Here is a 71263-nt window from a genome sequence, read left to right as displayed (position 1 = left end):
GAAGAGGGAGAGGGGAAAGACACAGGAGAGAAGATGAGGGGGACAGAGGAAGGAGAGGGGCCTCCTTGGGTAGACCTCAACTCTATCCTAGCACCTCCAAGGGAAAGAAAGAGAGAAGAGGAGAGGAAAGAGAGGAAGAGTAGAGAGAGAAGGAGAGGGAGAAGAGGGGGAATTGAGGCAGCCTTAGGCAGCTTTCCAACCATTCAGCCATTACAATGAGCCCGTCCTCCTATAGCTCCTCCCACCAGCCTCCATTGATGATGATTTAAAATGATGAAGCTGAGGAGAAGGTGACATGACCATAGCAATACAATGAATAGAACGGGCTTGGAACCTCTAACCCTGGAAATGAGACTGGTAAACTCATGGGTACACTCCCAATGGCTGCCTGGTACTGTGATGCAATCATTTCCATGGTAATGTAGAATGCTCATTCAAAGGATGCTAACTGATGCTGCTCATTTAATGAGATGCGTTTTTTGAAATGTCAGTTGAATTGATTCAACAATTCACAGCATAGATTGATGGGTACACTTTATGCTTTGCTCCTATGGGTAACTCAAAATGGCTCCGAGTCCACCCATTTTGTCATCATTGACTTGAATGGGGACACCTGTTCTATTCATAATTCTTCTATGGACATAACTTCATCCCTCCACGTGTTCACAGGGAAGTGATGCTGTATAAATAGATTGAACCTGTCTGCTCACATTTCCTGCTATAGGAATATCTATTTATATCCATGAAAACAGTGATAGCTTTACAAGACTGAAGTCTTAGGAGCATACCAGAGATGGATATCAATTAGAGGGATCTTAACTTTTCCCATACACTGAGTATACAAAACATTAAGAACACCCGCTCTTCCCATGACATAGACTGACCAGGTGAATCAAGGGGAAAACTATGATCCATTATTGATGTAACTTGTTAAATCCTGTTGCGGCTTCTTCACCACACTGTCTGTGTGGGTGGACCATTTCAGATTGTCAGTGATGTGTACGCCGAGGAACTTGAAGCTTTCCACCTTCTCCACCCTGTCGATGTGGATGGGGGAGTGCTCCCTCTGCTGTTTCCTGAAGTCCACGATCAGCTCCTTCATTTTGTTGACTTTGAGGGAGAGGTTATTTTACTGGCACCACACCACCAGGGCCCTCACCTCCTCCTTGTAGGCTGTCTCGTCATTATTGGTAATCAGGCCTACTACTGTTGTGTTCTCTTCAAACTTGATGATTGAGTTGGAGGCATGCGTGGCCACCCAGTCATGGGTGAACAGGGAGTACAGGAAGGGGCTGAACACACATCCTTGTGGGGCCCATGGGTTGAGGATCAGCGAAGTAGAGGTGTTGTTTCCTACCTTCACCACCTGGGGGCGGCCCGTCAGAAAGTCCAGGACCCAGTTGCACAGAGTGGCGTTCAGAACAAGGGCCCCGAGCTTGATGATGAGCTGGGAGGGTACTGTGGTGTTGAAGGATGATCTATAGTCAATGAACAGCATTCTTACGTAGGTATTCCTCTTGTCCAGATGGGATAGGACAGTGTGCAGTGTGATGGCGATTGCATCGTCTGTGTATCTATTGGGGCGGTAAGCAAATTGAAGTGGGTCTGGGGTGGCAGGTAAGTTAGAGGTGATATGATTCTTAACTAGCCTCTCAAAGCACTTAATGATGACAGAAGTGAGTGCTACTTGGCGATAGTCATTTAGTTCAGTTACCTTTGCTTTCTTGGGTACAGGAACGATGGTGGACATCTTGAAGGAAGTGTGGACAGCAGACAGGGATAAGGAGAGATTGAATATGTCTGTAAACACTCCAGCCAGCTGGTCTGCGCATACTCTGAGGACGTGGCTAGGGATGCCATCTGGGCTGGCAGCCTAGCGAGGGTTAACACGCATAAATGTCTTACTCATGTCTGGCCACGGAGAACGAGAGCACACAGTCGTTGGGAGAGGGCTGCGTCGGTGGCACTGTGCTTTAAAAATTATATTCAACCTTTATTTAACCAGGAAAAGCCCATTGAGACCCAGAAACTATTTTTCAAGGGAGACCTGGCCAAGAAGGCAGCAACAATCAATACATTACAAAATTAAAACATACAACAATACCATACAATATGATCCAGCCTTAAAAAGCATTTACACTCATCTGTAACAGTCTCCCATAAAAATGTAAAATTCATTCAGTGGCACTAATTTATCTAGATGAAGCATGAATTGTAGATTATTCCATGCGTCTGGTGCACAAGAAGAGAAGGCAGTCTTGCCTAATACTGTGAATGTCCTGGGGACTTTAAAAGTAGCAACCTCCTAGCAGACCAGGTATGGTAACTGCGGGTGGTGAAGGAGACCAGACTACAGAGGTAAAGAGGGAGTTTACCCAAAAGGGCTTTGTAGATGAACACATACAAATGTAGCTTTCTGCGCATATAAAGTGAGGTCCAACCTACCATTTGGTACAATGTGCAATGGTGAGTGAGTGACTTGGCATTTGTAATAAAGCTTAAGGATGCATGATAAACAGAGTCCAGTCTCTGTAAGACGGAGGAGGCAGCATGATAAACAGAGTCCAGTCTCTGTAAGACGGAGGAGGATGCATGATAAACAGAGTCCAGTCTCTGTAAGACGGAGGAGGCAGCATGATAAACAGAGTCCAGTCTCTGTAAGACGGAGGAGGCAGCATGATAAACAGAGTCCAGTCTCTGTAAGACGGAGGAGGTTACATGATAAACAGAGTCCAGTCTCTGTAAGACGGAGGAGGCAGCATGATAAACAGAGTCCAGTCTCTGTAAGACGGAGGAGGATGCATGATAAACAGAGTCCAGTCTCTGTAAGACGGAGGAGGCAGCATGATAAACAGAGTCCAGTCTCTGTAAGACGGAGGAGGCAGCATGATAAACAGAGTCCAGTCTCTGTAAGACGGAGGAGGCAGCATGATAAACAGAGTCCAGTCTCTGTAAGACGGAGAAGGCAGCATGATAAACAGAGTCCAGTCTCTGTAAGACGGAGGAGGCAGCATGATAAACAGAGTCCAGTCTCTGTAAGATGGAGGAGATTGCATGATAAACAGAGTCCAGTCTCTGTAAGACGGAGGAGGCTGCATGATAAACAGAGTCCAGTCTCTGTAAGACGGAGGAGGTTACATGATAAACAGAGTCCAGTCTCTGTAAGACGGAGGAGGCTGCATGATAAACAGAGTCCAGTCTCTGTAAGACGGAGGAGGTTGCATGATAAACAGAGTCCAGTCTCTGTAAGACGGAGGAGGTTGCATGATAAACAGAGTCCAGTCTCTGTAAGACGGAGGAGGTTACATGATAAACAGAGTCCAGTCTCTGTAAGATGGAGGAGATTGCATGATAAACAGAGTCCAGTCTCTGTAAGATGGAGGAGGTTGCATGATAAACAGAGTCCAGTCTCTGTAAGATGGAGGAGGTTGCATGATAAACAGAGTCCAGTCTCCGTAAGATGGAGGAGATTGCATGATAAACAGAGTCCAGTCTCTGTAAGATGGAGGAGGCTGCATGATAAACAGAGTCCAGTCTCTGTAAGACGGAGGAGGTTACATGATAAACAGAGTCCAGTCTCTGTAAGACGGAGGAGGATGCATGATAAACAGAGTCCAGTCTCTGTAAGACGGAGGAGGTTACATGATAAACAGAGTCCAGTCTCTGTAAGACAGAGGAGGTTACATGGTAAACAGAGTCCAGTCTCTGTAAGACGGAGGAGGCTGCATGATAAACAGAGTCCAGTCTCTGTAAGACGGAGGAGGTTACATGATAAACAGAGTCCAGTCTCTGTAAGACAGAGGAGGCTGGATGATAAACAGAGTCCAGTCTCTGTAAGACGGAGGAGGTTACATGATAAACAGAGTCCAGTCTCTGTAAGACGGAGGAGGTTGCATGATAAACAGAGTCCAGTCTCTGTAAGATGGAGGAGGTTGCATGATAAACAGAGTCCAGTCTCTGTAAGACGGAGGAGGTTACATGATAAACAGAGTCCAGTCTCTGTAAGACGGAGGAGGTTGCATGATAAACAGAGTCCAGTCTCTGTAAGATGGAGGAGGTTGCATGATAAACAGAGTCCAGTCTCTGTAAGACGGAGGAGGCAGCATGATAAACAGAGTCCAGTCTCTGTAAGACGGAGGAGGATGCATGATAAACAGAGTCCAGTCTCTGTAAGACGGAGGAGGCAGCATGATAAACAGAGTCCAGTCTCTGTAAGACGGAGGAGGCAGCATGATAAACAGAGTCCAGTCTCTGTAAGACGGAGGAGGCAGCATGATAAACAGAGTCCAGTCTCTGTAAGACGGAGAAGGCAGCATGATAAACAGAGTCCAGTCTCTGTAAGACGGAGGAGGCAGCATGATAAACAGAGTCCAGTCTCTGTAAGATGGAGGAGATTGCATGATAAACAGAGTCCAGTCTCTGTAAGACGGAGGAGGCTGCATGATAAACAGAGTCCAGTCTCTGTAAGACGGAGGAGGTTACATGATAAACAGAGTCCAGTCTCTGTAAGACGGAGGAGGCTGCATGATAAACAGAGTCCAGTCTCTGTAAGACGGAGGAGGTTGCATGATAAACAGAGTCCAGTCTCTGTAAGACGGAGGAGGTTGCATGATAAACAGAGTCCAGTCTCTGTAAGACGGAGGAGGTTACATGATAAACAGAGTCCAGTCTCTGTAAGATGGAGGAGATTGCATGATAAACAGAGTCCAGTCTCTGTAAGATGGAGGAGGTTGCATGATAAACAGAGTCCAGTCTCTGTAAGATGGAGGAGGTTGCATGATAAACAGAGTCCAGTCTCTGTAAGATGGAGGAGATTGCATGATAAACAGAGTCCAGTCTCTGTAAGATGGAGGAGGCTGCATGATAAACAGAGTCCAGTCTCTGTAAGACGGAGGAGGTTACATGATAAACAGAGTCCAGTCTCTGTAAGACGGAGGAGGATGCATGATAAACAGAGTCCAGTCTCTGTAAGACGGAGGAGGTTACATGATAAACAGAGTCCAGTCTCTGTAAGACAGAGGAGGTTACATGGTAAACAGAGTCCAGTCTCTGTAAGACGGAGGAGGCTGCATGATAAACAGAGTCCAGTCTCTGTAAGACGGAGGAGGTTACATGATAAACAGAGTCCAGTCTCTGTAAGACAGAGGAGGCTGCATGATAAACAGAGTCCAGTCTCTGTAAGACGGAGGAGGTTACATGATAAACAGAGTCCAGTCTCTGTAAGACGGAGGAGGTTGCATGATAAACAGAGTCCAGTCTCTGTAAGATGGAGGAGGTTACATGATAAACAGAGTCCAGTCTCTGTAAGACGGAGGAGGTTACATGATAAACAGAGTCCAGTCTCTGTAAGATGGAGGAGGTTGCATGATAAACAGAGTCCAGTCTCTGTAAGATGGAGGAGGTTGCATGATAAACAGAGTCCAGTCTCTGTAAGACGGAGGAGGTTGCATGATAAACAGAGTCCAGTCTCTGTAAGACGGAGGAGGCTGCATGATAAACAGAGTCCAGTCTCTGTAAGATGGAGGAGGTTACATGCACATACAACAAGTCACCATAATCAATTACAGAGAGAAAAGTGGCCTGAACAAGTTTCTTTCTTGCCAGAAGCGGGAAGCATGCCTTATTACAAAAATAAAAACTACATTTCAATTTAAGCTTTGTCACAAGATTATCCAAATGAACTTTAAAGGACAACTTGCCATCGAACCAAATACCTAGGTATTTGTAGGATGACACTTTCTCAATGGATAAGCCACCAGATGTGACAATGCTAACGTTCTCTGGCAGAGTTCTAGCTGTGGTAAAGGTCATGAATTTAGTTTTTTGTACATTCAAGACCAGTTTGAGACCATAAAGGGAAGCCTGCAATGACTGAAAAGCAGTCTGGAGCTCTTCAACAGCCTGAACCAGAGAAGGAGCACATGAATATATACAGTCGGAAGTTTACATACACCTTAGCCAAATACATTTAAACTCAGGTTCACACAATTGCTGACGTTTAATCCGAATAAAAATTCCCTGTTTTAGGTCAGTTAAAAGATAAACACTTTATTTTAAGAATGTGAAATGCCAGAATAATAGTAGAGATAATGTTTTATTTCAGCTTTAATTTATTTTGTCACATTCCCAGTGGGTCAGAAGTTTACATACACTCAATTACTCAAACGTCTCATTATACGTCACTTCCTCTTGAATTTGCAGACGTGTTGCTGTGCGTTTTGTTGCCAACTTTACTTTGCTAGCTGACAACTTTACGTTTTTTTTTTCTTTTTAATTACCGTTAATATTTTTTGTTTTTCCATCGCAACTTTTTTCCCTCATTCAACTTTTTCACTCCGGACGCTTTATCTGGACATGGTTCGTCAGCACCTTCAACAGCCGAAGCTAAGTAGTAACATTAACATGATGTCTTCTAATTGCAGTCGCTGTACTCATAATATACAGGAGAACGATCGCCTTATGGCGAGGATAGCTGTGCTGCAAGCCCAGCTTCAGACGCAATCGTTAGGCAAGGGTAATTTCAGTGTAGGAAAGGAAGAAACAGCGTCTGTGCCACCAGTAAGTACAGATAGTAACGTTAGTATAAATCCCCCCGCACAGTCCCCGCAGCCGGACAACTTTCTCATGGCTTCTGGAGGGAAATGCTGTTGGAATGCTCAACTGGTGTCGCTCATTCAGCCGACAGAAACTTTCAACCGGTTTTCCCCATTAAGTAGCGAGTCGGAGTCTGAGGCTGAGTCTTCTCTTGGCTCCAACCATTAGCTCTGACAAATTGAAAACCCTAGTCATTGGCGACTCCATTACCCGCAGTATTAGACTTAAAATGAATCACCCAGCGATCATACACTATTTATCAGGGGGCAGGGCTACCGACGCTAAGGCTAATCTGAAGATGGTGCTGGCTAAAGCTAAATCTGGCGAGCGTAGAGAGTATAGAGATATTGTTATCCACGTCGGCACCAACGATGTTAGGATGAAACAGTCAGAGGTCACCAAGTGCAACATAGCTTCAGCGTGTAAATCAGCTAGAAAGATGTGTCGGCATCGAGTAATTGTCTCTGGCCCCCTCCCAGTTAGGGGGAGTGATGAGCTCTACAGCAGAGTCTCACAACTCAATCGCTGGTTGAAAACTGTTTTCTGCCCCTCCCAAAAGATAGAATTTGTAGATAATTGGCCCTCTTTCTGGGACTCACCCACAAACAGGACCAAGCCTGACCTGCTGAGGAGTGACGGACTCCATCCTAGCTGGAGGGGTGCTCTCATCTTATCTACTAACATAGATAGGGCTCTAACTCCTCTAGCTCAACAATGAAATAGGGTGCAGGCCAGGCAGCAGGCTGTTAGCCAACCTGCCAGCTTAGTGGAGTCTGCCAATAGCACAGTCAGTATAGTCAGCTCAGCCATCCCCATTGAGACTGTGTCTGTGCCTCGACCTAGGTTGGGCAAAACTAAACATGGCGGTGTTCGCCTTAGCAATCTCATTAGGATAAAGACCTCCTCCATTCCTGCCCTTATTGAAAGAGATTGTGATACCTCACATCTCAAAATAGGGTTACTTAATGTTAGATCCCTCACTTCAAAGGCAGTCATAGTCAATGAACTAATCACTGATCATAATCTTGATGTGATTGGCCTGACTGAAACATGGCTTAAGCCTGATGAATTTACTGTGTTAAATGAGGCCTCACCTCCTGGTTACACTAGTGACCATATCCCCCGTGTATCCCGCAAAGGCAGAGGTGTTGCTAACATTTACGATAGCAAATTTCAATTTACAAAAAAAAAAATGACGTTTTCGTCTTTTGAGCTTCTAGTCATGAAATCTATGCAGCCTACTCAATCACTTTTTATAGCTACTGTTTACAGGCCTCCTGGGCCATATACAGCGTTCCTCTCTGAGTTCCCTGAATTCCTATCAGACCTTGTAGTCATAGCAGATCATATTCTAATTTTTGGTGATTTTAATATTCATATGGAGAAGTCCACAGACCCACTCCAAAAGTCTTTCGGAGCCATCATCGACTCAGTGGGTTTTGTCCAACATGTCTCTGGACCTACTCACTGCCACAGTCATACTATGGACCTAGTTTTGTCCCGTGGAATAAATGTTGTAGATCTTAATGTTTTCCCACATAATCCTGGACTATCGGACCACCATTTTATTACGTTTGCAATCGCAACAAATAATCTGCTCAGACCCCAACCAAGGAGCATCAAAAGTCGTGCTATAAATTCTCAGACAACACAAAAATTCCTTGATGCCCTTCCAGACTCCTTCTGCCTACCCAAGGACGTCAGAGGACAAAAATCAGTTAACCAATTTCTTTTTGATACTGTTACAAAGCTAACTAAAAAGCAGCATTCCCCAAGAAAGGATGGCTTTCACTTCAGCAGTAATAAATTCATGAACTTCTTTGAGGAAAAGATCATGACCATTAGAAAGCAAATTACGGACTCCTCTTTGAATCTGCGTATTCCTCCAGGGATTAGCTGTCCTGGATCTGCACAGCTCTGCCAGGGCCTGGGATCGGGAGAGACACTTAAGTGTTTTAGTACTATATCTCTTGACACCATGATGAAAATAATCATGGCCTCTAAACCTTCAAGCTGCATACTGGATCCTATTCCTACTAAACTACTCAAAGAGCTGCTTCCTGTGCTTGGCCCTCCTATGTTGAACATAATAAACAGCTCTCTATCCAGCGGATGTGTACCAAACTCACTAAAAGTGGCAGTAATAAAGCCTCTCTTGAAAAAGCCAAACCTTGACCCGGAAAATATAAAAAACTATCTGCCTATATCGAATCTTCCATTCCTCTCAAAAAAAATTGAAAAAGCTGTTGCGCAGCAACTCACTGCCTTCCTGAAGACAAACAATGTATACGAAATGCTTCAGTCTGGTTTTAGACCCCATCATAGCACTGAGACTGCACTTGTGAAGGTGGTAAATGACCTTTTAATGGCGTCAGACCGAGGCTCTGCATCTGTCCTCGTGCTACTAGACCTTAGTGCTGCCTTTGACACCATCAATCACCACATTCTTTTGGAGAGACAGGAAACCCAAATTGGTCTACACGGACAAGTTCTGGCCTGGTTTAGATCTTACCTGTCGGAAAGATATTAGTTTGTCTCTGTGAATGGTTTGTCCTCTGACAAATCAACTGTACATTTCGGTGTTCCTCAAGGTTCCATTTTAGGACCACTATTGTTTTCACTATATATTTTACCTCTTGGAGATGTTATTCGAAAACATAATGTTAACTTTCACTGCTATGCGGATGACACACAGCTGTACATTTCAATGAAACATGGTGAAGCCCCAAAATTGCCCTCGCTAGAAGCCTGTGTTTCAGACATAAGGAAGTGGATGGCTGAAAACTTTCTACTTTTAAACTCGGACAAAACAGAGATGCTTGTTCTAGGTCCCAAGAAACAAAGAGATCTTCTGTTAAATCTGACAATTAATCTTGATGGTTGTAAAGTCGTCTCAAATAAAACTGTGAAGGACCTCGGCGTTACTCTTGACCCTGATCTCTCTTTTGACGAACATATCAAGACTGTTTCAAGGACAGCTTTTTTCCATCTACGTAACATTGCAAAAATCAGAAATTTTCTGTTTAAAAATGATGCAGAAAAATTAATCCACGCATTTGTTACTTCTAGGTTAGACTACTGCAATGCTCTACTTTCCGGCTACCCGGATAAAGCACTAAATAAACTTCAGTTAGTGCTAAATACGGCTGCTAGAATCCTGACTAGAACCAAGAAATTTGATCATATTACTCCAGTGCTAGCTTCCCTACACTGGCTTCCTGTTAAGGCAAGGGCTGATTTCAAGGTTTTACTTTTAACCTATAAAGCGTTACATGGGCTTGCTCCTACCTATCTTTCCGAGTTGGTCCTGCCGTACATACCTATACGTACGCTACGGTCACAAGACGCAGGCCTCCTAATTGTCCCTAGAATTTCTAAGCAAACAGCGGGAGGCAGGGCTTTCTCCTATAGATCTCCATTTTTATGGAACGGTCTGCCTACCCATGTGAGAGACGCAGACTCGGTCTCAACCTTTAAGTCTTTACTGAAGACTTATCTCTTCAGTAGGTCATATGATTGAGTGTAGTCTGGCCCAGGAGTGTGAAGGTGAACGGAAAGGCTCTGGAGCAACGAACCGCCCTTGCTGTCTCTGCCTGGCCGGTTCCCCTCTCTCCACTGGGATTCTCTGCCTCTAACCCTATTACAGGGGCTGAGTCACTGGCCTACTGGTGCTCTTTCATGCCGTCCCTTAGAGGGGTGCGTCACTTGAGTGGGTTGAGTTACTGACGTGATCTTCCTGTCTGGGTTGGCGCCCCCCCTTGGTTTGTGCTGTGGTGGAGATCTTTGTGGGCTATACTCGGCCTTGTCTCAGGATTGTAAATTGGTGTTTGAAGATATCCCTCTAGTGGTGCGGGGGCTGTGCTTTGGCAAAGTGGGTGGGGTTATATCCTTCCTGTTTGGCCCTGTCCGGGGGTATCATCGGATGGGGCCACAGTGTCTCCTGACCCCTCCTGTCTCAGCCTCCAGTATTTATGCTGCAGTAGTTTATGTGTCGGGGGGCTAGGGTCAGTTGGTTATACCTGGAGTACTTCTCCTGTCTTATCCAGTGTCCTGTGTGAATTTAAGTATGCTCTCTCTAATTCTCTCGTTCTCTCTTTCTTTCTCTCTCTCTGAGAACCTGAGCCCTAGGACCATATGTCACGGCAAACCGGGCATGATGACTCCTTGCTGTCCCCAGTCCACCTGGCCTTGCTGCTGTTCCAGTTTCAACTGCTCTGCCTGCGGTTATGGAACCCCTACCTGTCCCAGACCAGCTGCTTTCAACTTTTAATGATCGGCTATGAAAAGCCAACTGACTTTTATTCCTGATTTTTATTTGACCATGCTTGTCATTTATGAACATTTTGAAAATCTTGGCTCTCTCTAATTCTCTCCTTCTCTCTTTCTTTCTCTCTCTCGGAGGACCTGAGCCCTAGGACCATACGTCAGGACTACCGGGCATGATGACTCCTTGCTGTCCCCAGTCCACCTGGCCTTGCTGCTATTCCAGTTTCAACTGTTCTGCCTGCGTTTACGGAACCCCTACCTGTCCCAGACCTGCTGTTTTCAACTCTTAATGATCGGCTATGAAAAGCCAACTGAAAATTATTCATGATTATTATTTGACCATGCTTGTCACTTATGAACATTTTGAACATCTTGGCCATGTTCTGTTATAATCTCCACCCGGCACAGCCAGAAGAGGACTGGCCACCCCTCATAGCCTGGTTCCTCTCTAGGTTTCTTCCTAGGTCTTGGCCTTTCTAGGGAGTTATTCCTAGCCACTGTGCTTCTACATCTGCATTGCTTGCTGTTTGGGGTTTTAGGCTGGGTTTCTGTACAGCACTTCGAGATATTAGCTGATGTACGAAGGGCTATATAAAATAAACTTGATTTGATTTGATTTGAATTAGTATTTGGTAGCATTGCCTTTAAACTGTTGAACTTGTGTCAAACATTTCAGGTAGCCTTCCACAAGCTTCCCACAATAAGTTGGCTGAATTTTGGCCCATTCCTTCTGACAGAGCTGGTGTAACTGATTCAGGTTTGTAGGCCTCCTTGCTCGCACACACTTTTTCAGTTCTGCCCACAAATGTTCTATAGCATTGAGGTCAGGGCTTTGTGATGGCCACTCCAATACCTTGACTTTGTTGTACTTAAGCCATTTTGCCCCAACTTTGGAAGTATGCTTGGGGTCATTGTCCATTTGGAAGACCCATTTGCGACTAAGCTTTAACTTCCTGACTGATGTCTTGAGATGTTGCTTCAATATATCCACATCATTTTCCTACCTCATGGTGCCATCTATTTTGTGAAGTGCACCAGTCCCTCCTGCAGCAAAGCACCCTGACAACATGATGCTACCACCCCCCGTGCTTCACGGTTGGGATGGTGTTCTTCGGCTTGCAAGCCTCCCCCTTTTCCCTTCAAACATAACAATGGTCATTATAGCCAAACAGTTCTATTTTTGTTTCATTAGACCAGAGGACATTTCTCCAAAAAGTCCTTTGCTGTTGTTCTGTGATTGATTTGCACTTTTCGGCACCAAAGTACGTTCATCTCTCGGAGACAGAACGCGTCTCTTTCCTGAGCGGTATGACGGCTACGTGGTCCCTTGGTGTTTATACTTGCTTACTATTGCTTCTACAGATGAACGCGGTAACGTTTGGAAATTGTTCCCAACGATGAACCAGATTTGTGGAGGTCCACAATTTTGTTCTGAGGTCTTGACTGATTTCTTTTGATTTCCCATGATGTCAAGCAAAGAGGCACTGAGTTTGAAGGTAGGCCTTGAAATACATCCACAGGTACACTTCCAATTGACTCAAATTATTTCAATTAGCCCATCAGAAGCTTCTAAAGTCATGACATCATTTTCCGGAATGTTCCAAGCTGTTTAACGGCACAGTCAGCTTATTGTATGTAAACTTCTGACCCAGTGCAATTGTGATACAGTGAAATTATAAGTGAAATAATCTGTCTGTAAACAATTGTTGGAAACATTATTTGTGTCATGCACGAAGTAGATGTCCTAACCGACTTGCCAAAACTATAGTTTGTTAACAAGGAATTTGTGGAGTGGTTAAAATCTAGTTTTAATGACTCCAACCTAAATGTATGTGTAACGGTTGTCTAATTCCTCCTCCTCGGATGAGGAGAAGGAGTAGGGATCGGACCAAAACGCAGCGTTGAATGAAGACATAAATGAATTTATTAAACAAGACGAACACTGACACGACATACACTTGAATAACTACAAAACAACAAAACGACGTAGACAGACCTGAACATGTGAACTTACAATATAACACGAAGAACGCACGAACAGGAACAGACTACATACACGAACGAAAACGAAACAGTCCCGTGTGGTGCGACATACACAGACACGGAAGACAATCACCCACAAACAAACAGTGAGAACAGCCTACCTAAATATGGTTCTCAATCAGAGGAAACGTCAAACACCTGTCTCTAATTGAGAACCATATCAGGCAACACATTAAACCCAACATAGAAACACATAACATAGAATGCCCACCCCAACTCACGCCCTGACCAACTAAACACATACAAAAACAATGGAAAACAGGTCAGGAACGTGACAGTATGTAAACTTCCGACTTCAACTGTAACTGTATCATCTGCATATAGATGTAACTTCGCTGGTTGCATCCCATTTCCCAAATCATGAATAAAAGTTGTGAACAATACAGGAGCTAAAATGGAACCCTGGGGCATACCTCTATTAATCTCAAGAAAGCTAGACTTGTGATTGTCAGTATATACACACTGTGTCTGTCAGAAAGATAGTTCCAAACCAATCTCCTGCCCCTTTAGTCTAGCTAGCAACAATTCATGGTCAACTGAATCAAAGGCCTTTGATAAATCCACAAACAGAGCAGCACAATGTTGCTTTTTATAAAGTGCATTGATGATGTCGTTTGACACTGCCAAAGCTGTAGTTGTGGTGCTGTGCCCCGATCTAAAGCCAGACTGAACCCCGCTCAGTATGTTCTTTTCAATTAACTGTGAGTTCTGTGAGTTCACTAGGGATTCATAGACTTTGGCCAGGATAGGGAGTTTAGAGACAGGAGGATAGTTATTAGCATCTGAGGGATCTCCACCCGTTAGCAATGGGATGACATAAGTTGATTTCCAAATGCTGGGTATGGAATTGGTCAGGAGACTCAAGTTGAAAATGTGAGCCACAGGTTCAGTAATAATACCAGCTGCTATCTTTAAGAGGTAGGGGTCCAGGTTGTCTGGACCTGCAGACTTTTTACTGTCTATTGCCTTTAGTGCTTTATAGACCTCAGTATAAGAAACAGACTCAAAGTTAAAAGGGTTCACATGAGGGCCTATATCATAGTTGACTGTAACCGAGTTTACATTAAAGGCCTGGGCCCCACCATTATCAAAAACTGACCCCGCAGATATGAAGTGCTTGTTAAAAGCCCCTACAATATCGGCTTTATCCTTCACGGCCAAAGGATACATTAGAACCTGACACTGATTTGATTAGCTTCCATAGCTTGGTAGGGTTGTTTACGTTCTCTGTGACTGCATTTAAATAGTAATTTGATTTGGACTTCCTGATCAATCCTGTGCATTTGTTTCTTAGTGCTCTGCAGGAGGCCCAGTCAAGAGGAGCATTTGTATGTCTAGCTTGGGCCCAAGAGATATTTCTCTTTCTAATTCATTCTGCCAAGTTATCTGAAAACCAGGGATTGTCCCTTCCACTGATTCTACATTTCTTCACAGGGGCATGCTTAGTCCCAGGCAGTGTCAACTCTAGGAATCAGACTTACTCTGTCAATATTATGGTACAGATCATGTAAGAGCGCTTGCTCATCAAATTGTCTAAAATGTCTTTTAAAAATATAACGGGGTTTGGCTTTGGTCATTTTTGTAATTTCTAACACAAGTAATTGCACAGTGATCACTGACATCATTACAGAATATCCCAGTCCATGTGTATTTGTGAGGGGTCTTCGTTAGAATAATGTCCAATAGCGTTGATTTGTTAGGTGCTCTTGGATTCGGTCTTGTAGGGGCATTAATTAATTGAGCAAGATTCAGATTCACACAGTTCTTTAAAATAGTTCGATACAGATGTAAGCATGTCCCAGTTCAAATCTCCTAAAATAATGAATTCAGAGTGATTAAGCTTGCAGGACATCAGAAAGAGAGAGTTAAGAGCGTGTCCCGAAGCCGAGGGCAGTCTGTATCAGCCGACTACAGTGACGTGGGAGTCCTTACATATGTTCACTTTAACCGCAAGCAATTCAAAATGTTTGGCTTTGGTAATCGAGAGAATTTCAGAGGTGTTAAACTCGGATTCCACATAAATTGCAATCCCTCCTCCTTTACTCATGTGATCATTCTAAAAACCATGTACCCATTAATAGAAATCAAATTATTTGACACAGATTTATTTAGCCAAGTTTCTGATAAAACCATTATGTCTACATTTGTCATTTTGGCCCATTTTCTAATCATGTCTATTTTTGGAAATAGACTTCTGACCTTAACATGTAAGAGGCCAAAATCTGCTCTGTTTTTAAAATCATATAGAGTCGGTAGAGATAGCATGGTATCTACCGGCCCAGGGTTTGGTCGCACATTACCAGAGATCAACAATAAAAGCATAACTATATATCTCAGTTGTCCAAAGTGTGAGGACTTGGTGGAGCCTGCACCATTGTTAATAAAACGTACAGAGTCTAAGCCCCAGAGCGGGCGAAGAAGGTGTTTAGCTTGTCTGAGAGCAAGACGTCACTGTCCGTGACGTGGCCCGTTTTACCTTCGTAATCCGTGATTGTCTGTAGACCCTGCCACATACGTCTCGTGTCTGAGCCGTTGAATTGCGACTCCACTTTGTTTCTGTACTGACGTTTTGCCTGTTTGCTTGCCTTACGGAGGGAATGACTACATTGTTTGTATTCAGCCATATTCACAGTCACCTTGCCATGGTTAAATGCGGTGGTTTGTGCTTTCAGTTGTGCGCGAATGCTGCCATCTCTCCATGGTTTCTGGTTAGGTTTTAATAGTAACAGTGGGAACAACATCCCCTATACACTTCCTGAAGAACTCAGTCACCGTGTCCGTGTATACTTCGATGTTATTCTCAAACGCTACCCGGAACATATACAGGCCGCATGATCAAACAATCTTGAAGCATGAATTCCGATTGGTCAGACCAGTGTTAAATCGACCTTAGCACAGGTACATCCTGTTTGAGTTTCTGACTATAGGAAGGGAAGAGCAAAATGGAGTTGTGATCTGATTTGCCAAAGGGAGGGTGGGGGAGGACCTTGTAGGCATCTCAAAAGGGGGAGAAGCAGTGGTCAAGTGTTTTAGCAGAGCGAGTACTACAGTAAATGTGTTGATAGAACTTCGGTAGCGTTTTCCTCAAATTTGCTTTGTTAAAATCCCCAGCTACAATAGATGCGGCCTCAAGATATGTGGTTTCCAGTTTGCATAAAGTCCAGTGTAGTTCCTTGAGAGCGGTCGTGGTATCGGCTTGAGGGGGAATATACATGGCTGTGACTATAACGGAAGATAATTCTCTTTAGAGGTAATACGGTCTGTATTTTATTGTGAGGTATTCTAGGTCGGGGGAACAAAAGGACTTGAGTTTCTGTTTGTTATCACAGTCACACCATGAGTCGTTAATCATGAAACATACACCACCCCCCTTCTTCCCTGGGAGTTCTTTATTCCTGTCTGTGCGATGTACTGAGAACCAAGCTGGCTGTATGGACAGAGAAAGTATATCCAGAGAGAGCCATGATTCTGTGAAACAGAGTATGTTACAGTCCTTGATGTCTCCAATGGAAGGGGTTCCTCGCCCTGAGCTCGTCTACTTTATTGTCCAGAGACTGAAAATAAGCGAGTAATATACTTGGAAGTGGTGGATGGTGTGCACACCTCCTGAGTCGGACTAGAAGTCCACTCCGAATACCTCTTCTCTGCCGGCAGGGTCTTGGAGCAGCCTCTGGGATAAGTTAAATTGCCCTGGGGGGTACAAACAAAGGATCCAATTCGGGAAAGTCGTATTCCTGGCGGTAATGTTGGTGATTTACCGTCGCTCTGATATCCAAAAGTTATTTCCGGCTGTATGTAATAACACAAAAAACATAATACTGCAAAGCTGCCATGTCTGACAGTGCCATCTTGCCACATCGGAGAAATTGAAGCTGTTCCCAGGGCAAAAGCAGGGAGGGGGGTGAGGGTGTAACTCAATGTTAGGAAGGTGTTCCTAATGTTTGGTATACTCAGTGTATAGATGAATGGGGGGCCATGAAATCTCATACATGAAGAAGCAACGAGAATTCAGATTCGCTTCTTGAAGACAGGCCAGGAGAGAACGAGGAAGACTAGGTTCTCTACAGTGTCAGATATATATGTCATCACACCAGAAGAACGGACAAGCTCATAACACCTGAGCACAGAACATTATTGAGGTCAGAGAAAGAGAGAGAGAGAGACAGAGAGACAGAGAGACAGAGACAGCCAGCTTCAAGTTCCTTGGCGCCCACATCACAGCCTCAGGAGGCTGAAAAGAGTGGTGCGGTCAGTCCAGTACAACACTGAGTCCGAGCTCCCTGCCATATCAGGCGGTGTCAGGGAAAGACCCGAAAAATTACCAAAGACTCCAGCCACCCAGGCCATAGACTGTTCACACTGCTACCGTCTGGCAAATGGTACTGGAGCATTGGCTCTTGAACCAATAGGCGTTGAGTCAGCTTCTACCCGTAAGCCATAAGAATGGTACCCAAACTATTTGCATTGACTATCTTGCACTGACCATACGCACACACACTGGACTATATACTGTATACAAACCATATGCACACACTAACTCACACACATTACATTGACACTCCCACACATACACTCACAAGCACAGCCATGCAGACCAACACAACACAAACACACATACATACACAATACACACACTTTTACACATAATTTGCTGCTGCTACTCTGTTCTTTATTTTACACTTATTATTATTTATTCTGATGCACTGTCACTTTACCCTGCCATCATGTACATATCTACCTCAAATACCTCGTACCTCTGCACATTGATCTGGTACTAGTACTCCCTGTATATAGCTCCATTCTTGATCTGCTACTGGTACTCCTGTATATAGATCCATTATTGATCTGCTACTGGTACTCCTGTATATAGCTCCATTCTTGATCTGCTACTGGTACTCCTGTATATAGATCCATTCTTGATCTGCTACTGGTACTCCTATATATAGATCCATTCTTGATCTGCTACTGGTACTCCTGTATATAGATCCATTCTTGATCTGCTACTGGTACTCCTGTATATAGATCCATTCTTGTATTTTATTTTATTCTTTCTGTTACAATTAAAACAATTTTACTCTGCATTGTTGGGAAGGGCTCATAAGAAAGAATTTCATGGTAAAGTCTATACCAGTTGTATTCAGCGCATGTCATAAATAAAATTTGATTTGCAAATGAGAGAAGTGGACGGATGGACAGACGGGCAGAGTGAGAGGTGGATAGACGGCAGAGTGAGAGATGTACAGACGGGCAGAAACAGAGATGGACTGAGACTGACGGACACTCGGACAGGTAGAGCGTGAGAAGTGGACAGACTGATGGACAGACAGACAGAGACCTACCAGGGTCTGTTGGTATCTCAGAGCCTTCCTTTGCGATGCATCTGCAGCCATTGACACGCTGTCACTGACCCAAAAATAACCCCGATGGTTGCTTTAGCATTTCCACCCGCACACTCTCAGCTAAACAAACACACACGTCAAGAGTGCACACACTTTCTTACATATGCATTCTAACACACACACTTGAGATTGACACTTGTTCAGATCCAATCTTGTCCAGTTGATCCAGAGGCGGTGTTCCCTCCACCTGTCCTGTAAGACAGTCAACAGAAAGACGTCTGTACAGAGACTCCTGGTAGTGATATGAGGCAGCGACAGACGCAGCGCTTTCCTTTATTAGAACAGCAGACGCCTAATCACACACACAGCAGGGCTCACGTTAACGACACCGATACTGGCATACAAGCCTCTTGTCCCCGTGAGCAGGCCAGCTAGACCCATGGGCCATTAGATCTTTGTTTTTGGATGAGGTGTTTTTGTTTGGACAGGCAGGGGTGAGGGTGATGCCACCCCCCACGGGGCTGCCCCTGCAACGTGAGGGTAGGTGCACATTAACACCACCGTCATCAGAACCCTCACATGCTCCAAGCCCTCATTCCCCCTGCTGTTTCACTATATCTCTTCCTTATCAGCAATCTGTAATGGACTTCCCTAGGCCAGATGTAGCAGTCACCATAATGCACATTGCCATCTATCCCTTCTGATATAATGGTTTTCAGTCTGGGTTATAGGCATGCATCTCAAAAGTCTAAAGTGGTTTTACTCAATCGTGTTTACTGATCTGAAATCAGCTGTTTCCATTTCAGCCGGATGAGACAGCATGGCACATGGCCCGCCTAAAGAGAGCGAGAGAATGGCCCCAGACCCAAAAATCCCTTAACCCTTCTCTGCTTTGGAGACCACACGCCACCACATTACAACCTAATCTCACTGCATGGTGGTGGCCAGAGAGAAATGTGTCACTCCGACCGCGGGCGAGTGTGTGATGTGTCAGGGAGAATGATTATGGACAGCTGGCTGAGGCATTACCTGATACAGAGAACATTATCACTGTGGTGGTGGTCAGTGTGTGACTCATGATGCATATCATAGTCATGAAACAGTTCTTACTACAGGGTTATGTGAGTTATACTATACCAGTACACTGAGGGGGACTGGATGTACAGTGTGATATAAACAAACAGCAACAAGGAGAGATCAACATATATCATGCATAGTGTACATATGTACAGTACTCACACACAATGCATGTCAACACAACTCATAGAAAGTCAATTCATAGTTAAAACAAAAGGCTGTTTATTTTCCTGAACATTTGGCAGTCTTTGTTTTAGACATAAATACAGTCATCTTCTCCCCCCCCATCCCCAGCAGCTCCTTAGCTTATGGCAGTGAACCCCAGCAGTTCACTTTCTAGAGATAACCTACTTCACCACAAAATTTTTCTGAACATTTACAATAACAAAAAAATATGTCACCACACCGGTTGTGTAGATGCTATATTGTACACATTAAGTTAGTTGAAACCAAACTAGAGGCTTCAAACCGAATGGAAAATGTCTAAGAAACGTCTGGCACTTTGAATTTGGGGTGAACTGTCCATAGAATTAGAATACTAATTTAACAGGATCGCTATGGAACTTTTTCTTTTATTTTTAAGATGAGCACTCCGTGCTGTCTCTGTGATTGGTTGGTCAACAGCTCAATTCATACTGTTCCTGTCATATCACTCTTCCCTACAACACTGTTAGAATCAAACACATTGCTACTCATTCTGAGAAACATCAATATTGCTGCTCATACATTTGAATGTAATGCATTGTCCTATGTAAATGATAAACCAAGTATTTTAAAGACAATACTTAACACATCTTTCACATGGCACACATTGCTATGGAATATTGCATATAAAAGGAAAATACTGTAGCTGCTTTAAAATCAATCCATACATCTGTAAAACATCCATGTACATCCATCTTGTGAACTGAAATCTTAATGGTCAAGGAAACGTTGAGTGGATAACTTAGGTCTCAAGTTGACCAGAGATAACAAGCAGTTACATAGAATTCTAATATAATTCATTGGTGTAACATATAAATGTATCTAATTTAAATAAAATGTTGACATCTTTCATCACATCTAAGTAACAAGTCTGGTTACCAATGTAGTTACAACATTAATTAACCTACGTGCCTTAACTTGTCTACATTTTTTATTTAACTAGGCAAGTCAGTTAAGAACAAATTCTTATTTACAATGACGGCCTACCTCGGCCAAAACCGGATGACGCTGGGCCAAATGTGCGCTGCCCTATGGGACTCCCAATCACGTCCGGATGTGATACAGCCTGGATTCTAACCAGGGACTGTAGCCTCTTGCACCGAGATGCAGTGCCTTAGACCGTAACCCCCTCATGGAGGTAGAGAGATGGGAGGGGGAGGACAGTTGTTTGTGAGAGAAATGGTCATGACTCCATTCTACTCAAATGGAATGCAGTACACTTGTTGCCTCAATAACACATCAAATCATTGCTAACATGAAACTCCCAATATCATATCTACTTGTCCCAGTATCCTTCAGTGGAAGACTCAGATTACTAGGAGGGTGTAAAACAGTAAGGTATTGAAATTCAGCTCCGTCCATGCTGCATCCTCAGCCAATAACTCTACACCACCACCTGTCTGCCCATCAGATGGACACAGATACACACCTTCATTTGGTCAGGGGGATTTCCTATTCTAATGCATATAATGTTATGCATTTTATAATAAACATTTTTTAATATAAAAAGGAGACAAGGGCTTTACAATTCTTACAAAAAAGAGCTTCAAAATGATTTGATACAAAATAAATGGATAAAAATAGATCTGCATACAAAATACATGTTTAAAAAAAGAATAATCTTCAAACCCAAAAGTTACTGTTTAGTAAGAAATTAAAAGTGATACATTTAAATATATTCTGGTGTGTTAGCGAGCTAAAATATTTTCCTAGAACATTTCAATCCCATTTCTAACTGGCACAGATTAACGTATAGCAAGCCTAGCTGATAGGTAGGCACACACATCAGCTGCATACCAGTCATGTATACTTCATGCCCATTACCAAGCACATAGATTTACAACAACTTGTTCCATTTTCCTTTCCAAGAGTTTGTCTGTGAGAGGGAATTTGCACAGCAAATGTGAATGAATTAATCCTCTATGATTGTGTGTGGCAGTAGTGGGTGTGGTGCTGTAGGGGTGCAGAAATGTGTGCGTGTCAGTACTGAGGGTGGTACTTGGGGAACAGGTAGAGGTCTTTGCAGAGGGAGCTGGTGAATTCAGACATCTCCTTACAGCGATGGTGGGGGGTGCCAGGAGCATAGCCTTCTCTGTCTTTAATACGACCATTCACCTGAGGACAGAGGTTACAAAAGGTTAGTAGCACTGAATTTGCTGATAACTACTTTATTGAGGGAAAATGTACTTACTATAACTGTGATATGTGGTGTGTGTGTGTGTGTTTACCTGCACCAGTATATCTGATAGGTGTGTGTCTCTGGCTCTGAAGCGGAGTGCTGAGTTGACCTCTTGGATGAACCAGGATCCTCTCTTGGTGTTCCTCATGGCTGCAGTGCCTAGTAGGGCCCAACAGACACTACATTACCTAGCAGGGCCCAACAGACACTACATTACCTAGCAGGGCCCAACAGACACTACATTACCTAGCAGGGCCCAACAGACACTACATTACCTAGCAGGGCCCAACAGACACTACATTACCTAGCAGGGCCCAACAGACACTACATTACCTAGCAGGGCCCAACAGACACTACATTACCTAGCAGGGCCCAACAGACACTACATTACCTAGCAGGGCCCAACAGACACTACATTACCTAGCAGGGCCCAACAGACACTACATTACCTAGCAGGGCCCAACAGACACTACATTACCTAGTAGGGCCCAACAGACACTACATTACCTAGTAGGGCCCAACAGACACTACATTACCTAGTAGGGCCCAACAGACACTACATTACCTAGTAGGGCCCAACAGACACTACATTACCTAGTAGGGCCCAACAGACACTGCATTACCTAGTAGGGCCCAACAGACACTGCATTACCTAGTAGGGCCCAACAGACACTGCATTACCTAGTAGGGCCCAACACATGGGATAAACACATTTGTTTATTCCATGTGTAACTCTGTGTTGTTTGTGTTGCACTGCTTTGCTTTATCTTGGCCAGGTCGCAGTTGTAAATGAGAACTTTTTCTCAACTGGCCTACCTGGTTAAATAAAAATAAAAATAAAAAAGACACTACATTACCTAGTAGGGCCCAACACATTACCTAGTAGGGCCCAACACACACACTACATTACCTAGTAGGGACCAACACATTACCTAGTAGGGCCCAACAGACACTACATTACCTAGTAGGGACCAACACATTACCTAGTAGGGCCCAACAGACACTACATTACCTAGTAGGGACCAACACATTACCTAGTAGGGCCCAACAGACACTACATTACCTAGTAGAGACCAACACACACACAAAGAAACACACCACCAAATATTCCAACATTCACATCATAAACACACACCTTTGAGGGAGGCGAAGCCACAGATCATGTCGGAGCGCTGGGGCAGTTTGACTCTGAGCCTGCCTCTCTCCTCCGTCTGCCTGGTGTCTCCATCCCCCTCTCCCTCCCTCCCTGCATCCCTCTGTTCACAGCCAGGAGACTGGGTCCTCTCTGGCCCGTCTGACTGCTCCACCCCACAGTCCATCTCCTCTGGAGGGAGACAGAGAGAAGACGGGTTAGAAAGGGAAGGAGGGAGAGTGAGGGCAGAGAGATCGTGTGTGAGCTCACCTCCTCTGCAGGCCTGGATGAAGAACATCTTGGGTTTATTCTGCAGTAGAGGACAGTGGGCGTTGTCAAACGCCTCAAACACCCAGTCCAACTGAGAGAGAGAGACAGAGATTCAATTAATATGATTATTATCATCAGAAAGGGTTTCTCTCTCAACTGAATGAGGTCACACACACCTCCAGTAGCTGTCCGTCTGTGCCGTAGATAGCCCCCTCTACTCCATGGGACAGCAGACACACCACACAGCTGGATACGGTCTGGTGCTGCTGCCGACTGCCAAACTGCTCAATGCAGGCCCGCATGCCCTGTCATAGCAAGAGATCAATCAAGTATTAAACTATATTCTAATTACATAGCACTGTTAGGAATAATTTTGGTACATTTTGTCACAAAGTGCAAGCGCCACTAGTTATACAGAGAGGAAGTGTAGAGCTGTAAATTCCCCCTTTGTTCTTGGCATTGTAAACACATGGTCACGGAAAGACCAATGCTACAAACAGCTGTCTCCACTAACTAGCACCATGACTCTAATAGCAACAGGTCTATGTGAAGATCAAGGCAAACAAATACCTGAGTGCCACTGATGGAAGCTAGTGGGGGATCCACCGATATAGTCCATGTTGGTTGAAGCACTGCTGTACCTTTGGCACCACTGTCTTACTGTCTGTGTGTGTGTGTGTGTGTGTGTGTGTTACCTGAGCTGTGAGGTCTCTCCGGACGGTGACTATGTAGTCCAGCTCAGTGAACACCTTCCTGAGGACCTCCTCGTCCACCTCCCCTCCCTTCCTGGAGTCCAGGTCAGGAGCAGCACAGGGGTCAAAGGAGACGTTACTGATCACCAAGGCCAGGCCACGAGGACTGGACACCATACTGTAGGACTGAAGGGGAGAAAGAGAGGAGGATAAAGAGGTGCAAAGGGAGGAAAGGAGGAGAAAAGAGGGAGGGAAAAGAGAGACAAAAATGCAGCGTGAGAAAATGACATGGTTTACCTGAAGGAAAATAATGATGTGCTTACGTTGCTGCTGTTCTCGGCAGTGTTTGATGTGGTTTCTGTCCCTGTACTTCAATGACAGTTTTACACCCCAGTGGAGCTCAGTGATGAATCATCCCCAACCTGAGCAGGTTTACAAAGACTTCAACACATGGGCTGGGGGAATTCTCCCTCTGTCTCTTTCCTGTCAAACTGACTGTGGTCTAGACAAACACTGTCTTCTACGGACCAGTGGGGCTCCCCTGGTACTGTCTAAACTCTGTCTATACTGCAGAAGTCTAATATCTGTCTGTTTAGAGTGGAGACACTTCAACAGCTGTTACAGGTTGAGGTGGATGAATAGGAAGATCTGCTCTGCAGCTCCCTAGAAATACCTTGGGGGACAATGCAGCTAAACAGCAGCTGGAAACATTCTGGACACAGGAAGTACATGCATGTGTTTGTTGCAAAGGTGCATGTTGCAGTGGCTGCTGCCTTGAAACTAACTGCCCTAGGGGATTGCATAAAGTTGCATTGTAACAGTTGTATTTGCAGTGACAAATTTGAAACCAAAAAAATACAGCAGTTAACAACGTTAATTGTCTCAGGTAAGAGATACCAGACAGACTGTGTTGTACCTGTTGGCAGTGACATGGTACAGACAGGTGATTTACTGGTTTGTATTAACAGTGAGTGTTGTACCTGTTGGCAGTGACATGGTACAGACTGGTGATTTACTGGTTTGTATTAACAGTGAGTGTTGTACCTGTTGGCAGTGACATGGTACAGACTGGTGATTTACTGGTTTGTATTAACAGTGAGTGTTGTACCTGTTGGCAGTGACATGGTACAGACTGGTGATTTACTGGTTTGTATTAACAGTGAGTGTTGTACCTGTTGGCAGTGACATGGTACAGACTGGTGATTTACTGGTTTGTATTAACAGTGAGCGTTGTACCTGTTGGCAGTGTTTTAGGTAGAAGTCTGGTGTACAGGGAAGAACAGGGCTGGTGATGGGACTGTCTGCATCCAGACACATCTCCATTGACTCTGAAACACATATTAGGATGACATTACACCCTGCATGCATTTCATTCCATAAATTACACCAGTGGAGACAAACAATTACAATAATGCCCATCAGAGCAGGGTTCCATTCAAGGTCATGTTTCTGGCTTGAAAGGGAAGCTGTTAGCAACATATAATGGTGTTGTAACAACCTTTGTACTACAGCTATGTGAGCAAGTCACACGGGCGTGGTGCCTGCAGGTGGCGAGACTGGCTGGGCAGTGGCACTCCATACCAAGGCTACAGCACACTGCTTCCACACTGATCAAATTATACAACTGGACTCAACAGGGACATTTTCATTTACAGTTTTATTGGATTTATTAAAAATAGCTTTTTATAAAAGACTGAGTAACAAGCCAACAAACAGAATGATTACATTTATTACATTTTTTCCAAACAACCACACAAACAACCCCTCCCATGATCTCCTAGGAAACGTGCAAATATTGTGAATGAAACAGTTGTAAAACTGTGATCTTGAATGCACCCAGCTCAGATGACTGCTCTACTCACCTTGTGTTCTGGCTCTCTTGGCTGGAACCATCCCCTCCTGGGTGGGCAGTGGGAGGGGAGAGTCCACATATCTCTGAAAGACAAAGGAAATTGAGAATTTAACCATGTTTTAATTTACCTTCGACGTCAATACAATCTGAACATTTATAGGCAAAACCAGTTCATTCCTGATTTTTTCCCCTCGCCTGCAGTGTGAATACCAAAACATCCAGAGGAGGCTTGGGTTGGGAGTGATGGCTGACTCTCACCTCTCTCCCAATCTACATCTCTCCTTCTCTTTTCTTATTCCCCTCTTTCTCCCCATTCCCCTCTATCTTCCTGTTACAGCAGTCTGTAGCTTGGGTTGGGAGTGTTGGGGTCACTTCTTTCTCTAGTGACTGTCTGGGGACTCTGGGGGGGACAGTCTGTAGTAGGGTTGAATGGCAGGAACCCGGTTTCCAAGATTTACTGTCCAAAACCACTCCTCTTTCCCAGGATAAATAACTGTGAGAAACCGGTAAATTATAATAAATTATTTATATGAACAGCATGGAGTGAAATGGAACTGTTAAAATGATACGCGATGTCTAAATGTGGCTTCTCTATGGCTGCTGACTGATGAATCAATGCTCAGGGTGGGGACAGACAGCCCATCTCAGTATGGAGCGCAGTTCACAATGCATGTAGACCTACTGTATTGGTATTTTATTAGGATCCCCATTAGCTGTTGCAAAAGCAGCAGCTACTCTTCCTGTATCAATCTCATCATGGTAACGTGTTTTCTTGTGACAGGTGGGCATACATTGACTGCAGCATAGCCTATGCTACAGTAATATAAAGACAGAATGATCTGGCTTTCAGGGGCCACCTTGTTTTCTTTTATTGTAAAGAGCTTTAAAAACAGCCTATCACTCGAATAGCGTTGCTTTAAAATCTCCATCAACTCCATTCAAATTGCATCCAAAATAGATAATCCTGTTCTAAATTGACATATATAGATGTTCTAGCCTACTTCTTTCAGGTAATACATTATTAGCCTTATATTTAGCAAATTAATGACGAGTTATGCATAATAAGCATCTAACTTATAGCTTGTGTCTCTTGTACAATACGCAAGCGCCTGTGCTCCGCTGGCCACGCCTTAGAGCGTGGCCTGCTGGAGGTCATTTTGCAGGGCTCTGGCAGTGCACCTCCTTGCACAAAGGCGGAGGTAGCAGTCCTGCTGCTGGGTTGTTGCCCTCCTACGGCATCCTCCACGTCTCCTGATGTATTGGCCTGTCTCCTGGTAGCGCCTCCATGCTCTGGACACTACGCTGACAGACACAGCAAACCTTTTTGCCACAGCTCGCATTGATGTGCCATCCTGGATGAACTGCACTACCTGAGCCACTTGTGTGGGTTGTAGACTCCGTCTCATGCTACCACTAGAGTGAAAGCACCGCCAGCATTCAAAAGTGACCAAAACATCAGCCAGGAAGCATAGGAACTGAGAAGTGGTCTGTGGTCACCACCTGCAGAACCATTCCTTTATTGGGGGTGTCTTGCTAATTGCCTATAATTTCCACCTTTTGTCTATTCCATTTGCACAACAGCATGTGACATTTATTGTCAATCAGTGTTGCTTCCTAAGTGGACAGTTTGATTTCACAGAAATGTGATTGACTTGGAGTTACATTGTGTTGTTTAAGTGTTCCCTTTATTTTTTTGAGCAGTGTATTTTTTGCTGAATGTTAAATACAGCAGCCAACAGAACTCACGGGTAGTTTGAAAGAACAGTGAATGCGTGCAATGGCGGAAGGCTATAGCAGTTATTTATTCAGACCCATAACCATTCAATCTTCATGAAGAGAAGTAAAAGCCTTCTGCATCTAATTCTAGCAATATATTTGTTTTATTCACCTTTATTTAACCAAGTAGGCTAGTTGAGAACAAGTTCTCATTTACGACTACGACCTGGCCAAGAATAAAGCAAAGCAGTTTGACACATACAACAACACAGAGTTACACATGGAATAAACAAACATACAGTCAATAATACAGTAGAAAAAAATCTATATACAGTGTGTGCATTTTAAGTAAGCATTTCACTGTAATACCTGTTGTATTCGGCACACGTGGCAAAAAAACTTTGATTTGATTAGCAAATGAGGTAAGATAAGAGGTAAGGCAATAAACAGGCCATGGTGGCGAAGTAATTACAATATACCAATTAAACACTGGAGTGATTGATGTGCAGAAGATGAATGTGCAAGTAGAGATACTGGAGTGCAAAGGAGCAAGATAAATAAATAAATACAGTATGGGGATGAGGTAGTTGGATGGGCTATATTACAGATGGGCTATGTACAGGTGCTGTGATCTGTGAGCTGCTCTGACAGCTGGTGCTTAAAGCTAGTGAGGGAGATATGAGTCTCCAGCTTCAGTGATTTTTGCAGTTTGTTCCAGTCATTGGCAGCAGAGAACTGGAAGGAAAGGCTGCCAAAGGAGGAATTGGCTATGGGGGTGATTAGTGAGATATACCTTCTGGAGCACGTGCTACGGGTAGGTGCTGCTATGTTGACCAGTGAGCTGAGATAAGGCAGGGCTTTACCTAGCAGAGACTTGGTTCCAGTGGGTTTGGCGACGAGTATGAAGCGAGGGCCAGCCAACAAGAGCGTACAGGTCGCAGTGGTGGGTAGTATATGGGGCTTTGGTGACAAAACGGATGGCACTGTGATAGACTGCATCCAATTTGTTGAGTAGAGTGTTGGAGGCTATTTTGTAAATGACATCGCCGAGGTTGAGGATCGGTAGGATGGTCAGTTTTACGAGGGTATGTTTGGCAGCATAAGTGAAGGATGCTTTGTTGCGGAATAGGAAGCTGATTCTAGAATTAATTTTGGATTGGAGATCCTTAATGTGAGTCTGGAAGGAGAGTTTACAGTCTAACCAGACACCTAGGTATTTGTAGTTGTCCACATATTCTAAGTCAGAACCGTCCAGAGTAGTGATGCTGGACGGACGGGCAGCGATTGGTTGAAGAGCAAGCATTTCGTTTTACTTGCATTTAAGAGCAGTTGGAGGCAACGGAAGGAGAGTTGTATGGCATTGAAGCTCGTCTGGAGGTTAGTTAACACAGTGTCCAAAGAAGGGCCAGAAGTATACAGAATCTATGTAGAGGTGGATCATAGAATCACCAACAGCAAGAGCGACATCATTGATGTATACAGAGAAGAGTCGGCCCAAGAATTGAACCCTGTGGCACCCCCATAGAGACTGTCAGAGGTTCAGACAACAGGCCCTCCGATTTGACACACTGAACTCTATCAGAGAAGTAGTTGGTGAAACAGGCAAGGTAGTCATTTGAGAAACCAAGGCTGTTTAGTCTGCCGATAAGAATTTGGTGATTGACAGAGTCAAAAGCCTTGGCCAGGTCGATGAATACAGCTGCACAGTAATGTGTCTTATCGATGGCGGTTATGATATCGTTTAGGACCTAGAGCATGGCTGAGGTGTACCCATGACCAGCTCTGAAACCAGATTGCATAGCGGAGAAGGTACGGTGGGATTCAAAATGGTCGGTAATCTGTTTGTTAACTTGGCTTTATACTATATACTATATACTACTACTATTGTAAAGTGGCTGTTCCACTGGATGTCATTAGGTGAATGCACCAATTTGTAAGTCGCTCTGGATAAGAGCGTCTGCTAAATGACTTAAATGTAAATGTAAATGTAAAGGCAAGGTAGGATAGATTTAGGTCTGTAGCAGTTTGGGTCTAGAGTGTCACCCCCTTTGAAGAGGGGGATGATCGCGGCAGCTTTCCAATCTTTGGGAATTTCAGATGATACGAAAGAAGTTGAACAGGCTAGTAATAGGGGTTGCAACAATTGCGGCAGATAATTTTAGAAAGAGAGGGTCCAGATTGTCTAGCCCGGCTGATTTGCAGCTCTTTCAGAACATCAGCTATCTGGATTTGGGTAAAGGAGAAATTGGGAGGCTTGGGCGAGCTGCTGTGGGGGGTGCCGGGCAGTTGACCGGGGTAGGGGTAGCCAGGTGGAAAGCATGGCCAGCCGTAGAAAAATGCTTATTGAAATTCTCAATTATAGTGGATTTATCAGTGGTAACATTGTTTCCTAGCCTCAGTGCAGTGGGCAACTGGGAGGGGGTGGTTCTTATTCTCCATGGAATTTATATTTGCCTGTGTATATTGGTTCCTAACTTCCCTGAAAAGTTGCATATCACGGGGGCTATATATTATTCAAGGATGTCATTAGAATGATGAAGGACAATGGAATATATTTAATGTAACTGTTGAAAGCAAGGAAGGAATAAAGCAACAAGAGGGAGAAAGAGGAGGAAGGCTAATAACATCAGGGGAAATATTATGAAAAAGGTCTATATGCGTCAGCCTACTATTTATACAAATAGTCCCTAATACATTTCAAAATTAAAATAAATTCTCTAGCCTATATTTATAACTTTGTAGGCTGCATGTGCTGCACCAGAACCGCGTGTTCTCTTCTGCTTTATCATGGTTTGAACGATGTATGTAATACCAGTCCATATAATACAGTACAGTAATACAGTTAACACTCAAAAAGATTAGCCTACTGGAGCTTGTTTCATTTATTTACCCAAGAGAGCATATAGCTAGCTACATTATGGGGTTTTATGCTTCTCTGTCGTGCATAATGTGCAGTAGCCTATATCCTATAGATAATAGCACAATTATTTGGACTTTTTGGGTCATTAAATGTCTTTAATGTAAGGCTCATAAAATGTATCGGACTCAGGTAGCATTAGGTTTGAATTTTCATTACATATTTATATGCTTTATAATGCTTTTGAATGACACTTCCAGTTTTGGCGAGAAATACAGGGTTACCCGGGAGAAAAGTTGTTTTATTCTTGGGATGGAACATTTGTAAAATACCAGGAAAATATCCTTACTTAGTCTGTAGCTTGGGCTAGGTGTTGGGTAGCGCTCACCTCTTTCTCTTCATCCCCCTCTTCCTCACTGTCTTTGACTGGGGTCTTTGTGAATGGGGCGTAGCGGTCTGAAGCTTGGATTGGGTATTTTGTGGAACTCACCCCCTCAGCCCTGTCTTTCGCCCTAGCTGTCTGGGGACACTGAGTAAGGGGTGCAGTTTGAGGCTTGGGTTGGTTGTGGCACTCACCCCTCTCTCTCCATGTCTACCCTCTCCCTTTCTATCTTTGTCCTTCTGCTCGTCTGTCAGGATCAACATCTGATTATTGTGCTGTGTGTGGTGTGGCACCAAGTGCCCACTCACCTGTCTCTCTCCGTCCCTCTCTGGTGACTCTGTGAGCAGGGCACATAGGTGCTGCTGCTCTGTGTCTCTCAGTGCTGAGCAGAAGCTGCTGAAGGCTCTGGGACCACGCTTGGGGAGCAGGGACAGCAGACGCCAGCTCCGCTTGTGGGAGGTCGGCTCCGCCTGGGGAACAACGGATATCAACAGATTAGAAAAAATAGAAAGTGAAAGACATGGTAATCTACACAAGGGTTTCCGAAACTGGGCCCTGCCCCCCCAGGTGCACATTTAGTTTTTTGCCATAGCACTACACGATTCAAATAACCAACTCATCATCAAGCTTCGAATATTTCAATCAGCTGTGTAGTGCCTGGGGCAGAAAATAAACATGCACATGGAGCAAGAACGAGTTTCATGGACCAAGTATGGGAAACCCTGATCTACACTAACATTCACATTTGATTACGTGATTGAAGTTAATGACATAAATCAACAATAAGACATTTGGGCCATGAATGCATGCATGAATGCGTGCTTCTACATCTGCATTGCTTGCTGTTTGGGGTTTTAGGCTGAGTTTCTGTACAGCACTTTGAGATATCAGCTGATGTAAGAGGGGCTATATAAATACATTTGATTTGATTAGATTTTTTGGAAGTTGATAAGTGTCATAAGTCATCTGACCTGGTAGTATCGAGCTACACAATTGAACACAACATACCAGGATGCTTTCTGCCATGCTGTCGGTGAGAATGTCGTCTGTCTGCAGCGACTGAATGAACAGCTCGTCCACCACCATCTCTTTGCAGAGAGTCACAGCGTATTTCCGAAGCCCCCTTTTGTCTCGTTCCAGCATACCGCATTCCCCCAACATTCTGCTTCGAGACAAGACACAGGAAAACGCTTCATTTACTGTCAACTTCCATTCTTCTTGCAAAACCGTAGCGCGGTATATAGGCCTAGCTTCTCAACAACGTGTTAACGTTACTCATTGGCATTGTATCTAGCTATTATAATAGCTCAATTTACATTGTTTTCTAAGTCGGAGTAGTAAGGATGCTGAATGCGTCTTTCTGTAAGATAACTAACATTATACTAGTTAGCTAGCTGTCTGGATGAATACGAGAAAGTAATTGGTAGTTATCTCCTATTCTTTCCAAAGTCCGGTAACACTCAGCAGCAGATACTTACAATGACTGTCAGGTAACGTTAGCCAGCTGTCTCCAGCTAACGCGTTAGCTAGCTAATAATTAATGTGTGAAGGAAAAGTTGACATCACCTTGACGTCCGAACAATACTAAATTGTATTGCATAAAAACAGGTATCTATGCTAAGAAATTTGTTCAAAATGTAAGCAAGTGTCAATCAGTATCGTTGCATTTTTCAAAACAATGTCAATTTTACTTTAGATATGCAACAGCTAACATTACATCGGCATGCTAACGTTGGGATGTTTTTTTTTTGTGTGGATTTCAAACATTCAGATCACTTTCAATGCGTTCATCTGCTCCCAACCCTATCTGTCCTAAATCTAGATAGACAATTTAGCTAACTGTATTTGAAATTATTTCGCACAAATAAACAACATAATTTACCCACGTAAACCAACTTCCGCGCCTCTGCAATGTGTGAAAATGGTAGCGGGAGTGGTCTAAATTCATTGTGTTGGATTATAGCCAATGACAGTTCGGAAAATTTGGATTGACGTTTTCCTGGGCGAATACGAGTCAGCTTTCCCAGGGCGTGGTTGGAAACGTATTTATCAAATTCATTTTGAATTTGAATCGGTTGTTACAGTAAATAATCAGCCAATTGATAAAAATATCATGGAAGACTGACATAAACAGCTATCTAGTGTTTAGATGAAGTAGAGAGGATGGCATGGCATTTGTAGGAAATAAGGGAGTGGGATTCAGGAATTAACTGGAAACAGCTTACATCTGTCCACAAGGAATTTTTGATTGTGAGAAATCCATATTTGCCCAACTACTGTTGATTGATGTGAAAAATGATTCATAAAATGCCACGACATAATTTACCTTATTGCACAAATGGAGCTAAATATGTTGTATTTATAGATACAGTATGAACATACAGTGCATTTGGAAAGTATTCAGACCCCTTGACTTTTTCCACATTTTGTTACGTTACAGCCTTATTCTAAAATGGATTAAATATATTTTTTCCTCATCGATCTACACACAATACCTCACAATGACAAAGCGGAAACAGGTTTTTCAAAAATTTTGCACATTTTATTTACATAAGTATACAGACCCTTTGCTATGAGACTCGAAATTGAGCTCAGGTGTATACTGTTTCAATTGATCATCCTTGAGATGTTTCTACAATTTGATTGGAGTCCACCTGTGGTAAATTAAATTGATTGGACATGATTTGGAAAGGCACACACCTGTCTATATAAAGTCCCACAGTTGACAGTGCATGTCAGAGCAAAAACCAAGCCATGAAGTCGAAGGAATTGTCCGTAGAGCTCCGAGACAGGATTGTTGAGGCAAAGATATGGGGAAGGGTACAAAAATATTTCTGCAGCATTGAAGGTCCCAACAAACACAGTGGGCTCCATCATTCTTAAATGGAAGAAGTTTGGAACCACCAAGACTCTTCCTAGATCTGACTGCCCGGTCAAACTGAGCAATCGGGAGAGAAGGTCCTTGGTCAGGGAGGTGACCAAGAACCCGAGGGTCACTCTGACAGAGCTCCAGAGTTCCTCTGTGGAGATGGGAGAACCTTCCAGAAGGACAGCCATCTCTGCAGCACTCCACCAATCAGGCCTTTATGGTAGAGTGGCCAGATGAAAGCCACTCCTCAGTAATGTACATGACAGCCTGCTTGGAGTTTGCAAAAAGGCACCTGAAGGACTCTGACCATGAGAGACAAGATTCTCTGGTCTGATGAAACCAAGATTGAACTCTTTGGACTGAATGCCAAGTATCATATCTGGAGTAAACCTTGCACCATCCCTACGGTGAAGCACTGTGGTGGCAGAATCATGCTGTGGGGATGTTTTTCAGTGGCAGGGACTGGGAGACTAGTCAGGATCGGGGGAAAGATGAACAGAGCAAAGAACAGAGCCCGGACTGTACTTCCAACAGGACAACTACCTTAAGCACACAGCCAGGAGTGGCTTCGGGACAAGTGTCTGAATGTGCTTAAACGGCCCAGCCAGAGCCCGGACTTGAACCCGATCAAACATCTCTGAAAAGACCCCAAAATAGATGTTCAGCAACGCTCCCCATCCAACCTGACAGAGCTTGAGAGGATCTGCAGAGAAGAATGGGAGAAACTCCCCAAATACAGGTGTGCCAAGCTTATAGCGTCATACCCAATAAGACTTGAGGCTGTAATTACTGCCAAAGGTGCTTCAACAAAGTACTGAGTAAAGGATCTGAATACTTATGTAAATGTGATAAGTCTAAAAAACTGTTTTTGCTTTGTCATTATGGGGTATTGTGTGTATATTGATGAGGAAAAATGTAATCAATTTTAGAATAAGGCTGTAACATAACAAAATGTGGAAAAAGTAATGGGGTCTGAATACTGTCTGAAGGCAATGTATATGGATCTGTGCCATTTACTTTGAACTGGACTGTGTTTATAGCATGAGCGGTCATGAGTAGATGTGCTTGTTTTGAGATCAAAGTGAGAGCTACATGTAGCCACGTGTGCATATTTTGTTCATATCTTTTGCTAGTTAATGAGTTTTTAGCCCAGTTACATAATTTGTTGACAGCAATAGGGGAGTGATTGCTTCCTACAAGAGAACAAACGTGTAAATTTCTAGGCATCTTTGAAAAGCGAGTCAGGTAATGAGCTTTTTTTGTCTTGAAGGGGCAGTGTTGTGTTTTGGGACAGGGTTGAATAAGCTAAGTAGCCAATAGGCAGAGGGTAGCATAATTTGTCTGATTCTCTGTAGTAGTGGTATGGGAATAATAATACATTTTATTTTGACAATTAGTCTTATTCTGACAATTAATCTTGATGGTTGTACAGTCGTCTCAAATAAAACTGTGAATGACCTTGGCGTTACTCTGGACCCTGATCTCTCTTTTGACGAACATATCAAGACTGTTTCAAGGACAGCTTTTTTCCATCTACGTAATATTGCAAAAATCAGAAATTTCCTGTCCAAAAATTATGCAGAAAAATGTATCCATGCTTTTGTTACTTCTGGGTTAGACTACTGCAATGCTCTACTTTCCGGCTACCCGGATAAAGCACTAAATAAACTTCAGTTAGTGCTAAATACAGCTGCTAGAATCCTGACTAGAACCACATTTTCTGTTAAGGCAAGGGCTGATGTTTTACTGCTAACCTACAAAGCATTAGATGGGCTTTCTCCTACCTATCTATCCGATTTGGTCCTTCCGTACATACCTACACGTACACTACGGTCACAAGACGCAGGCCTCCTAATTGTCCCTAGAATGTCTAAGCAAACAGCGGGAGGCAGGGCTTTCTCCTATAGAGCTCAATTTTTATGGAATGGTCTGCCTACCCATGTGAGAGACCCAGGCTCTGTCTCAACCTTTAAGTCTTTATTGAAGACTCATCTCTTCAGTAGGTTATATGATTGAGGGTAGTCTGGCCCAGGAGTGTGAAGGTGAATGGAAAGGCACGGGAGCAACGAACCGCCCTTGCTGTCTCTGCCTGGCCGGTTCCCCTCTCTCCACTGGGATTCTCTGCCTCAAACACTATTACAGGGGCTGAGTCACTGGCTTACTTGTGCTCTTCCATGCCGTCCCTAGGAGGGGTGCGTCACTTGAGTGGGTTGAGTCGCTGATGTGGGTCTTCCTGTCTGGGTTGGCGCCCCCCCTTGGGTTGTGCCGTGGCGGAGATCTTTGTGGGCTATGTCTCAGGATGGTAAGTTGGTGGTTGAAGATATCCCTCTAGTGGTGTGTGGGCTGTGCTATGGCAAAGTGGGTGGGGTTATATCCTGCCTGTTTGGCCCTGTCCGGGGGATCATCGGATGTCTCCTGACAGTGTCTCCTGACCCCTCCTGTCTCAGCCTCCAGTATTTATGCTGCAGTAGTTTATGTGTCGGGGGGCTAGGGTCAGTCTGTTATATCTGGAGAATTTCTCCTGTCTTATCCGGTGTCCTGTGTGAATTTAAGTATGCTCTTTCTAATTCTCTCTTTCTCTCTTTCTCTCTCTCGGAGGACCTGAGCCCTAGGACGATGCCTCAGGACTACCTGGCATGATGACTCCTTGCTGTCCCCAGTCCACCTGTCCATGCTGCTGCTCCAGTTTCAACTGTTCTGCCTGTGGCTATAGAACCCTGACCTGTTCACAGGACGTGCTACCTGACCCAGACCTGCTGTTTTCAACTCTCTAGAGACAGCAGGAGGGTTAGAGATACTCTCAATGATTGGCTATGAAAAGCCAACTGACATTTACTCCTGAGGTGCTGACTTGTTGCACCCTCGACAACTACTGTGATTTTTATTATTTGACCATGCTGGTCATTTATGAACATTTGAACATCTTGGCCATGTTCTGTTATAATCTCCACCCGGCACAACCAGGAGAGGACTGGCCACCCCTCATAGCCGGGTTCCTCTCCAGGTTTCTTCCGAGGTTTGGGCCTTTCTAGGGAGTTTTTCTTCTACACCTGCATTGCTTGCTGTTTGGGGTTTTAGGCTGGGTTTCTGTACAGCACTTTGATATATCAGCTGATGTAAAGTGGTTCCTTGCATCAAACAACACAACAACATTTTCAGTCACTTCCTTGTCTGAAGGACAAGTGGATAAACAGGTTAATGTCAAGCTCTGCATGTTTTTTTCCCAAAAGTCTCATGGAATGTAGGCTGACATTGAACACCACTCAATGGCTGCTGCTGTGGGCTTAACAACAGATGTCGTGGAAAATTGCAAGATTATGTTAGAATGCTTGTATTGCATTATAATGGTTGTTTTATTCGACAGAATATAATATTCTGTTAACTATTGTGTGTGTGTGTTCTACTGAGGATGGGCCTCTATGAGATAACACTGACAGAGGAGATTTACGATGTCTTTGGGTGATAAAACCTAAAGAGCATTCCAGAGAACATGAGCTAATGTTTCTCTTCTATACCGTACCAGGGAGAGATGGTTCCTGTTTGGAGTAGGAGGGCCAGACACTGGTCTTTACAATGAAAACTGTTGACACAGCAGTAACTGTCTGCTGTGTTTTATAGATATCTTTCATACAAATCTTAACCTTTGTGAACTGTTCCTAAGATCTGTGGTTCGTCATGTAAGTTGAGAGGGGTGTATCTTGGCTATAAAAGATCTTTGTACTTTTCTGTTTGTACTTTTCAATGGTTCATTAGAGATAGCGCATCATTGAAAGTCAAAAATGCAATTGCAAAGCTCTTATTATTAAAGATGTAATTTAAGTATAACTCTGACTGGTGTGTGAAGTTTGTAACTCCCCTCATTTGGTAATGCAGAAATATGCCAACACACAGAACAACTATTTCTATGTAAAAATGTTATGGGGTGCATTTTCTCCATTGTTTTTGATGGTAGCCCACTCTGGTAGGCCTACATTATGATAAAATAGCCACAGTAGCCTACTTGACCACTGTTTAAACTGTAACTTAAAGTGGGTACAGCCTCTGTTCACAGTGAACACAGTTGCACTGACTTTCACAACTTTCAAGTTTGCGCACTGCAGACCTGAAATTTGCTCAGTGCCGAAAAAAATGTGAGGGAACAAATGCTAACATTTGCATGTGCAAACTGCCAGGGAAACTAAACCAAATCATGGATTGCTGTCATACCTTTTCCATAGACTGCTTACAGGATAAGTAAATCAACATGCCATTTTTTTATTTGGGTGAACTATCCCTTTAACAACACGTGATGCTCAACCCTGGTTCCAAAGGATAACCTACCCAGTGCAAGGTTTAGTCCCGGTCTACTGTACAATAGATGACTTTGGTAATATACTTCTAAAACAGTGACATAACTTTTGGAAAATCATAGAAGCAACTGGTATTGCCTATTTGTTAATAAACAGCTGCAGGAGTAGGGCTGGCACAATAAACATATAGCCAGCCGTATAACTGACAATTATAGACAAAAAATTATACAGTTATGGATAATCATGAACTACAAACTATAATAGTCATAATCGTTTTAGCTAATACATTTTGTATATAGTAGATATATTTTCAGGTATAGGCTTATACTTTACCCAATAGCAGTCTTTCATTTTTACATGAAGAGGGTAAAGTTGGTATTCATTTTAGGAGCAGAGTGTACTTAGCTTATAAATTAACTAGAGACAATGTCCAAGATGGATGCCAGTGTTTTTCAACATAAACTACTCACTTTCGCATGGTCATTGCTAGATGGGATACAGTTTATCAAATTGATGTCAAAAGTTGATTATTTTTTCATTTTAGCTAACCCTAACCTTTTTCCCAAATCTAACCTAATTCTCCAAACCTGCTAAATTTATTATCCGAGCTTACGGTGTAAGTTCTCCTAACCTGCTACGAAAAGTCCTTTCTGACAAACTAACCATCTAGGCAAAACCTGTGTTTATTGCCCTCTTTTTAGATTCGGTTTAACAGAGCAGATAACACCTGCACACTAGCACAGTTCAGTGCGCACTTGGATCTGTGCTATCCAAAATCCTTGGGACGTCCCTACCCCATTGAAGTTGACATTTCTGAAATGTAACATGGTTAACATGGATAATTAACAATTAACAGCCAAAGCATTGCTTCCACTGTCTTGATGGCTTTCCTCCCTGTGGTGCCTAGTAGTCTTAATTAATACCCTGTAGAAGGATTGACCTGCAAACCTTCTGCATCCCACTTCGACAGACTCTACCTATTTTCTTTCATTTGTCTCCTCAATGCGGTCCTCCCAAGGGACAATGAGCTCCATTAAGATGACCTGCTTGGATGTTTCAGAAAGCAGAACGTCTGGCCTCAGTGTTGTTGCTGTGATGATGTCTGGGAACTTGAACTGCTTTCCTAGGTCGACTTTCAGTTCCCAGTCTTGAGCTGTTGTGAAAAGACCTGTGGAGGTTCTGGTAGCTGGTGTTGGCTTTTCCCCGGCTCTGATGAATGCAATGTCCTACTTAGCTTGTCGGAGGCGCTTGCAGTGGCTGATCCCACTGAAGACGGTTTCCACAAAGGCTTTAAACACCAGGTTGTGGCACCAGCGGTAGTGACCCTCGCCTAGGGCTTTTGAGCAGCAGTTGAGGATGGATGTACTCCTCTCTTTAGGCAGAGAGCATGATTGTGAATCGACCTTGCCACAGCAGAACAGGTTAGATGGGCTTGGTAGGATATTGTAGACTATACCCTGATGAAGACAGCTTGGCTGTTTATTAAATTATTGCATCTGAGCTCCTAGAGTCTGCGGCTCTCCTTTTCTTTTTCAGGACATCGTAGACATCGTAGAACTTGATGCGATGGGGCTCGGACTTCCACAGCTCGGACCATGTGCTTTCCATCATTTTCTCCCATCTTGTTGCCTTATTGCCTTATTCCTACCATCCTGCTGGCTCCCTCCTCCTCGACTGTTGCTCACACTTCCTCCAGCACCAGCTTCCGCCAGTGTTTCCCCTGTGCCTGGTCGTAGTGTGGTGTTGTAAGGCTACCAAGGTCAGCTCTTCCCGGAGTCACATTACCCACCAGCACACTGTGCCATAGCCGTGACTCAGCCTGCTCTACTGCATCCTGAGCCCTCCACTTCCTTCCTGTCCTCACCTCTATACCTGCCTAGGAGACTTTCGAGTTGCTTGACTTCCTGTATTGCAGCACCTCCCTTGTACGAGTCACCATTAATTCCTCATTCAGGCTGCTGATGGGTAGCTTCAGTTTGTTCTTCTGACTGTACAGGGCAATGCTGCTCAGGCATCAAGATAATCCCAGCCATTTGCAGAGGTAGCTACTGAACCTTCTCTCAAAGCACTTAACTGTAGAAATCGGGAACTTGTAAACCAGGAGGGGTCAGAGGATCCGTGGGAGGACACCATGTTGGTATATTCAGGCCTTGAACTTACCAGGTAAACCTGACTTGTCCACTGTAGCCAACCACACTTCCAGCTCCTGGTTGGATGTCTTGATGGATGCTGTATCCCTCAGGCTGCTGTCAAACTTGAAGTTCAAGTGGCAAGCTTCCCCAACCCCTGCAGAATCCATCTACTCCCTGGGATGGATGTTGTCACAGTCAGGTCGTCCATGAAGACTCTGATCGGAGGTTGTCGCATGCCAGACTTGGTCAGCAGGCCTCAACATTCCACCTCCGCTGACATGGCAAGTGCGAACAGGACCACTGAAATGGTGCAGCCTGTGATGATTCCATTCCCAGTGCCATTCCAATATTGTGGACGCAAAAGTGACTCTCAAACTGAAACTGTTGTAGTAGTTCAGTATGAGATCCCTGATCTTGCCTGGGATGTAGGGTATGAAGCCGTTGGCATTTGTGAGGTCTAGCCACAGTACAACAAGGTATCTTCTGTTCTCCCGGGCTTCCCTGATTATCTGCTTGACCACGCCTGTGTGCTCCAGTCATCCTGGCACCTCAAGGATCCCTTCTTTCTGGACTGATGTAGGAGTTCTACAGGAGGTAGTCTGTCAGACGGCTGGCCCCAATGCTGAAGAATATATTTCCTTCAACACTGAGCAGCGAAATGGTTCTGAAATGGTTGATGTTCTTCGAGTTCTCCTCCTTCAGAATCCATACTCCTTCTGCACATCTCCACTGTTGAGAGACTTTGCCCCTCCTCCAGATCACCTTCAGGATGCTCTTGCCCTCTTGACAACCTCCTGTACATCCTTCCAGCAGGGCTCCTTCTTGTTTAACTCTGTGGTTGGTACTGGTAGATCCATCAAGGCCTTGCCGTGCTCCAGATCTTGCTCTCTGATTGCATTGCTGTATGTGCTGTGTAGATGGTTGTTGATCTCATCTTTGGAGCAGGTAAGGTGACCACTGTGCTTCTGACCTAGCAGCTGTTCAGTAAATCCAAAGAGATTTGCTAAAGGCAGCCCACTTCCTTGCCCTCTTTTTCCTGTGCCTTCTATGCCACTCAGCTCTCTGCAAGGCCCTGAGGATGTTCCGTAGCGCTGACAAGGCTGGTCTTTCTTCTTCACTTGCCTCCTTGAACTGTTCTTAACTCCTGCCTTATCTGGTGGATCTTTGCCGCTCTATGCTCAGTTGGTTAACCAAGCTGTCTCTGACCTGAAGGAGTATTCTCCTTTTGACAGCTCTCAGCTCTCACTAATTGACGTTGGCCTACTGTTCACTATACATCACTTTAATCCTGTACATATGTACGTCAAATAACTCGTACCTCTGCACATCGACTCGGTACTGGTAAAAAAAAGTTATCATTACTCATTACTTTTATTATTCACATGTGGAACTGCAATTCACATTTGAGTTGAACACATTTTATGTGAAAAGGTGGTGTTAACATGTGATCTTAAAATGTAATACATGTGAACATATGGTTTCACGTGAAAATTTCAGCTCAACATGTGAAAGCAGCTATTTCAAATGTGAAAATGCAAATATGACATTTTTTTTGTAAGAGCGATTCTTAGAAGGAGCTTCACAACAGCTCACTGATACGGATGATTCTGCAAGGTTACCATGAGTTGTGTTTGCAGCTCCTTGAAATCAATAAGAATGTCGCCACTATGGAACCAGTTGTGAACTTTGGTCTCCATCCAAATAAATATGTGTGGTGGATAAACAGAACTAGATAGAGCAAATTCAGACTTCTTCCCTTCGATGTTCATGAATACAACTACATGTATAAAATGTTCCTGATACATTTTATTTATCAGTCAAACTGGGGAAATATCATTCAGCATGCCAACTGAAGGGTTTTCATATAGAATATAGCAATCTGTTCATTCAACATAGCTAAAACTAAATACCGCAAACGTTATCTCCATTTGAGAATCTTGAGCTTCATTGATTGGAGAGCCCGGCTCTATAGCAAGTGGGGCTCCTATGCTCACAGCCAGAGGAATAGATCCTTTGTCTGGATAGGACAAAAAAATGTGACACCTCACACCCTATGCAAATGAGGTGTAAGATTTCAAACTCTACATCTCAGCTCCTTGCGGAGAGCGCCATCTGTATTGGGAGACTCAGCTGTTTTGCTGAGTTTAAAGCAATTGACTGGCACTCACAAGCACTAACACCCACACAGAACGATGGAGAGAGACAGCAGAAATGAGAAGTTCTTCTCCAGAAAGAGAAGTTTCACTTTTGGGGCATATGGAGAGTGAGTAACAGTCAAAGTATTGAGAACAAATTAAAATGCTTTGATTCTTGTGTCAGAATCTGAATAAGATCTTGAAATAGTTGTCCATAGAAGTAGTCCTTAATGTCATGTGGCAAATTGTCTAAGGAGTTACCACTTTCCCTATTCACATTGTGGACAAGTTCATATGTGAAAATGAGACTAGGTGAGAAAAACTTAAAAATACCTTTATTTACCTTTATCCACATTAGATGTGGTTTATTTCTTGCTGGTCATTTTACAATGGATTTAGAGCTTAATACACTTGCAGTTGATGAATGGGAAAGGTGATGGTTGCATTTCTTTGCTCTGTCATTCCACCTGTTGCAGCAGACCAGAACCTTTAGAGCACAGCATTCTGGATATTTTGGACTCCCCTACCAGCGAGACCAAACCGTTACTCTCTACTAGCAGCAACCAGAAGGTAAAATGACTTAATTGTGATAATGTGTCTTTCATCATATCCTTTTTGCAATTGTTGATCACATCATCACTAATTTAGTCTCCCTGCATCTGTGTTTGTCTAACGTTGTTTCTCTTTCTCTTCCTGTTTCTCCCTGAACCTCCTGTCTGTCTGTCTGTCTGTCTGTCTGTCTGTCTGTCTGTCTGTCTGTCTGTCTGTCTGTCTGACTGTCTGACTGTCTGTCTGTCTGTCTGTCTGTCTGTCTGTCTGTCTGTCTGTCTGTCTGTCTCTCTTTCTGTCTGACTGTCTGTCTGTCTGTGTTTTCCATGTAAGGTGACAGAGCTGTTTGAGATCATTGAGAAGTTGTAGGTGAGTGTACAGCACCATTCCCTCTCTGTTTTCTGTAGTCTCTGTGTGTACAACAGTTCTCTCTCCAGTTAGTCAATCAGTCAGTCATTGTTACCTTCCCTCTCCTTCATCAGAGCAGCAGGCTAGATGAACAGCGCTGTGAATTCCCTCTGCCTTTGAGGGTGAGTCTTTCTCCTAAAATATCATGTCAAGATCTGTGTGCACACGTGTGTGTGTGTTGACAATGACCTTTCAATATTATCAACGATACAGACATTTTTGTTCCCTTAAACACTGATGTCACAATAGTTGTAACACTCATACCAGCATACATAAAACTCATTATTAGGTATGCTGATGCAACCATCATCCTATGGATACTACTAGATCTACATTTAATTGGATACACCAGACTTTTTAATTATCATCTCACCCTTTTGAAAGTCTCAGCTTTTGAAGATAGGTCGTGACCTTCCTCTGATCCTGCCTCCAAAGCTGGGTGGTTACTGGATAGACCCCCCGCTACAGAAGTTTGCTGAGACCAGTCCGACATCCTCTCATTACGGACTAGACCCAGAGACCTATGACATCATGGAGAGAGACAGCGAGGCCACATACTACCAGGAGTTCTTCGCTCACGAGTTAGTAGAGTACCGCCCATAGGACTACTCTTATTCTGTTCCATTTGATGGTAGAGATGGACTATGATCCAAGATGATGAAATACATACATAGTAGCTGTGTGACTTTCTCTCCTATGTCAGTATCATCACTCGTTCACAGCAGTGGACCCCTCCCTGGGACCCCTCCTTCTCTCTGTCTGTTTGGAGGAAGAAGAGAAGAGGCTGAGAGTAATACTGAGGTTGTATCAGAAAGAATGGAAATGATTCAATTAATGTAATGAAACACCCTGGTGAATTCCATGAGCAACGGTTATTACGTCTGTCTTTCCTTTCCAGAATGAGGGAATGCTCTATGCATGGGGTTTTCTCTGTGTCTCTGTTCCCAAACATCCCGTCTGCTGTGGAGCTGGCCAAGGTACCATTACTAGTCTCTCCAACAGACGTGTGTATTCTAGATGAACCTTTATTGTACTTTTACTGAAAACATTTACCATCATTGAAAAAACCCAAACTGACCATGTCCTTTTCAGATGCTATGCGACAGTGTGACTGTGCCCAGATTTGATGTGGTCAGTTACCTCAAGGTACTTCTTTTTCACTGTACACATTCCCAAATGCTTTAGGCCTTCATGTTACACAGAATGTACTCTTCAAATGACCTCTAAACCCTGAGACCATTTTGACAAAAATGTGTGCCCTCTCCTTCCCCTTTATCTCTCTGTCTCTCCCTCCCTCTCTCCCTCTCTTTGCTTCTTTCTTTCTTTCTTTCTTTCTTTCTTTCTCTCTTCCCCTCTCTGTCTTTCAGGCACCAGATCTTATAACAGCATTTGATGAACACAGAGTGTCTTCGAATTTCAAGTTTGGTGTCTTGTATCAGAGAGAGGGACAGGTAAATAACTGGAATGCAGGCAGAAGCTTGGACGCATTAAATAGTAGCACTAGTCTACTGTACATTACCTCTCATATTTTCTCTCTATCTTTTACAGTTGACAGAGGAGGACATACTCTGTAACAATGAGGAAAGTGAAGAGTTTCAAGAATTCCTCTCTATTTTGGGAGCTACAGTCGCACTTCAAGGGTTCACTGGGTAATGTACAGTAACCGACATTTTGGCATAGCCTTATGGAGAAATTACAGAAATATGACATTTTAACAGGAAGAGATGAATAAGAAGATACCAGCAGCTTACTGTCACTCCCTCTCCCCGACTGCCTCTTCCCTCTTTCTCTCCCCCATTCTCTCTCCCCCTCCCTCTCTTCCAGGTTTAGAGGAGGTTTGGACGTGTGTCACGGCCAGACAGGAAGTGATGCGGTCTTCACTTCCTTCCACAGCAGAGAGATCATGTTCCATGTGTCCACCAAACTGCCCGTCACAGAGGGCGATACACAACAGGTTAGCCTGAATAACGACACCAAATCATCCTCACCCACAGTCAATCACTTCAACCCAGCTCCAGTGGCTCCCTCTTACCCTCTGCTCATTACTCCTTACAGCTACAGAGGAAGAGACACATAGGCAACGACATCGTTGCTGTTGTTTACCAGGAAGGCCACACCACTTTTCTGTCTGATGTCATCAGCTCACACTTCCTGCACTGTTTCCTAGTGGTCAGGAGGGTGAGGAAGGGAGTGGGGGATGAGGGGGAGGAGGCAGGAGGAGGAGGGGTGTTCCAGGTAAGAAGATAAAACAAAATGAGAGACACATTGATCTCTTATCACTGTAGGTATTTTTATTGGAATGGAAAGCCTTTTTCAAACCTGGAAGTGGTCTGTTGCAGGTGTCAGTCACAGCCAGAGAGGATGTACCTCCCTTTGGTCCCTCCCTCCCTGATCCTCTCATATTCACAGAGGTGAGTAGAATTCACATCTGAACTTGGTGACATGGTAAAAGACCATGATGCATACTTAGTGTGTCTCTGTTGGCCTATCTTCCAGAGCTCCCTATTGAGAGAGTTCCTTTTGACCAAGCTTATCAATGCAGAGATCTGTTATAAGGCTGAGAGGTTCAGTAGACTGGAGGTAACCACAGAAGAACAACACCAACACCATTATAAATGTTTACAGTAATTCTTGAGGCATTACATGCACATATCCAAAGACTTTCTAGATGCAAATCTGATATCTTTTATGTGGAACAGAAACCAAAGAAACAAGTCTTTCCTCTTCTCTAATTCCTCTCTTCTGCTCCCCATCTCTTACTTAACTCCTCTATGATGCCTCCTTCTCTCCCCCGTCTCTGCCTCCTTCTCTCCCCCGTCTCTGCCTCCTTCTCTCCCCCCGTTTCTGCCTCCTTCTCTCCTCCGTCTCTGCCTCCCTCTCTCCTCCGTCTCTGCCTCCCTCTCTCCTCCGTCTCTGCCTCCTTCTCTCCCCCGTCTCTGCCTCCTTCTCTCCTCTGTCTCTGCCTCCTTCTCTCCTCCGTCTCTGCCTCCTTCTCTCCTCCGTCTCTGCCTCCTTCTCTCCTCCGTCTCTGCCTCCTTCTCTCCCCCCGTCTCTGCCTCCCTCTCTCCTCCGTCTCTGCCTCCTTCTCTCCTCCGTCTCTGCCTCCTTCTCTCCCCCCGTCTCTGCCTCCCTCTCTCCTCCGTCTCTGCCTCCTTCTCTCCCCCCGTCTCTGCCTCCTTCTCTCCTCCGTCTCTGCCTCCTTCTCTCCTCCGTCTCTGCCTCCTTCTCTCCTCCGTCTCTGCCTCCTTCTCTCCCCCCGTCTCTGCCTCCCTCTCTCCTCCGTCTCTGCCTCCTTCTCTCCTCCGTCTCTGCCTCCTTCTCTCCCCCGTCTCTGCCTCCTTCTCTCCCCCGTCTCTGCCTCCTTCTCTCCCCCCGTTTCTGCCTCCTTCTCTCCTCCGTCTCTGCCTCCTTCTCTCCTCTGTCTCTGCCTCCTTCTCTCCTCCGTCTCTGCCTCCTTCTCTCCTCCGTCTCTGCCTCCTTCTCTCCTCCGTCTCTGCCTCCTTCTCTCCCCCCGTCTCTGCCTCCTTCTCTCCTCCGTCTCTGCCTCCTTCTCTCCTCCGTCTCTGCCTCCTTCTCTCCCCCGTCTCTGCCTCCTTCTCTCCCCCCGTCTCTGCCTCCCTCTCTCCTCCGTCTCTGCTTCCTTCTCTCCTCCGTCTCTGCCTCCTTCTCTCCCCCGTCTCTGCCTCCTTCTCTCCTCCGTCTCTGCCTCCTTCTCTCCTCCGTCTCTGCCTCCTTCTCTCCTCCGTCTCTGCCTCCTTCTCTCCCCCGTCTCTGCCTCCTTCTCTCCCCCGTCTCTGCCTCCTTCTCTCCTCCGTCTCTGCCTCCTTCTCTCCTCCGTCTCGGCCTCCTTCTCTCCCCCGTCTCTGCCTCCTTCTCTCCTCCGTCTCTGCCTCCTTCTCTCCTCCGTCTCTGCCTCCTTCTCTCCTCCGTCTCTGCCTCCTTCTCTCCTCCGTCTCTGCCTCCTTCTCTTCTCCGTCTCTGCCTCCCTCTCTCCTCTCATTCTATCTTTTCAAGCTGCGCACTCGTTCGTCCCTCCTGGAGGGTCAGCAGGCGGAACTGTCCACCCGGTCCCAGTGCATGATGGGAGATTCGCCTGTGTCTGCCCTCTCGACTTCTGAGGGGATGAGGGGTGTAACTGAGGGGAGTGGAGGGTTCATCGAAAACTTTAAGGTGAAGTCAGAAATCCTTGACTTTTCACTCCAGTATGGGGAAAGGGTGGGTTTTGGATATGGCATCCATATTTCCTGTCTTTGTTGCAGAGAGCCATTAGGGTACGCAGTAATTCTTTTGACACTCTTGGGGGGCCTAGAAAGATGGGCGGGGTGCCGCTCCCACAGAAGCCCAAGGTAACTCATACTGAAGATGGAAGCACTTTCTCTTTTTTCAGTGAATATCTTATTGATATGTTTGTGGGAAATACTGACCACCCCTGTTGGTTTTTGTCTCCCTCTCCAGGCTGCTACAGAGAGAGATGGAGAGAGGTAAGACACTACAGAGAACGGACAAATCAGGCAGATGGATGGACAGGCAGACAGATGTTGTTTTTTGTCTTCCAGTGAGTTGGCCTACAAGCCCCCTGAACCCAGCTTTCCCACAGACAACCTGGGCTCCACAGAGATCAAAGACCACTCCAGTCCCCAGGAGAATAAGTAGACAGACAGAATTATGTGTATATTTTAGTAATAACCAAGTGGATACTTTGTATGTACAGTGCATCCGGAAAGTATTCAGACCCCTTGACTTTTTCCACGTTTTGTTACGTTACAGCCTTATTCTAAAATGGATTATTCTAAAATGGATGAAATAGTTTTTTCCCCTCATCAATCTACACACAATACCCCATAGTGACAAAGCAAAAACAGGTTTTTAGACATTTTTGTAATTTTATAACAAATAAAACACTGAAATATCAGACCCTTCACTCAGTACTTTGTTGAAGCACCTTCAAATCAAATCAAATTGTATTAGTCACATGCACCGAACAGGTGTAGACCTTACAGTGAAATACTTACTTAGGAGCCGCTAACCAACAAATGTAGTTAAAAAAAATACGGATATTAAATAAAAGTAACAAGTAATTAAAGAGCAGCAGTAAAATTACAATAGCGAGACCATATACAGGGGTACAGGGAGAGAGTGTCAGTGGTGTAAAAGAGGGGGGGGGGGGGGGGCAATGCAAATAGTCTGGGTAGCTATTTCATTAGGTGTTCAGGAGTCTTATGGCTTGGGGGTAGAAGCTGTTTAGAAGCCTCTTGGACCTAGACTTGGTGCTCCGGTACCGCTTGCCGTGCGGTAGCAGAGACAACAGTCTATGACTAGGGTGGCTGGAGTCTTTGACAATTTTTAGGGCCTTCCTCTGACACCGCCTGGTATAGAGGTCTTGAATGGCAGGAAGCTTGGCCCCAGTGATGTACTGGGCCGTTAGCACTACCCTCTGTAGTGCCTTGCGGTCGGAGCCCTAGCAGTTGCCATACCAGGCAGTGATGTAATCAGTTAGGATGCTCTCGATGGATCAGCTGTAGAACCTTTTGAGGATCTGAGGACCCATGCCAAATCTTTTCAGTCTCCTGAGGGGGAATAGTTTTTGTCGTGACCTCTTCACGACTGTCTTGGTGTGGTTGGACCATGTTAGTTTGTTGGTGATGTGGACACCAAGGAACTTGAAGCTCTCTGTAACGGAATTCCTCCTCCTCTTCATACGAAAAGGAGGAGTGGTGATTCGATCAAGACGCAGCGTTGTAACTTGACATTATATTTATTAAACAAGACGAAAAAACACGAAACGAAATACACTTGAATAATTAACAAAATAACAAAACGGAGTAGACAGACCTGGACATGGAACTTACATAAAACACGAAGAATTCACGAACAGGAACAGACTACATAAACCGAGACAGTCCCGTGTGGCGCGACAAACACTGACACAGGAGACAACCACCCACAACAAACAATGTGAAACAACCTACCTTAATATGACTCTCAATTAGAGGAAACGCCAAACACCTGCCTCTAATTGAGAGCCATACCAGGCAACCCATTAACCCAACATAGAAAACACATAACATAAACTACCCACCCAAAACTCACGCCCTGACCAATTAAACACATACCACACAACAGAAAACAGGTCAGGAACCTGACACTCTCAACCATTTCCACTGCAGCCCTGTCGATGAGAATGGGGGCGTGCTCGGTCCTCTTTTTCTTGTAGTCCACAATCATCGCCTTTGTCTTGATCACATTGAGGGAGAGGTTGTTGTCCTGGCACCACACGGCCAAGACTCTGACCTCCTCCGTATATGCTGTTTGTTTGTTGTCGGTGATCAGGCCTACCACTGTTGTGTCATCGACAAACTTAATGATGGTGTTGGAGTCGTGATTGGCCGTGCAGTCATGAGTGAACAGGGAGTACAGGAGGGGACTGAGCACGCACCCCCGAGGGGCCCCTGTGTTGAGGATCAGCGCGACGGATGTGTTGTTTTGTTACCTACACTTACCACCTGGGGGCTGCCCATCAGGAAGTCCAGGATCCAGTTGCAGAGGGAGGTGTTTAGTCCCAGGGTCCTTAGCTTATTGATGAGCTTTCAGGGCACTATGGTTTTGAACGCTAAGCTGTAGTCAATGAATAGCATTCTCACATAGGTGTTCCTTTTGTCCAGGTGGGAAAGGGCAGTGTGGAGTGTAATAGAGATTGCATCATCTGTGGATCTGTTGGTATGCAAATTGGAGTGGGTCTAGGGTTTCTGGGACAATGGTGTTGATGTGAGCCATGACCAGCCTTTCAAAGCACTTAATTGCTACAGACGTGAGTGCTACGGGGCGGTAGTCATTTAGGCAGGTTACCTTGGTGTTCTTGGGCACAGGCATTATGGTGGTCTGCTTGAAACATGTTGGTATTACAGACTCAGACAGGGAGAGGTTGAAAATGTCAGTGAATTTTTTTTATTATTATATATATATTTTTCAAGGGGTGGATCAGCTTAAGATTTTTGCTTCCATCAATGTAATTGTCTGCATCATTTCCAATCCCCCATATATTTTTTGGGGGGTAAATATATATATCCATATACATATACACATATACACATACCTATATAGACATTCATACTTTTTATTTTAGAATATACCTTTATTATTCCCCGCAAACCTTACCACCCTTCCCCCAATTGGAGTAAACTAATAAACAATAACACTTAGGCTTCTAACTTCAGTTTATACATCTTATACACATTTTACAGACACTATCTATTTTACAATAGATATATTTTGTTTGTTTTTAGTCCTTCCTCTATTTCTAATGTCCATCCAGTTTGATTTCTATTTGTAACTGTGCTATTTCACAAAGTTTCTGAACCTATATACATTTTACATTGGTTATCTTGTTATTAGTCCCACCCTTCTGCTCCATTCAACCCCTCCCATCTATCTCTCAACATCATCCATTTTGGATTTCTTTTTGCCATATTTTTTTCAACTGTGCTGTGATGCTTGACAAAAGTACTGAACCTTTCTATTCTCATAGCTTCTACAGATTGTAAATGAAAAACAATTTTTTTTGCTAAAATAATTATTATATTATTGATTGATTGACTATGGCTTTTCAAATCACAGAGTATTGCTATCTACAGCGTTAGTTCTAGGCAAATGTTGCAATTCTTCAGCCATTCCTGAACCTGTGACCAAAAACGAGCTACATATGGACAATACCAAAATAAATGATCTAATGACTCTGCCTCATCACAGCAAAATCTGCAGAGCTAGGAAGATTGTATCCCCCATATATATAACATTCAATTGGTTGCAAGACTTTTGGTAATTTAAATGGAAAAATTTGAAGTTTTGAATCCGGCGTTGTTTTGCGTATCAATTCATAAACCATGTGCCATGGAATGGGTACATCGAAAATCTCTTCCCAACTATTTTGCAATTTATATGGCACAGCTGTCCGTTTTTTGGTCCTTAAATGAAATTGGTTTATTTTTTTTATTTATCACACTTTTCTTTAACCATTTATGTTCTTTAATACAGGTCCGACATACAAGTTCCCTACTTTTTTCCCCTTCTACTTGCCTCTTCCATTTTTGTGGTAATGCTGCAATTAGTTGGTTGTGATTTTGGGTAGAGCAGACAGTACTTGTCTTATATTATCTCCAATATATCGTCCATGTAAAAAAAACTGTCTGATTAGGATGAATAATATCTGACAATACTTTTTTAATTCTATGCGCCAAGCATTTTGCATCACAACACTGAAGTGTAAGAGGTCTCCAATTTTTTAAATGGACTCGATCTTCCTTCTACTTGCCTCTTCCATTTTTGTGGTAATGCTGCAATTAGTTGGTTGTGATTTTGGGTAGAGCAGACATTTCCATGTGTCTGTGTTAGCTGCATGTGTGACATAACTCCACCAGTCCTATTTATGATATCATTCACTAAAAATATACCTCTTTAAAAACTTCTTCGAAAAATATGTTTTTTTTAATCAATTAGTATATTTGAGTCTAACCACAATATTTGTTGTATTATTTGTTCTGTCTTTTCAGGTGGATTAAACTGAAATTGCAACCAACTTTCTAAGGCTTGTTTAAAAAATAACAATATTTTGGAGATTGTTTTCCTTTTCAAACAACCGAAAGTGAGCAGGTGTAATCTGAATAAAGGGAAAAAGGCCATTCTTGAACATAGGATGAGACATTCCTATCAATTTACTAGAGAACCTGTTTGAATTTAAGTATAACTTTTGTATGACTGATGCCTTTAGTTAGAGGTCTGATGTTTTACTATTTAATCTTTTCTGCCCTCCAAATTCATATTCGTTATATAAATTGGCCCTTTTAATTTTGTCTGGCTTGCCATTCCAAATAAAATTTTGTTCATATAATTTAAAAAGCAGGTCACTAGGTGTAGGCAAAATCATAAACAAATAGGTAAACTGTGATATGACTAAAGAGTTAATCAGGGTGATTTTCCCACAAATAGACAGTAGCAAGCAAGATCTTATCTATTTTTGCTAACTTTCTATAAAAATGTTATGGAGTGAGTTCATTTCTTTCTTTTGGGATTTGTTTACCGAGTATGTCCACATCTCCATCAGACTATTTAATTGGTAAACTACACGGTAATGTAAAATAGGCATTTTTTTAGTGATCCAATACGTAATATCACTTATCATAATTTGGTTTTAATCCAGAGAGGATAGCAAAAGTATCTAGATCCTCTATCAGGCTGTGGAGCGATTCTAATTGTGGTTTTAAAAGAAAACATGAATCATCAGCGTACAATGGCACCTTAGTTTTTAAGCCACAGATTTCTAATCCCTTAATATTATTGTTTGATCTACTTTTAACAGCTAACATATCGATGGCAATAATAAATAGACATGCCGATTGTGGACAACCTTGTTTTACTCCTCTAGATAGTTTTAAACTTTCTGCGATGTAGCCATTATTTACAGTTTTACACCTAGGGTTACTTTACATAACTTTAACGCATTTATAAGAGATTCCCCAACATTTAAATATTCTAGGCATTTATATATAAACTTCAGTCGTACTTTATTAAAAGCCTTTTCAAAATCAGCTATGAAAACCAGGCCTGCTATCCCCGATATTTCATGGAATTTTATTGTTTCCAGCACTTGTCTTATATTATCTCCAATATATCGTCCATGTAAAAAAAAATTAGGATGAATAATATCTGACAATACTTTTTTAATTCTATGCGCCATGCATTTTGCGAGGATTTTTGCATCACAACACTGAAGTGTAAGAGGTCTCCAATTTTTTTAATGGACTGGATCTTTATATACACCACTTGGGTCCTGTTTCAGTAATAATGATATCAGACCTTCTTGTTGCGTGTCTGATAATCTACCATTTATAGAGGAGTGGTTAAAACATGCTAATAATGGTCCTCTGAGTATATCAAAAACAGTTTTGTATACTTCCACTGGTATGCCATCCAGCCCTGGAGTTTTCCCAGCCGTAAAGGCTTTAATTGCATCAAGAAGTTCCTCCTCTGTGATTTGGCCTTCACATGGGTATTTCTGTACAGATGTTAATTTTACATTATTATTAGGGAAAAAATCCATACAATCAGTTTCAGTTAGTGGAGATGGAGGAGACTGAAACGAAAACATATTCTTAAAGTACTTTACTTCCTCTTTCAAAATATCATTAGGTGAATCATGCGTGACACCATCATTTGTAACAAGTTTCAATAAAAACATTTTGGTAGCATTTCTATATTGAAGCTTGAAAAAGAATTTGGTGCATTTTTCCCCATATTCCATCTAGTTCGCTTTATTTTTATAATACACTGCTCAAAAAAATAAAGGGAACACTTAAACAACACAATGTAACTCCAAGTCAATCACACTTCTGTGAAATCAAACTGTCCACTTAGGAAGCAACACTGATTGACAATAAATTTCACATGCTGTTGTGCAAATGGATTAGACAAAAGGTGGAAATTATAGGCAATTAGCAAGACACCCCCCAAAACAGGAGTGATTCTGCAGATGGTGACCACAGACCACTTCTCAGTTCCTATGCTTCCTGGCTGATGTTTTGGTCACTTTTGAATGCTGGCAGTGCTCTCACTCTAGTGGTAGCATGAGACGGAGTCTACAACCCACACAAGTGGCTCAGGTAGTGCAGTTCATTCAGGATGGCACATCAATGCGAACTGTGGCAAAAAGGTTTGCTGTGTCTGTCAGCGTAGTGTCAGCATGCAGGCACTACCAGGAGACAGGCCAGTACTTCAGGAGACGTGGAGGAGGCCGTAGGATGGCAACAACCCAGCAGCAGGACCGCTACCTCCGCCTTTGTGCAAGGAGGTGCACTGCCAGAGCCCTGCAAAATGACCTCCAGCAGGCCACAAATGTGCATGTGTCTGCTCAAACGGTCAGAAACAGACTCCATGAGGGTGGTATGAGGGCCCGACGTCCACAGGTGGGGGTTGTGCTTACAGCCCAACACCGTGCAGGACGTTTCGCATTTGCCAGAGAACACCAAGATTGGCAAATTCGCCACTGGCGCCTTGAGCTCTTCACAGATGAAAGCAGGTTCACACTGAGCACATGAGCACATGCGACAGACGTGACAGAGTCTGGAGACGCCGTGGAGAACGTTCTGCTGCCTGCAACATCCTCCAGCATGACCGGTTTGGCGATGGGTCAGTCATGGTGTGGGGTGGCATTTCTTTGTGGGGCCGCACAGCCCTCCATGTGCTCGCCAGAGGTAGCCTGACTGCCATTAGGTACCGAGATGAGATCCTCAGACCCCTTGTGAGACCATATGCTGACACATGCACATTTGTGGCCTGCTGGAGGTCATTTTGCAGGGCTCTGGCAGTGCACCTCCTTGCACTAAGGCGGAGGTACCGATCCTGCTGCTGGGTTGTTGCCCTCCTACGGCCTCCTCCACGTCTCCTGATGTACTGGCCTGTCTCCTGGTAGCGCCTGCATGCTCTGGACACTACGCTGACAGACACAGCAAACCTTTTTGCCACAGTTCGCATTGATGTGCCATCCTGAATGAACTGCACTATCTGAGCCACTTGTGTGGGTTGTAGACTCCGTCTCATGCTACCACTAGAGTGAGAGCACCGCCAGCATTCAAAAGTGACCAAAACATCAGCCAGGAAGCATAGGAACTGAGAAGTGGTCTGTGGTCACCACCTGCAGAATCACTCCTGTTTTGGGGGGTGTCTTGCTAATTGCCTATAATTTCCACCTTTTGTCTATTCCATTTGCACAACAGCATGTGAAATGTATTGTCAATCAGTGTTGCTTCCTAAGTGGACAGTTTGATTTCACAGAAGTGTGATTGACTTGGAGTTACATTGTGTTGTTTAAGTGTTCCCTTTATTTTTTTGAGCAGTGTATATTACACTGGATCTTTCTTGAATAAGTTCCTCCGTTTCTTTTTGTTTTTCCTCTAGCTTATTCTGTGCCTCTATGGTACAATTTTTATTGCTATCTAACTGTACTGTTAGTCCTTTAATCTCCTTTATTAATATGGACTCTCTTGATCTAAATGTCTTTTGTTTTATCGATGAGTACTGAATTGCATGGCCTCTAAAGGCACATATAAAAGTGTCCCATACAATAAGGGGATCTGCTGTACCTATGTTATGTCGGAAAAAATCAGTTATAAATTCTTCTGTTCTAGTTCTAAACAATTTATCATCTAGTAGGCTTTGATTAAATTTCCAATATCCTCGCCCACGTGGAAATTCTGTAAGAGTAATATAAATGTCAATTATGTGATAATCCGACTGCATTCTGTTCCCTATCAACACTTTTAAACTTTTGGTGCCAGAGAGAATGACATAAGAAAGTAGTCAAGACGACTAGCTTGATTAAGCCTCCTCCATGTATATCTCACTAGATCAGGGTATTTAAGTCTCCATATATCCATTAATTCCAATATATCTATGACATTCATGATTTCCTTAAGTGCCTGAGGGTGATAGTGGGATTTCCTTTCCGGTCCATAGATGTATTTTAAGACCGTATTAAAATCTCCCACCATAATAATAGAGTCTAGTGTTGCTTGTAGAGTTGATAAATTCTTATATATATTTTAAAAGAAGCTTGGATCATCATTATTTGGACCGTATAAGTTAATAAGCCATATCTGTTTATTGTCCAATAACATATTTAAAATAATCCATCTACCTTGATGATCTGTTTGGACAATTTGCACATTTGGATCAAAATTACTGTTAATTAAAACCATCACCCCTTTTGAATTTCTTTGCCCATGGGAGAAATATATCCCCCCCTCCCCCCCCTACAGAGAAGAATGGGAGTTTCTCCCATTCTTCTCTGTAGATCCTCTCAAGCTCTGTCAGATTGGATGGACAGCTTCACCGCACAGCTATTTTCGGGTCTCTCCAGAGATGTCCGATCGGGTTCAAGTCCGGGCTCTGGCTGGGCAACTCAAGGACATTCAGAGACTTGTCCCGAAGCCACTCCTGTATTGTCCTGGCTGTGTGCTTAGGGTTGTTGTCCTGTTGGAAGGTGTACTTTCACCCCAGTCTGAAGTCCTGAGCCCTCTGGAGCAGGTTTTCATCCGGGATCTCTCTGTACTTTGCTCCGTTCATCTTTCCCTCGATCCTGACGAGTCTCCTAGTCCCTGCCGCTAAAAAACATCCCCACAGCATGATGCTGGCACCACCATGCTTCACCATAGGGAGTGTGCCAGGTTTCCTCCAGATGTGACGCTTGGCATTCAGGCCAAATGGTTCAATCTTGGTTTCATCAGACCAGAGAATCTTGTTTTTTTATGGTCTGAGAATCCTTTATGTGCCTTTTGGCAAACTCCAAGCGGGCTGTCATGAGCCTTTTACTGAGGAGTGGCTTCCGTCTGGCCACTCTACCACAAAGGTTCTCCCATCTCCACAGACGAACTCTGGAGGTCTGTCAGAGTGACCATCGGGTTCTTGGTCATCTCTATGACCAAAGCCCTTCTCCACTGATTGCTCAGTTTGGCCGGGCGGCCAGCTCTTGGAAGAGTCTTAGTGGTTCCAAACTTCTTCCATTTAAGAATGATGGAGGTCACTGTGTTCTTGGGGGACCTTCAATGCTGCAGAAATGTTTTGGTACCCTTCCCCAGATCTGTGGCTCGACACAATCCTGTCTCGGAGCTCTATGGACAATTCCTTCGACCTCACGGCTTGGTTTTTGCTCTGACATGCACTTTCAACTGTGGGATCTTAATATACGTATTTGTCTTGTCTTTCCAAATCATGTCCAATCAATTGAATATACCACAGGTGGACTCCAATCAAGTTGTAAAAAAACATATTAAGGATGATCAATGGAAACAGGATACATTTGAGCTCAATTCCGAGTCTCATAGCAAAGGGTCTGAATATGTAAATAAGGTATTTCTAAAAACCTCTTTTCACTTTATCATCATGGGGTGTTGTGCTTAGATTGATGAGGGAAAAAATATTTCATCAATTTTAGAATAGGGCTATAATGTAACAAAATGTGGAAAAAGTCAAGGGGTTTGAATACTTTCTGAATGCACTGTACAAACTATAAAATAAGATGTCAAAATGTATACTTTCATAGCAAGTAATACAAATATATTATTTTAGAACATTTTCACTGTTAATATGTGTACATCATTGTAGTAAATGTATGATAAGAAGTCATGCAATATTTATTCATATTTTACTATTTCAGAGCATTGTAATAATTCAGGGCTACCAACTTTTGAAGAAAGTTTGGAGTGAGATTTGCTATGTGAATTTCATTGCCCCCTGGCCAATCCATAGATGGGGGACTGGGGGCTTACTGTTTTAAAGCGAATTTCCTGAAATTCTATGTATTTTTACATGGCTTAGGCCTATTACCAGGGTGGAAAATTAGGTATTTTCAGGATACTTTGAACATTAAATTAACACTCCAAATTTGACTACTTTGTTACTTTTGGGTATGATATGTAAAGTATGCTAATATGTTTTTTAATGTTTTTTTTAGGTGGTTTGACACTTTATTGAGACAGTAATGGAATTAGATAGGGAGACAGGCAAGTGTTATAAACAGTGGGAAGGTTGGAAGCCGGGATTGGTCCCTGTTCTCAGGTGGAAAGTTGTTATGAGACATGTGCCAGGAAGTGTTAGCACTACAACAAGGCTCTGCACAGGAAATGTTCATGTTAATGGTTGATGGCAGTGGGTAACCAAATCGTAGACATGAGCCTGCTTGGCTATAGACTGCTTTGAAGGTAAGGACACAAACATTTAATATGTTGTCATTTGGGATCTATCTCTTTAAAATAGGGATGGAAGAAAATCCTCTCAAGGAGGGTTGGCCACCCAGATCTATGTTCACCAAGTGCTGTGTGTTTGAAAATGTTCTTGTTATAACACTGCATTTTTCAAGATGACCCAACCTTCAAGAAAAATCAAATGAAGATCAATATTCAGGTGGTTTATGACCACTAGTTGAAGATCAATATTCAGGTGGTTTATGACTACTAGTTGAAGATTAATATTCAGGTGGTCTATGACTACTAGTTGAAGATTAATATTCAGGTGGTTTATGACCACTAGTTGAAAATCAATATTCAGGTGGTTTATGACTACTAGTTGAAGATTAATATTCAGGTGGTTTATGACCACTAGTTGAAGATCAATATTCAGGTGGTTTATGACCACTAGTTGAAGATCAATATTCAGGTGGTTTATGACTACTAGTTGAAGATCAATATTCAGGTGGTTTATGACTACTAGTTGAAGATCAATATTCAGGTGGTTTATGACTACTAGTTGAAGATCAATATTCAGGTGGTTTATGACTACTAGTTGAAGATCAATATTCATGTGGTTTATGACCACTAGTTGAAGATCAATATTCAGGTGGTTTATGACCACTAGTTGAAGATCAATATTCAGGTGGTTAATGACTACTAGTTGAAGATCAATATTCAGGTGGTTTATGACTACTAGTTGAAGATCAATATTCAGGTGGTTTATGACTACTAGTTGAAGATCAATATTCAGGTGGTTTATGACCACTAGTTGAAGATCAATATTCAGGTGGTTTATGACTACTAGTTGAAGATCAATATTCAGGTGGTTAATGACTACTGGTTGAAGATTAGTATTCAGGGGGTTTATGACTACTAGTTGAAGATCAATATTCAGGTGGTTTATGACTACTAGTTGAAGATCAATATTCATGTGGTTTATGACTACTAGTTGAAGATCAATATTCAGGTGCTTTATGACTACTAGTTGAAGATCAATATTCAGGTGGTTTATGACTACTAGTTGAAGATCAATATTCAGGTGGTTTATGACTACTAGTTGAAGATTAGTATTCAGGTGGTTTATGTCCCCTAGTTGAAGATCAATATTCAGGTGGTTTATGACTACTAGTTGAATATCAATATTCAGGTGGTTTATGTCCCCTAGTTGAAGATCAATATTCAGGTGGTTTATGACTACTAGTTGAAGATCAATATTCAGGGGGTTTATGACTACTAGTTGAAGATCAATATTCAGGTGGTTTATGACTACTAGTTGAAGATCAATATTCAGGTGGTTTATGACCACTAGTTGAAGATCAATATTCATGTGGTTTATGACTACTAGTTGAAGATTAGTATTCAGGTGGTTTATGACTACTAGTTGAAGATCAATATTCAGGGGGTTAATGACTACTAGTTGAAGATCAATATTCATGTGGTTTATGACTACTAGTTGAAGATTAGTATTCAGGTGGTTTATGACTACTAGTTGAAGATCAATATTCAGGTGGTTTATGACTACTAGTTGAAGATCAATATTCAGGTGGTTTATGACTACTAGTTGAAGATCAATATTCAGTGGGTTTATGACTACTGGTTGAAGATCAATATTCAGGTGGTTTATGACTACTAGTTGAAGATCAATATTCAGGTGGTTTATGACTACTGGTTGAAGATCAATATTCAGGTGGTTTATGACTACTAGTTGAAGATCAATATTCAGGTGCTTTATGACTACTAGTTGAAGATCAATATTCAGGTGGTTTATGACTACTAGTTGAAGATCAATATTCAGGTGGTTTATGACCACTAGTTGAAGATCAATATTCAGGTGGTTTATGACTACTAGTTGAAGATCAATATTCAGGTGGTTTATGACTACTGGTTGAAGATCAATATTCAGGTGGTTTATGACCACTAGTTGAAGATCAATATTCAGGTGGTGTCACGAATACCACCGAAGGTGGCTCCCCTTCCTGTTCGGGTGGCGCTCGGCGGTCGTCGTCGCCGGTCTACTTGCTGCCACCGATCCCTTTGTCCTTTTCGTTTATGTCTGTCTAATTGTTTTCACCTGTTCCTTGTTGGGGTTTTGGGATGGGTGCTATTTAGTTTCGTTTTGCCCGCTAGTGTTTGTGCGGGCTTGTTGGTTGTTACGTTTGGTGATGTATCGTGTCTTGTTTTGTGTTTTTCGCTGTCTAGTGTTTGTAACAAGGTTTGGGGTTTGTTTAGCGCCAGTGTTTTGGGCATTCACCCATGTTTGGACATTAAAGCTTTTTCCTGTACATTTCGCTCTCTGCAGTTGACTCCTCACTCATTTCACTCACCCGTCGTTACAGGTGGTTTATGACTACTAGTTGAAGATCAATATTCAGGTGGTTTATGACTACTAGTTGAAGATTAGTATTCAGGTGGTTAATGACTACTAGTTGAAGATTCTCTCCAAGGTGGCTTAGCAGTTCAGACGTCTTTCCGTATTGTCTTGTCGTGTCCTGTATATATATATATATTTACACCTTTTCTTCACATATCTTTTATTTATTTTATTATCCAAGAACTCAACTACAAAAGCTTTCCTGCAAAAGCTTTCCTGCAACCCGCTTCACCAATTACAATAAGTAATATTTACCTCAATCTGAAAATCCATCGTGGAAGATAGCCAGGGGCTAATTCAGAAGCTAGCCTGATAGCTAACCAGAAGCTACTCCGATAGCTAGCCAGAAGCTAATCTGTAGCTGCCCCGAAATTAGCCGGTTTGCTAGCTAGCGTTGGTGTTTCAGCTGCCCACGTTTTGCGGTCATCAGCTATTCCTTTAGCTCGATAATCTACCGGCACTTTTGTGCAACGCGACTCGGACCGGAGCATTCCGGGACTTTTTTTCTCCCAGTTTCCCCGGATTCCAACCGCAGGCTCTGGACACTTGCACCTTGATTTCGCAGCTAGCTAGCTGCATACCGTGTGACTATTGGCTTACGTCGACCCCGGAGCAAACTCAAATCATGCTGGAGCTAGCCAGCTGAGGAGTTCCATCACCATCCGGACCCGTTTCTTTTGTTGCTGCTGCAGATACGGAACCCCACCGGGCCTTCACGACTGACTGCCGACGTTATCTGCCCGAGGGATGTATCCAACCGGCAAATCCGTCCCGACGTTACCTGAACGCTCACCTGAGGCCCGCTAATCGTTAGCTGTCCTATCGGCTGCTATCTGAACAAAACCCCACTACACGGAACCTACCGACGGAAACGCACGAGGTATCTACAAACAGACCTCCATCCTATGCTGCTACCGATAGCCATATACCCGGCCAGCTGTCTGGATCGCCACGACCCCAACCAACCTCTACTCACTGGACCCTTACTGATCACTCGATTAAGCATGCCTCTCCTTAATGTAAATATGCCTTGTCCATTGCTGTTCTGGTTAGTGTTTATTGGCTTATTTCACTGTAGAGATTCTAGCCCTGCTCTCTATACCATATCCAACCTATCAGTTCCACCACCCACATATGCGATGACATCACCTGGTTTCAATGATGTTTCTAGAGACAAGATCTCTCTCATCATCACTCAATACCTAGGTTTACCTCCACTGTATTCACATCCTACCATACCTTTGTCTGTACATTATTCCTTTAAACTATTTTATCGCCCCCAGAAACTTCCTTTTACTCTCTGCTCTAGTAGCTCTAGGCGACCAATTCTCATAGCTTTTAGCCGTACCATTATCCTACTTCTCCTCTGTTCCTCTGGTGATGTAGAGGTGAATCCAGGCCCTGCAGTACCTGGCTCCACTCCTATTCCCCAGGCGCTCTCTTTTGATGACTTCTGTAACCGTAATAGCCTTGGCTTCATGCATGTTAACATTAGAAGCCTCCTCCCTAAGTTTGTTTTGTTCACTGCTTTAGCACACTCTACCAACCCGGATGTTTTAGCCGTGTCTGAATCCTGGCTTAGAAAGACCACCAAAAATCAGACATTTTTATCCCCAATTACAATATTTTCAGACAAGATAGAACGGCCAAAGGGGGCGGTGTTGCAATCTACTGCAAAGACTGCCTGCAGAGTTCTGTTATACTATCCAGGTCTGTTCCCAAACAATTTGAACTTCTACTTTTAAAAATCCACCTCTCTAAAAACAAGTCTCTCACCGTTGCCGCCTGCTATAGACCACCCTCTGCCCCCAGCTGTGCTCTGGACACTATATGTGAACTGATTGCCCCCCATCTATCTTCAGAGCTCGTGCTGCTAGGCGACCTAAATTTGAACATGCTCAACACCCCAGCCACCCTACAATCTAAGCTTGATGCCCTCAATCTCACACAAATTATCAATGAACCTACCAGGTACCACCCCAATTCCGTAAACACGGGTACCCTCATAGATATCATCCTAACAAACTTGCCCTCCAAATACACCTCTGCTGTTTTCAACCAAGATCTCAGCGATCACTGCCTCATTGCCTGCATCCGTAATGGGTCAGCGGTCAAACGACCTCCACTCATCACTGTCAAACGCTCCCTGAAACACTTCAGCGAGCAGGCCTTCCTAATCGACCTGGCCGGGATATCCTGGAAGGATATTGATCTCATCCCGTCAGTAGAGGATGCCTGGTCATTTTTTAAAAATGCCTTCCTCACCATCTTGAATAAGCATGCCCCATTCAAGAAATTTAGAACCAGGAACAGATATAGCCCTTGGTTCTCTCCTGACCTGACTGCCCTTAACCATCAGAAAAACATCCTATGGCGTTCTGCATTAGCATCGAACAGCCCCCGTGATATGCAACTTTTCAGGGAAGCCAGAAACCAATATACACAGGCAGTTAGAACAGCCAAGGCTAGCTTTTTCAAGCAGAAATTTGCTTCCTGCAACACAAATTCAAAAAAGTTCTGGGACACCGTAAAGTCCATGGAGAATAAGAACACCTCCTCCCAGCTTCCAACCGCTCTGAAGATAGGAAACACTGTCACCACCGACAAATCCACTATAATTGAGAATTTCAATAAGCATTTTTCTACGGCTGGCCATGCTTTCCACCTGGCTACCCCTACCCCGGACAACAGCACTGCCCTCCCCTCTGCTACTCGCCCAAGCCTTCCCCATTTCTCTTTCTCCCAAATACAGTCAGCTGATGTTCTTAATGAGCTGCAAAATCTGGACCCTTACAAATCAGCCGGGCTAGATAATCTGGACCCTTTCTTTCTAAAACTATCTGCTGAAATTGTTGCCACCCCTATTACTAGCCTCTTCAACCTCTCTTTCGTGTCGTCTGAGATCCCCAAAGATTGGAAAGCAGCTGCGGTTATCCCCCTCTTCAAAGGGGGGGACACCCTTGACCCTAACTGCTACAGACCTATATCTATCCTACCCTGCCTTTCTAAGGTCTTCGAAAGCCAAGTCAACAAACAGATTACCGACCATTTCGAATCACACCACACCTTCTCCGCTATGCAATCTGGTTTCAGAGCTGGTCATGGGTGCACCTCAGCCACGCTCAAGGTCATAAACGATATCGTAACCGCCATCGATAGGAAACAATACTGTGCAGCCGTATTCATTGACCTGGCCAAGGCTTTTGACTCTGTCAATCACCACATCCTCATTGGCAGACTCGACAGCCCTGGTTTCTCTAATGATTGCCTCGCCTGGTTCACCAACTACTTCTCTGATAGAGTTCAGTGTGTCAAATCGGAGGGTCTGTTGTCCGGGCCTCTGGCAGTCTCTATGGGGGTGCCACAGGGTTCAATTCTTGGACCGACCCTCTTCTCTGTTTACATCAATGATGTCGCTCTTGCTGCTGGTGATTCTCTGATCCACCTCTACGCAGACGACACTATTCTGTATACTTCTGGCCCTTCTTTTGACACTGTGTTAACAACCCTCCAGGCGAGCTTCAATGCCATACAACTCTCCTTCCGTGGCCTCCAACTGCTCTTAAATACAAGTAAAACCAAATGCATGCTCTTCAACCGATCGCTGCCTGCTCCTGCCCGCCTGTCCAACATCACTACTTTGGACGGCTCTGACTTAGAATATGTGGACAACTACAAATACCTAGGTGTCTGGTTAGACTGTAAACTCTCCTTCCAGACCCACATCAAACATCTCCAATCCAAAGTCAAATCTAGAATTGGCTTCCTATTCCGCAACAAAGCATCCTTTACTCATGCTGCCAAACATACCCTTGTAAAACTGACCATCCTACCAATCCTCGACTTCGGTGATGTCATTTACAAAATAGCCTCCAAAACCCTACTCAATAAATTGGATGCAGTCTATCACAGTGCCATCCGTTTTGTCACCAAAGCCCCATATACTACCCACCACTGCGACCTGTACACTCTCGTTGGCTGGCCCTCGCTTCATACTCGTCGCCAAACCCACTGGTTCCAGGTCATCTACAAGACCCTGCTAGGTAAAGTCCCCCCTTATCTCAGCTCGCTGGTCACCATAGCAGCACCTACCTGTAGCACGCGCTCCAGCAGGTATATCTCTCTAGTCACCCCCAAAACCAATTCTTCCTTTGGACGCCTCTCCTTCCAGTTCTCTGCTGCCAATGACTGGAACGAACTACAAAAATCTCTGAAACTGGAAACACCTATCTCCCTCACTAGCTTTAAGCACCAGCTGTCAGAGCAGCTCATAGATTACTGCACCTGTACATAACCCATCTACAATTTAGCCCAAACAACTACCTCTTTACCTACTGTATTTATTTATTAATTTATTTTGCTCCTTTGCACCCCATTATTTCTGTCTCTACTTTGCACTTTCTTCCAATGCAAACCAACCATTCCAGTGTTTTTTTAGTTTTTATTTTACTTGCTGTGTTGTACTCACTTCGCCTCCATGGCCTTTTTATATTTTATTTATTTATACATATATCTGTTTGCCTTCACCTCCCTTATCTCACCTCACTTGCTCACATTGTATATAGACTTATTTTTTTTCACTGTATTATTGACTATATGTTTGTTTTTACTCCATGTGTAACTATGTGTTGTTGTATGTGTCGAACTGCTTTGCTTTATCTTGGCCAGGTCGCAATTGTAAATGAGAACGTGTTCTCAATTTGCCTACCTGGTTAAATAAAGGTTAAATAAATAAAATAAAATAAAATCAATATTCAGGTGGTTTATGACTACTAGTTGAAGATTAGTATTCAGGTGGTTTATGACTACTAGTTGAAGATCCTTGCCATCATTTTACTCCACATAGACATTATGTGATGTGTTTATGAGTTGTGAGTCCACCTGCCATCTCTGCCTAGCATGTGCACAATACTAAAATGTTAAAAATTATATTTGACTCCTGGAACATTTACTATCCAATGCTTATTTGTATGACTTATTCAAAACTGTACATGACTGGCAAAAATACATAGCCTTATATAATTCATTTTCAAAGACACAAGTAGGCATATCAGATTTCAAATATGAGATTGCGCTGGCAAAACTGGAAAGAGGTGGAATAATAAAATAAGTGTGGGGGGCGACAGTAGTGTTCTTGCTGACAAGCACAGTAATTACCCTATATTTTAGCCCATTGTTAAGAATGAGAATTGTTCCACTAATCAGACTAAATAAAGTAAATAGCTAATAAAATCTCCTGAAGAACATATTACATAAATCTGCCCCTACACTCTAACCAAACTATTTTATATTTTTTTGTATCCCCTCTAGAATGAAATGTACTCTTTAGGGTTCGCAATCTGTTTGACAAAAGGATTTTCATAGTTACAAATCAGGTCATCCTACCCAACGTCCCTGCTAAAACCTACTGTATGTCACGTTCTGACCTTGTTCTTTTGTATTTTCTTTGTTTTAGTATGGTCAGGGCGTGAGTTGGGTGGGTTATCTATGCTTGTTTTTCTATGTTGGGTTTTTCGTTTGGCCTAATATGGTTCTCAATCAGAGGCAGGTGTTTGTCGTTGTCTCTGATTGGGAACCATATTTAGGGAGCCTGTTTTCTGATGTGTTTTGTGGGTGGTTATTTTCCGTGTCAGTGTTTGTCCCACACGGAACTGTTTGTATTTCACGTATCGTTTATTGTTTTGTTTCTGTGTTCGTTTGTTTCATTAAAATATATTATGGACACATACCACGCTGCACATTGGTCTGACATTGAGATGAGGAGGAGGACAGCCGTTACACTGTAGGCCTGTCTGCTGCCTTTTCATTGTCACAGCCTAAATGCCAATCACCACATGAGGGGACTAACGGAAGTGTAGATTAAATCGACTTTAGTACATAAAATCAAATTTGATTTGTCACATGGCGTTGAATGCACCTTATCGTGAAATGCTTATTTACAAGCCCGTAACCAACAATGTAGTTTTTAGAAAAATAATAAGGAAATCAGTGAATTGTAATAAATTAATTAGGCCTTAATCTGTGGATTTCATTACTGGGCAGGGGCGCAGCCATGGATGGGCTTGGGAGGGCATAGGCCCACCCACTTGGGAGCCAGGCCCAACCACTGGAGGGCCAGGCCCAGTCAATCAGAATGAGTTTTTCAGACAGAAATAATGTCTTCTCCCCAATTTTGTGGTATCCATATGGTAGTTCCAGTCTTGTCGCATCATTGCAACTCCTGTGAGAGGCGAAGGTCGAGAGCCATGCGTCCTCCGAAACACAACCCAACCAAGTCGCAGTGCTTCTTGACACAATGCCCGCTTAACCCGGAGCCAGCCACACCAACGTGTTGGAGGAAACACTGTGCACCTGGCGACCGTGTCAGCGTGCATGCACCCGGCCCACCACAGGAGTCGCTAGAGCGCGATGGGACAAGTACATCCCAGCCGGCCAAACCCTCCCTTAACCCGGATGATGCTGGGCCAATTGTGCGCCGCCCCATGGGTCTCCCAGTCTCGAACGGCTGCGACAGAGCCTGGACTCGAATCTCTAGTGGATCTCTAGTGGCACAGCTAGCAACTGAGATAAGTGGATGGATTATCTTGACAAAGGATAAAATGCTCACTAACACAGATGTAAACAAATTTGTGCACAACAGTTTAGAGAAATAAGCTTTTTTTATTAGTATGAAACATTTCTGGGATCTTTTATTTCAGCTCATGAAACATGGGACCAGTACTTTACATGTTACGCTTTATATTTTTTGTGGATGGCTGCAAACTATTATTAGGGCAGTGTTTTTGTATCAAAACGAGCAGAGCGGTAGAAGAATGTCTAGTGCTTCGGGTACTGTAGGTCGTGACCGGCATCACACTCCAGGGCAGTAGGTGGCAGTGTATGCACATATCAGTTGGTTGCGATTCGCCAATAAATTTGAAGAATAATGTATAAAGTAAACAAACACGGTTTTGACTAGATGAGTACAGTTTATGTCACAATTGACTATAATTTACTTTTCGTAGCAGGTTAGGAGATCTTACGCAGCAGGTTATGATAATTAGGTTAAGGTTAGGAAAAGGATTAGGGTTAGCTATGAAAGTAAAACTACTTTAAACGTAATTTAACACAATGTACCCCATCCACCAATGATCCAGAAGCACTGCGCGCTAGACTGAAGCTAATTCTATCCGCGTTATTTAAAGCGGCTCCAATTTAGTGTATTTATTGGTAGTTTACATGTATCCTTGAAATACACAACGAAAGAACAAAGATAACAGCTTGTTTGACTTTTGCACGGGTAATTTGAATGATCTCTTGGTGCACATGTGCAACTTTCTCAACTTTAAAACATTCAGAGTTCAAAGTGCATTTGATTGTTTTCAATGGTTGAACTTTGACACAGTTGTTTCTTTGACAGACGGACATCTAGCTGGTGGTCAAAGGTAACGTAATTAACAATGACGTAAGATAAAACGTTTTAATTTACCTCACAAAATAACGTTATAACTAAGTGCTTGTGGCTACAGAAATGTTTTTACTTGCAATGACAATGTTACACGGATGTTACAACTAGCTAAATATTTTGGCTACAGGAACGTTTTTACTTGCAGTGCGATGACGATGTTACATGGATGTTACAACTAGCTAAATATTTTGGCTACAGGCACGTTTTTACTTGCAGTGCGATGACGATGTTACAACTAGCTAACTGTATCCACACATTAATGATGTCCTGATTTTTTTTTTTTTCGGGGTGTTTGCCTGGTGTTCTATTATTTCACTTGTTGTCATTGTGTTCACAAGAATGTCCCTGTATTGATGTGTAATATTGTTATTATTGTTGCAATAATACAAAAAAAATCCTTCAGATGGCAGGTTCTAGGAAAGTGATTGAACTGTTTTATGACGTGGTCTCTCCCTACTCATGGCTTGGCTTTGAGGTTAGTCTTTAGATCAGGGCTGCCCAACCCTCTTCCTGGATCTACTATCCTGTTGGTTTTCAGTCCAACCCTAATTTAACACACCTGATTCTACTAATTAGCTGCTCCACAAGATCTTAACTAGTTGAATCAGGTATGCTAAATTCGGGTTGGACTGAAAACCTACAGGACAGTAGATCTCCAGGAAGAGGGATGGGCAGCCCTGCTTTAGATTGTACATTTTTTAATTTCAGAGGTAGAGTTATATGCATTGACTAATCATTGTGCATGTATCTGATCTGTAGGTCATGTGCCGTTACAGAAATGTGTGGAACATTGAACTTAAACTACGTCCTGCATTCTTGGGGGGCATCATGCAAGGGTCAGGTAAGTAGCTGAGATCAACATTACACAAACCAGACTTCACAATAGGCTATGGATGGATTGTTATGTTTACATTGCACATGTTGTCAGTCAGCCATTAAAAAGTCATTATGATGAGTCATCTGCATTGTGATATAAAGTCTGATTGTACTTTTATCCTGTATTCCAGGTAATAAGCCCCCAGGTCTGGTCCCAAACAAGTTCCTGTATATGACCACAGACCTGCACCGTCTAGCCCAGTACTTCCAGGTTCCCATCAGTCCCCCTGCTGACCCCTTTGAGGCCATGTTTGAAAAAGGTGCAACCCCCCTGCATCTCCTTTATGTAAATATGCCAGTAGCCTATTTTGCCAAGCTTATGAGAACGCTATTGGATATATTCAGGATACACATGGGTGGGAACAGCATTAATATGCCAGTACTGTTTCTTATATAGAATGTATCTTAAAGATCAATGAAGGTTTCCTAATATAGCATCTTTAACAGGTCTAGGCCTCAATGCAGTAGGCCAAGATTTGGTAGCTGGTGGTGACAGGTCTCTCCCTGTAACATTCCATTGAGTACTGCTGTCTGTTGGGGACACTTAAGGAGAAAAACGTCTGTGCTGTCAACATGCCTGTTCTATATTATGTATGGTCTCTCTTAGCCTTTTTGTGCCTCGCTGTCAAGTAAAATAAACTCCTTGCTGACCTCAGTCACCACATTTTTCGACCATGTTTTTGTCTGTCCCAGGCTCGCTGTCTGCCATGCGCTTTGTGGCGGCGGTACAGGAGAGGGAGGTGGGAGGAGATAAACAGGTAGAGCAGGTGTCTCGGGAGCTGTGGATGAGGATCTGGAGCCAAGACAAAGACATTACCCAGCCTGCATCACTCTCTGAGGTACCAGGAAGTACTCAGTCACTGTAGCTTGAGTTCAAGGCTTCTCTCCATTCATCATCTGTCTAGTGTTAGTCACATGTGCCTTTCACATAATATCTGAAAGATGTGCATTTTACTGAAGTGTTAAATAAATGCTATCTCCCAACACTAATGCAATTGCACTCAAGATCACAATCCCTGAGTGCTGGAGGGCATAATCCTCCTAGAGCATTTTGAGATTGGGTCTGGGTAGATGGTGGCGTCATGGAGTTGAACATTGCAGGTTGTTTGTTTAATATGATTCATGTTTTTTTCCAGGCAGCCATGAAGGCGGGGCTCTCAGCCAGTGAGGTAGAAGAGCTGCTGAAACTGTCCACCTCTAAGGAAATCAAAGAAAAGCTGAAGAGATCGACCCAGGAAGCACTGGACCATAGGGTCAGTGTCTCCTCCTCCTCTCCCAACCAACCCCACCCCATACATGTAGATGGTTTAGATGGCTGTTAATGACAATAGCAGCCATCAGTGTGGGAGTGGACATCAGTATCAGTGCATTCACTTCTTTCGCTATCTCACCTTGTCTTTGTACTCTCTATCTCAGGCCTTTGGTTTTCCTCTGGCTGTGTGTCATGTGAATGGAAAGGCGGAGGTGTTCTATGGCTCTGACCGATTTGAGCTCATTGCCCACTGCATAGGTGAGCCCACACTTCCTCTGGCATCATAAGGTGTCATGTTCCTGCATAAACTCCCACTTTGTATGCATCAGAATATTTACAAATAGCATATTATAGAATTGACTTTAACCAGTATGACTTATCAATGAACCATTATACCAGGGCATGTAATGCTTAAAAACAAATACAATTTGGATGAATACAATATTTAGCTACAGAAGTGCCATTTCTTACCGATCTCTTTAGCGTCTGTCCAAAAACGAATCCTGTGATATTAGGTCAACACATACTGGAGGAGTTACTGGCTAGCTACAGTGGCTAGCTTAGCTAACGAACTAGCTACGTCGGTCACGGGGCGCGCATGACCAGAATGACACATCGACGAACCACCAAAGTCACACCCCAACTTGAGAAAGGGGCGGAGTTCGACCGTTTTGTGTCCAAAGTCAACCTTTAAGATAACAATTACTGTAGGCTATATACTTACAGCAATTTGGCATTTTACGTCATTTAGCAAACACTCTTATCCAGAGCGACTTACAGTAGTGAGTGCATACATTTTAATACTTTTTTTTTGTGCTGGTCCCCGTGGGAATCGAACCCACAACCCTGTCGCCATGCTCTACCAACTAATCTACACGGGACTGCAATCAATACTGTACATCTTATTGTAATACGTCACATGTCATTGTACACGTTTTATGTCATGCACCTCACACATTCTTTTGATAGATTTATCAATCAAAAGGTATGTAATCACACAACTCAAGACAGTTATCATTATTGCGTCCTGGTTGCTAAATATGGTAGATTCTATTGTTTCGAATTTTGGTTCCTATATCATTACTATCATCTTTTTGAGCCCATCAAGATTCACCTCAGCGCAGACCTTATCCAATCATATCCTTCTGTCTTCTAGGAGAGAAGTGGATGGGACCCCAGCCTGCTGCTGCCAAACTGTGACTTGAAACATGAAACTGGGACTGTCATGTATGGAATTCATTAAGATTAATAAATACTATAGATATGATTTGAAATTGTCTATTTTCTAAATCGGACTGGAATGTATTCTTTGAAATAGATGACTGTCTTTTCACTAATCATTTTTACTGCCACAGAAAGAAACCTGACATTTACATGTAAGGACAAGCAAGGCTTCAGGAAGAGTAGCTGCCAGATAGGGAGAGTGAAAATGATGCCAGATAGGGCGAGTGAAAATGATGCCAGATATGCGACACAAAAGGAAGAGGACAGAAAGAAGTGGAAGGACCTGTTTCCCCAGACAAAAGAGAGTTGACAAAGGGCTAGCAAACACAACGAG

At 43.4% G+C, this 71263-nt stretch overlaps 3 protein-coding genes, 1 long non-coding RNA gene and 1 pseudogene across 10 annotated transcripts; 3 read left to right on the top strand and 2 right to left on the bottom strand.

Annotated features, from left to right (window-relative positions):
• Window positions 1-19517: 19517 nt before the first annotated feature.
• On the bottom strand, window positions 19518-32555 carry LOC129857197 (caspase-2-like). Of its 4 annotated transcripts, none has more exons than XM_055925213.1 (11): window positions 32486-32555; window positions 31612-31765; window positions 30912-31073; window positions 25659-25731; window positions 25033-25124; window positions 23800-23982; window positions 23281-23409; window positions 23105-23195; window positions 22838-23026; window positions 21752-21861; window positions 19518-21638 (listed from the first exon to the last, which is right to left on the bottom strand). In XM_055925213.1, exons 2-11 carry the CDS (start codon window positions 31762-31764, stop codon window positions 21504-21506), a joined length of 1317 nt encoding a protein of 438 aa, XP_055781188.1. In that variant the 5' UTR covers window position 31765; window positions 32486-32555; the 3' UTR covers window positions 19518-21503. The 4 variants fall into 4 exon arrangements, with proteins under 4 accessions (XP_055781188.1, XP_055781191.1, XP_055781189.1 ...); XM_055925216.1 differs by having other exon boundaries at window positions 32490-32545; XM_055925214.1 differs by having other exon boundaries at window positions 31612-31768; window positions 32486-32523.
• Window positions 32125-37297, top strand: LOC129857198 (uncharacterized). 2 transcript variants are annotated; one of them, XR_008759881.1, is made up of 3 exons: window positions 32130-32211; window positions 35660-35774; window positions 36071-37297. It is a non-coding gene; the product is annotated as an uncharacterized LOC129857198 (long non-coding RNA). The 2 variants fall into 2 exon arrangements; XR_008759880.1 differs by lacking the exon at window positions 35660-35774 and having other exon boundaries at window positions 32125-32211.
• A 2763-nt stretch (window positions 37298-40060) lies between these two features.
• LOC129856814 (uncharacterized) lies at window positions 40061-41221 on the bottom strand (annotated as a pseudogene).
• A 2349-nt stretch (window positions 41222-43570) lies between these two features.
• On the top strand, window positions 43571-45400 carry LOC129856812 (rap1 GTPase-activating protein 1-like). Its single transcript, XM_055924523.1, has 8 exons — window positions 43571-43786; window positions 43884-43962; window positions 44078-44131; window positions 44353-44436; window positions 44534-44634; window positions 44810-44939; window positions 45041-45220; window positions 45395-45400. Exons 2-8 carry the CDS (start codon window positions 43885-43887, stop codon window positions 45398-45400), a joined length of 633 nt encoding a protein of 210 aa, XP_055780498.1. The 5' UTR covers window positions 43571-43786; window position 43884.
• Window positions 45401-67041: 21641 nt separating this feature from the next.
• LOC129857196 (glutathione S-transferase kappa 1-like) lies at window positions 67042-70972 on the top strand. Of its 3 annotated transcripts, none has more exons than XM_055925210.1 (9): window positions 67042-67409; window positions 67530-67554; window positions 67981-68052; window positions 68337-68418; window positions 68585-68713; window positions 69147-69292; window positions 69590-69706; window positions 69870-69963; window positions 70862-70972. In XM_055925210.1, the coding sequence occupies exons 3-9, from the start codon at window positions 67981-67983 to the stop codon at window positions 70903-70905; spliced, it is 684 nt and encodes a 227-aa protein (XP_055781185.1). In that variant the 5' UTR covers window positions 67042-67409; window positions 67530-67554; the 3' UTR covers window positions 70906-70972. The 3 variants fall into 3 exon arrangements, with proteins under 3 accessions (XP_055781185.1, XP_055781186.1, XP_055781187.1); XM_055925211.1 differs by having other exon boundaries at window positions 67530-67574; XM_055925212.1 differs by lacking the exon at window positions 67042-67409 and having other exon boundaries at window positions 67448-67574.
• The last annotated feature ends 291 nt before the right edge of the window (window positions 70973-71263 follow it).

Source organism: Salvelinus fontinalis, chromosome 6 (genome assembly GCF_029448725.1).
Source record: "Salvelinus fontinalis isolate EN_2023a chromosome 6, ASM2944872v1, whole genome shotgun sequence".
Classification (NCBI taxonomy): domain Eukaryota; kingdom Metazoa; phylum Chordata; class Actinopteri; order Salmoniformes; family Salmonidae; genus Salvelinus; species Salvelinus fontinalis.
This window is presented reverse-complemented; position numbering and strand designations above follow the sequence as displayed.

Bases quoted from the DNA above. Each gene is read 5' to 3' on its own strand.
- LOC129857196 (XM_055925210.1), top strand. From the start codon at position 67,981: ATGGCAGGTTCTAGGAAAGTGATTGAACTGTTTTATGACGTGGTCTCT. The intron at 68,053-68,336 runs GTTAGTCTTTAG...TCTGATCTGTAG, and splicing joins ACTCATGGCTTGGCTTTGAG to GTCATGTGCCGTTACAGAAA. The intron at 69,964-70,861 runs GTGAGCCCACAC...TCTGTCTTCTAG, and splicing joins GCTCATTGCCCACTGCATAG to GAGAGAAGTGGATGGGACCC.
- LOC129857197 (XM_055925213.1), bottom strand. From the start codon at position 31,764: ATGTTGGGGGAATGCGGTATGCTGGAACGAGACAAAAGGGGGCTTCGG. The intron at 23,196-23,280 runs GTGTGTGTGACC...TCTCTCTCTCAG, and splicing joins CAGACGGACAGCTACTGGAG to TTGGACTGGGTGTTTGAGGC. The intron at 21,639-21,751 runs GTAAACACACAC...CTCTGTCCTCAG, and splicing joins TATCAGATATACTGGTGCAG to GTGAATGGTCGTATTAAAGA.
- LOC129856812 (XM_055924523.1), top strand. From the start codon at position 43,885: ATGAGGGAATGCTCTATGCATGGGGTTTTCTCTGTGTCTCTGTTCCCA. The intron at 43,963-44,077 runs GTACCATTACTA...TGTCCTTTTCAG, and splicing joins CTGCTGTGGAGCTGGCCAAG to ATGCTATGCGACAGTGTGAC. The intron at 44,940-45,040 runs GTTAGCCTGAAT...TACTCCTTACAG, and splicing joins CAGAGGGCGATACACAACAG to CTACAGAGGAAGAGACACAT.